Source organism: Peromyscus maniculatus, chromosome 6 (assembly GCF_049852395.1).
Source record: "Peromyscus maniculatus bairdii isolate BWxNUB_F1_BW_parent chromosome 6, HU_Pman_BW_mat_3.1, whole genome shotgun sequence".
NCBI lineage: Eukaryota > Metazoa > Chordata > Mammalia > Rodentia > Cricetidae > Peromyscus > Peromyscus maniculatus.
In genome coordinates this window covers 4,156,743-4,228,831 of record NC_134857.1, presented here as the reverse complement: position 1 = coordinate 4,228,831, position 72,089 = coordinate 4,156,743, and positions in this window count along the sequence as shown.

Below are 72,089 nucleotides of genomic sequence, written 5' to 3'. Positions count from 1 at the left end.
TGTGTTTCTTTACATGCCTTTAGGGCTGAGTTCTCTAGGTATTTCATTTCTGAAGATAACTTACCACAGTCTACTGGTGCCAATATTTACCACCTTGAGTCAAGTGTAGTTATCTTACCTCTATTTATGTCCCCTTAATCTTGTCTAAATGTATTATCTTAAATACTGCCTCTGCGTTTAGAATAATAATGGTCATTGTTTTAACTTTATCTTCAACTGTTAAAAATAATTCAGGAATGGCAGGAGGAAAATCTAGTGTGTTTACTCATGTATTATTCTCTCCTGTTCTTTCTTTTTACTGATGCTCCTTCCTGATAATTCCTTTTCTGATAATTCTTTCTGATTTTATAGGGCATCCTTTTTGAGATGCAGCCAACAAAATCTTTTTTTTCCTTTACCAGGTAATGTCCCTTTTATCACTGAAGAACATTTTCAGTGGATATAAAATTCTGAAAGATTTGTTGGTTTTTGTTGTTTGTTTTTAGTTATTTACTTTTCCAAATCTTGAAAAGTAACCACAAATTTATCTTGTCTTCCATGATCTCTAAAGTGAAATCTATCACCATTCAAATAGTTTCTTCCTAGATGCATAAGGTGCCATTTCTCTCTTACTGTTATATCAAGACTTTTTTTTGTTGTTACTTTTGATTTTTTTCACATTATAGCAAATCTTTGGCTCATCTTTTGACACTTCCCAAGCATCTTGAATTCTCAAGCTTGTCATTTACCATACCTGGGAAAATTTAAAATCTTTATTTCTTCATACATGGCTTTAATCCTGCCTCACTTCTTTCCTCTGGGATCTTTGTTGTAAGACTATGGATTTTCCTTGTTCTTGTCTGCTTGAAGGAAAGACTTAGTCTAGGAGATACTGACAGTTGAACAGAAGTTTATTTAGCAAAACAGTAGTACACTCCAGAGGGCTTAGAATAAGCTGACTCAAGGGTGGATAGGAGCAAGATAGTATGATTTTGTGTTTTTGTAAACATTTTTATTAATATTCATGAGATGGGTTGTTATTCACGGGGTAAGGGGACTTTTAGTGTCTCCCAGGTCATGGTGGAATAGATCTCCCTCTCAGAGTACTTTTTGCCATGACAGTTTTGAACAGCCCATGGAAGGCATGGTTAAAACCACACTAAAAATGATATAATTGAGTTGGTGCCTTTTGAAGATGTGGACTTCTGGTGTTTTGAATGAGAATTGCCCTCATAGGCTCATATGATTGAATGTTTAGTCACCAGGGAAAGGAACACTTTGAAAGGATTAGAAAGATTAGGAGGTGTGGCCTTGTTGGAGAAAGCATGTCACTGGGGGTGGGTTTTGAACTTTCAAAAGCCCATGCTGAACTCAGTCCCTTCCCCCTTCAGGGTCAGGATGTAAAACTCTCAGCTACTTTGCCAGGACCATGTCTGCCTGCATGCGGCCATGCATCTATAGTCATGATAATGGACTATATTTCAGAAATAACTTCTGAAACTGTAAGGAAGCCCCCAATTAAATGCTTTCTTTTGTAAGAGTTGCCTTAGTCATGGTGTCTCTTCACAGCAATAGAATAACAGGACGTTTCATTAGTGCATTCATTAGTGTGGCAACTGGGAAAGCTGCCTTAGTGCCTGGGGTTTCTGATGTACTGGAAAGAACCTAACTCCAGCTTCAAGGATGTTTAGCCACTAAGGGGCAGTCTGACCTTCAGGAGACAGACCTACCAATAAACTGGTATAGTCAGTCTCCTTGGTTCTCTTGGGTCTAACTTTCTGCCTGCTCAAATTCACCAAGACATGAGGGTTAGCTCTTTTCTTATAGTTGAGGCAGTACCTGAGTCTCTGTGTTCATTTTGGGGAGTGTGTGGGTTTATTTTCCCTGTTTTGTTTAGATTAAGTAAATCTGTACTTTAATGGTTCACTGGCTCCTGTTTTCTACTTCCTGGCATTGACTTCATTTATTGATTTGTACATTTTGGTTATTCTGTTTTTCAATTCTGAAGTTTCTGTTTGATCTCCATTGTACTGTAGCCCACTGTGGAGCTTAGACTAGAGTGGAATTCACCATATAACCCAGTTCGGCCTTGAAGTTATGGCTTCCAATCCCATCTTCCCCAGTGGCAGTGTGCCCTGCTAAAGCTTACTTTTGTTGTTTGTCTGTCCATCCTGGGAACTAACCACAGGACTCTGTATATGCTTGGCAAGTGTCCTACTGCTTTCCTAGGCCCCCAACCCCTTGGTTTTTCTTTATATCTTTTATTTTTTTTAAACTGGGATTTTCTGTTTGGCTTAATATGTTTATTATCACTTGTTAATTTTTTATGTGAAAAGACAGGTTTTTAATAAATACATCAGAAGTTAGGAGTAACAGGCAGGTAAATGAGATGGCAATGTTATACAAATGTCTTTATTCAGGCTTTCTCCTAAGCAAATGTTTATAAATACAACTAAACATAATAAACAGTCTTTTACAAAAGAATTTGACAAGAGAAATAAAAATAAATTAAAAGAAAACACCAAATGACAGTTGCTACATAACAGTTTAAACAAGTACAAGTCTGAGGTGTTTTGGGTTTAAATTAGTGTTTAAATTCTGTCCTATAAACAAACTGTTCAGTTCCAAAGGTCCATCAAGTGCGATGCTTCCTGGAAAGGAAAGGCAAAGATCCAAAGTATATATATTTGTAAAATCAAAACTATACGTTTGGACTCTTTTGATATGTGGCAGTAAACAAATGTTGAAGAAGATGAGGTGGAAAGATCATGAGTTCAAGGCTAGTGTGGGTACATCAAAACAGAAGAGTGGAACAAACCACGCAGAAGTTTGATCCTATGGCTTTCTGTATACTTCAGGACAGCAGACCTGGGCCAATATTTTGCAGCTTCTTCTCTCCCAAATGTGGCTCATTTTACTACGTTTTGGAAATTTGAAGTATTAGGCTACGAGAGTTTAGTTCTAACTAATTTGGTTCTTGCAGTTTTTCTGACCTCTGCTGCTGAAGAAAGAAGAACAACACTCATTGTTGCTGGATAGAGGGAAGCCTAGCAACGAAAGTCTTGGAGTTTACTCGTTTGCCCAATTTCAATGGAAGCTTCCTTTTGTTTTGTTTTTGTTTGTCCCATTTCAAGGTGATGTCTTCAGATACTTGGAAAGAGAAAATGAAATTTCATGTAAAATTATTCTCATCATATCCACCTCCCCACCAACATCATCACTGCCTTCAATCTTTAACATCCAAATACTAAGTGTTATCATTCACAGTGATGGATAAGAGTAAATTGTGTCCCCGATTCAATACTGAAGTGCACTTCTCACATGACTGTCTTGAAAGGGTCTCTAGGAGGTAAAGTTGAGTGAGTTTTTGTGGTGGGTCATAATGCATTAGGACTAGTCTTAGAACACCACAGGACCCTCTCTTCTCCTTCCCTTCTTATTTCCCTCCCTGCACCAACAAAGGGGTGAAGGAGACACAGGGAGAAGGCACATATCTGCAAGCCAGCAAGCAAGTCACTGGGAACTTGAACTTCTAACATCCAGAACTCAGAGAAAGTAAGTGTCTATTGCTTAATTCATCTACAACAGCATTTTGTTATGACTGTCCAAGCATATTAACATATCTGCAGTTTTATGATTTTGCCCCAATCCCTTCTTTGGTTAATAGGTATCCCACAGACCCATATATCTTATTTTTATTTTCTTTCAAGATAATATACTAGTTGGAAACAATATGTAATATTGTTTATGCATAGAATTTAAATATTCTGAAATCTATTTCTGACACCCTCATGCTGCATAGAAATGGATTTATCTATGCCTGGCCCCTACATCTACTCATGTTATTATAAAACAAATGCCTCATATGGGAATGTATCTTTTTATTATTTAAAAAACTCTGAAGGAAGCTGACACCCTAATGGCTGTCGCCCAACTTTGCTCCCATTCATGAGTGATGACTCCCATCTGTGACCTCAATTCTTGGCTTGGGATGAAGGTTTGGGTCTGAAAGAGGAGCTGTCAAATGATGGAGGAAGCACAGAGGGAGAAGGACACACCTCTCTTTCTCTGGTCCTTGTGCTGGGATCAAGGAAGAGCAGCAGTGTAACTACAACCCCAGTCCTACCCCCTCAGTGATCTGGAAAGGTGCCAGCTAAGTTCTCAGGAAAAAAACAAAACACCATCCTAGTTGTCTTAGTCAGGGTTTCTACTGCTGTGACCAAACACTGTGACCAAAAGCAAGTCTGGGAGGAAAGGGTGTATTTGGCATACACTTCCACTTCTCTACTCATCATCAAAGGAAGTCAGGACAGGAACTCAAACAGGGCAGGAACCTGGAGGCAGGAGCTGATGCAGGGACCATGGAGGGGTGCTGCTTACTAGCTTGCTCCCCGTGGCTTACTAAGATTGCTTTCTTAAAGAACTCAGGACCACCAGCCCAAGGATGGCACCACCCACAATGGGATGGGCCCTCCTCCATTGATCACTAATAAGAAAATACTTTACTGCTGGATCTTATGGAGGTATTTTCTCAACTGAGGTTCCCTCCTATCAGATGACTCTAGCTTGTGTCAAGTTGACATAAAACTAGCCAGGACACCGATGCTAAAAATTATATAAAATTATATAATACTGACTAGAAGTTTGTGATCATGGAGAGTTGCAATGTTGCTGGCCCACAGGTAAGTTATCTTGAGCTATTACTTCTGGTCCTCATTGCCCACCCACTGTCTGATTTAACATCCTGTGAATGTGAAGTAAAACCTTTAAGATGCATTCTTAAGAGAATACTAGTTTCCACCAATCCAAACTGCAAATGGGGGTGACATTGTGTCTTCTCATTAATCGTGCTTGAAACTTTTTGTTTTTATTTTACTTATTTAGTTAATGTGTGTGAGTCTTTTGCCTGCATGTTTGTATGTGTGTGCAGTTCTTGAGGAGGTCAGAAAAAGGGCATCAGATCCCCTGGAACTAAAGCTATGAATTGTTGTAAGCCACCATGTGAGTGTTGGGATCCAACTCAGGTCCTCTGCAGAAGCAGCCAGAGCTCTTAATTACTGAGCCAACTTTCCAGCTACATCAGTCATGCTTTAGTTATGACTACTCACGAAGCTCTTGTACTTTCCTGAAACCAAGGCATCATGATTAGAATGACTCACTTTTTTTTTTTTTTACCTCTCTCATTAAACTACCTTATTACTCAGTGCTGTGGGATGGTCTGTATATCAAATCTGTTTGGTCAATAAATAAAACACTGATTGGCCAGTGGTCAGGCAGGAGGAAGTATAGGCGGGACAAGGAGGAGAAGAATTCTGGGAAGCGGAAGGCTGAGGCAGAGAGAAACTGCCAGCTGCTGCCATGACAAGAAGCATGTGAAGACTCCGGTAAGCCACAAGCCATGTGGCAGGTATAGATTTATGGAAATGGATTAGTTTAAGATATAAGAACAGTTAGCAAGAAGCCTGCCACGGCCATACAGTTTGTAAGCAATATAAGTCTCTGTGTTTACTTGGTTGGGTCTGAGCGGGTGTGGGACTGGTGGGTGACAGAGATTTGTCCTGACTGTGGGCAAGGCAGGAAAACTCTAGCTACAACTCAGTATATTTTAGATACAAAATTCCAGAATTTAGACTGGCAGAGTGCTGTTTTTAATCTCCCCAAAGGAACTCCATTCAGGGAGTATCTTTATCTTACATCTAAATTCCTTGAGCCAAAAACCAATACAACTTGTACTAAAAATATGTTACTTGGGTACAACCAATTAGATTAGTGTGCTAATTGTACAGGTTGGAGAGATGGCTCAGAGGTTAAGAATATAGGCTGCTCTTCAGGTTCTGGCTATTATGAATAAAACTGCTATGAGCATAGTTGAGCAAGTGTCCTTGTGGTATGATTGAGCATTCCTTGGGTATATGCCCAAGAGTGGTATTGCTGGGTCTTGAGGTAGATCCATTCCCAGTTTTCTGAGAAACTGCCATACTGATTTCAAAAGTGGCTGTACAAGTTTGCACTTCCACCAGCAGTGGGAAAGTGTTCCCCTTAGCCTCATCCTCTCCAACATAAGCTGTCCTCAGTGTTTTTGATCTTAGCCATTCTGACAGGTATAAGATGGTCTCAGAGTCATTTCAACCAAAAAATATAAAGAAAATGTGGGACATATACACAATGGAGTACTACTCAGTGATAAACAACAATGACATCATGAGGTTTGTAGGCTAATGGATGGAACTAGAAAACTATCACCCCGAGTCAGGTAACCCAGACCCAGAAAGACAAACCCGGTACGTACTCACTCATAAGTGAATATTAGATATATTAGATGTAAAGCAAAGGATAACCAGGCTACAATCCACAGCCCTAGAGAAACTAAGTAACAAGGAGGGCCCTAAGAGGGACACACATGAATCTCCCTGGGAGGGGGAAATAGATAATATCGACTGGGTAAAATGTTTGGGATGGGGAAAAGGGGAGGGTTTAGGGGATGAAAACATGAGAAAATGGGATGGTCAAGTAGGGAAGGGATGGAGAGGGAGAGCAATGGAAGAGATATCTTGATAGAGGGAGACCTTATGGGTTAGGGAGAAACCCGGTGCTAGGGAAATTCCCAGGAATCCATAAGGATGACCCCAGCTAAGATGCCTAGCAATAGTGGAAAGGGTGCCTGAACTGGCCATCTCCTGTAATCAGATTGGTGACTGTCCTAATTGTCATCATAGAACCTTCATCCAGTAACTGATGGAAGCAGATGCAGAGATCCACAGCTAGACCCTGAGCTGAGCACCTAGAGTCTAGTCTAAGAGAGGGAGGAGGGATTGTATAAGCAGCAGGGTCAAGATCATGACGGGGAAATCCACAGGGACAGCTGACCCAAGCTAGTGGGAACTCACAGACTCTCGACTGATGGCTGGAGAACCTGCAGGGGACCAAACTAGGCCCTCTGAATGTGGGTGACAGTTGTGTGACTTGGTGTGTTTGTGGGGCACCTGGCAGTGAGACCAGGATTTATCCTTGGTGCATAAACTTGCTTTTTGGAGTCCATTCCCTATGGAGGAATACCTTGCTCAGCCTTGATACAGCAGGGAGGGGCTTGGTCCTGCCTCAACTTGATATGCCAAACTTTGTTGACTCCCCATGGGAGGTCTTTCCCTCTCTGAGGAGTGGATGGGGGTGGGGTGGGGTAGAGGTGGGGGGAGCAGGAAGAGGGGAGGGAGGAGGAACTGTGGTTGACATGTAAAATGAAAAAAATAAAGAACGTAGGCTGCTCTTGCACAGGATCTGGGTTCAATTTCTGGCATGCTCCTGGAAGCTCATGCCTGTCTGTGACTCTGGCAGATTTCACGTGCTTTTCTGGCCTTTATGAGCACTGCATATACCTAAGGCACAGACACACATGCAGGTAAACACTCACACACATTATTTCCTTTTTTAACTAAAAAAGTTAAGATGAGGCACTACTATCAGGCTGAAAGGGCTCTGGAATTCCTATGAGACGTTCAGACTTCTGCCTTTATGGGATAAACTTACTCTACAAAGGATTCTTTTTATACAACTTATAGAAAATCAATCTCCAATGACAACATACACAGTGTTTTTATCAAAGTTGCCTGAATACTAGAACAATAAGGCATTTCTGTAGGTTTAAATACTAAAATAAGAATTTTAAGCTCACTAACTTTCCAAAAGTAATAAAAAAATTAATCCCTTAAAAGGATTTATATTAAAAATAGAATATTCAGATAGCTATTTCAAAAAAAGAAGCTTGTAGCCTAAGAGACCATGTTTTAATAACTCATTTCCAAATTAAACACACTTCCAGGTGTCCTACAGAATGGGATTCATGGGACTTTTCCTGGGGGAGGAGAAAAAAACCTTTCTTCACCCACATCAGACAGGAGAGACAGACCGAAGAAGGATTCCACCCAAGTCCAGTTTGGTGAGCCAGTGAGTTTATCTGGGACCCTTACAGGAACGGGAGTGGGCATTTCTTGCACATACCCAGACAGTTTACAGACAGCTGCATCACCAAAAAGCCTCACCCCTCTGTACCCTTGAGGTTGGCAGGACAGGTCAGGATGGAGAATCTCTCCCTCAGTAGTTCTTACTGCTTCTATAACTTTGGTCACTTGTTAGTTTGTTTACTTCCTGAGTCCCATGTGCCTCTGTCCTCCCTCCAGAAGAGAATCTTTCACTTCAGAGAAATTGCCACACAACACTGGAATTTATATAATAGTCACATTTGAATCTTGGCAAGTAGAGGGGCAGGATTTCAAGTGACTCTACTGGAGCCACATTTCCCTTTCTTATTGTGAAAAAGGTTTAGTTTGGCCCGTGAAATATTGAAAATCCCAATTTATCATAAATCCGGTCCCTTGTTCCCATAGCTGCCACTGCTAACATTTGGTAAATGGAAAAAGGGTAATTTTATTAAAAAGAAATTAAAAATGATACCATATTGTCTCCTGATTTCTTCTGTATCATGACTATCCAATTGTTTCCCCTGGGCTAGCATACGATGAAATACCCAGATAACAGACCAAATGGAAGTATTAGCTATGACCAAGAATTTCTAAAATTTACATATTAAAGACCAATCTTTTCTAAAATCAAAACAAGTCACTCCTCATGACGTCATAACTACATAAACTGCCAAAAGTCCCTTAATGTTAAAAAAACAATAAAGTATTTCAAACACTCCAAGCATCAAATGTAATATTTAATAGAATGCAAATGACTGCAGATACAGAGCAAAACCCATGTCAGTCTGGTGAGGAGATGATGACATGTGGATGACACATGCTTGGCTCAGGCCCTCCTCTTTCATCTGTGACCTTTGCTCTAGGGCAAACTGTGTTCTTGGTAAGTCCGGGATAATACACCTGTGATGTAATATGTTACATACAAAATGTGATGCCAGCTACAAAAGGTAAAAATGTCAACCCTGCATCATGATGATTAGTAACAGTGGCATGATTTGGGGATGTCTTCCTCAATGACCTGAGCAACTGTTTCTGCCTACCACAGCCCTGTCCTTATCAGATCCTAGAAATGAACATTCCTAGTTCTGAGGACACAGAACAACATTTGTCATTCATATCCACATCAGAGAGACAGCAGGGAGAACTAACTGCTATATTGAACTTCTCAGAACACACTCACACACACACATTCACTCACCCATACTTGAGTTGAAGATTATACAAGGTTGAATGACTGATTAAAATTTTTAATTGTGGAGAATTAGAATGTTTCAGATCCATAGTCAAATTATCTTGAGGAATCTTTAATTCACTTAGAAGGCATTCTTTGTCTACCGATGTATCCAACCTAATAGCTTTTTGGTTGTAATGCAAAACAGAGAGAGAGAGAGAGAGAGAGAGAGAGAGAGAGAGAGAGAGAGAGAGAGAGAGAGAGAAGAGAGAGAAGAGAGAGAAGAGAGAGAAGAGAGAGAAGAGAGAGAAGAGAGAGAAGAGAGAGAAGAGAGAGAGACTCATGAGGTAGTAGCCCAGACTGACCTCAAATTCATTATACAGCTGAAGATGACCTTCGGTTCTTGCTCTTCCTGTCTCTACTAGGATTACAAGCTTTTTTTTTTCTTTTATTGAAAATAGATTCTTTCTCATACAATATATCCTGAGATCAGTTTCCCTTCCCTCTACTTCTCCCAGTTTCTCCTCCCCTCTCATTAGGAAAAAACAAAAACAAAACAGGCTTCTAAAAGATAACAACAAAACATGACAAGATAAAAAATTATAAGATAAAAACCATCATTTTGAGGCTGGACAAGGCAACCCAACAGAAGGAAAAGAGCCCCAAGAGCAGGCACAAGACTCAGAAACCCACTTGTACATACTCTCAAGAATCCCATTAAAAACACTCAACTGAAAGCTGTAACATATATGTAAGGACCTGATGCAGACCCGTGTGGGCCTGTGTTGTTGCTTCGGTCTCTGTGAGTCCATATAAGCTTCGCTCAGTTGATTCAGAGGGCACAGGATTCCTGTGGAGCTGGAGTTACAGGCCGTTGTGAACTGCCTGACATGGGTGCTTAGAATCAAGCTCAGGTCCTCTGCAAGAGCAGCTTTTGCTCTGACCCATGGAGCCGCCTCTCCAGCACACCCCACCACATTGTATTTGATAAATACCTTGATTTATAAATTTATTTTTGCAACTAATTAAGTCTCATGTAACTGCTACCAGGGTAAAAAGTCTTTGGGACAACCTGAATCTGTGTGCTGAGGCTCTCATCATTCATAGTTGCCTCCAAACAAACCATTTCTTATTCCATTTGAGGGAAGACTTGTGTTTTGCACTGACAGAAGAAATCTTTGAAAAAAATTAGGTCCTTCCTAAAGGTCAACTCAATCTGGGATGGGTCCATCCACTCCTGCTTTGTGGACACTGTGGACAGAAGCAGTGTTGAACTGAATTCACCAACCCCGACATACTCAGCCCTCTTCAAAATAGGCAAAGGGAATCAGGGAGTGAGAAGCAGAGTAGCTGCTCTGGGATCTCCTGGGGACATTCGGAACTCCATGGACACAAAGCAGAAGAACTGTTTGTTGAAACAGTGCTTTACTGAAGCAGCATTTGATCGGAACTATGTATAAGAAAAGGTAAAGATGGGCAGGAAATTAGTTCTTTGTTCTGAATTATAGACAACAAGGAAAGCTGGTGGAAAACGTGGCTGAAAGGAGCCCGAGAAAAATACTGCTGCCATCTCTAGGAGGGAACCACTGGCCACTCTGTACATCATCAGACAGGAAGTAACAAGAAACCAAGGCAATGATGGTTAGAAAAAAACACATTGTCTCTTGTCTAGTGTCTCTAAAGCAGGTACTGACAAAAGACGGTGATAAACTGTAATATTTAAATCTCCGACAGTGCTGCACTAGAAGATCAGGAGGGCATGGAGCATGTAGTGCAGCCTCAGCTGCTATGTAAGGACATAGATCCAGAAGTTCATTTAATTCTAGAAAAATCACACATACGTGAGCAGATACAGAACCATGGAAGAATAGTGACTTCAGAATGGACTAGAATCCTTTTGCGAAAACTGTTTCCATAAAGTGAGAGGATAAGTAATTATTTAAATTATTTTATATCCATGTTAATATCCATATGAGATGTTTGGAATCAATTTATGATCAAAATAATTATACCTAAAAGCTGTATGTTATAATTAATAAATGGATTCAGCAAAGTTGCAGGATATACAACTAATGCCAAAAAAATTCACATTTGGAAAATAATTCCTTTAGCAATAGCATCAAAAAGAATAGTAAACATAGTAGTGTACTTTACCAAGAAGGGAAAAATGTACAGACAACTACAAAATTTTAAGAAAATTAAAAGAAGACAAAACAAGTGAGATAACATCCTGCACTTTTGGGTTAGACAATTTAATATTGTTAAGATGTCAATAATATCCAAAGTGACCTATAGACACAAGGCGATCCTTGTTCAAATCATTGCAGCCTTTGTACAGAATCAGAAAATTCTATCTTAAAATTGACATGGAGTCTCAGGCTGAGGAGATGGCTCATTCAGTGACATGATTGTTGTGCGGGTAGGAGAATTTGAGTTTGGGTCCATAGCACCCACACAGCCAGGCATGGCAGCACTCACCTATGATCCAGAGGTAGAAATAGGAAGACTCATGGGATTTGCTGGCCAACCAGTCTAGCTAATTTGATGTGTTCCAACTTCAGTGAAAGACTCTGTCTCAAAAAAATGAAAGGTGGAAAGTTATTGATTAAAGACATCTGACATTGACTTCTGGCTTACACACACACACACACACACACACACACACTCACACACTCACACACATCTGCACCAACATAAACATGTACACACCTATGCACAAATAAAGATTAGTATGGAATTCCAAAGGCTCTTGAAGCCAAAAATAATTCTATAAAGAAGAACAAAATTGGATATCTGACATTTTCTTATTTTTAAAACTTACTACAAAACAATAATCCAAACAGAGGCAAATGGAATGGGATTAAAACCCCAGAAATAAAGCCACATATATATCATAAAGTGATTTTTGTCAGGAATGTCAAGACCATTTGACAGAGGAAGGGAAGTGTTTTTATCACATGATCTTGGGAAAGCTGGATACTCACATGTAAAATACTAAGTTGAAATCATACAGTTCATCATATAAGAAATTAAATCAAAGTGGATTGAAAAAAAATCCAAACCATCCTAAAAACATAAAGTTCTTAGAAGAAAAAAACAGGATAAAAATCTGTGTGAGATTGGATATAAAAAAATAAGGTATCATCTACCCAAAGTTAGAAAGATATTATAAAAAAAGACAGTGAGTATTAGCAAAAATGTGAAGAAAGGGAAATGCTTTTCACCCACAATGATTCGAATATAAATGGGTGCTATTATTCGGGACAATAACATTAAAAATAAAAAACAAAACTACCATTTGTTCCAGCAATTTTGCTTATACTCCAAAGAATTAACAGCATGGTCTAGAAGAGACATTTGTGTGTGCAGGTGTGTAGCCGCACTGTTCCCAACGGCTAAAACATGATGGCAGCTTAAATATCCACCTGTGGATGAATGGGTGAACAGGCTATGATCAAGTATTCATATACATAAAAGAATATTCATCCTTAGAAACTTGGATGCGTTATGCAACGTGGATGAAGCCTGGGGACGTTATGCCAGTCACAAAAAGAAAAATGCTTTCACCTTAAATGAGGTACTTGCAGGAGGCAAAATTGTGGAGACAGAAGGTAGAGTGGTGGTTGCCAGGGGCTCAGAGGATGTGGAGTGGAAAGGTGATGTTTAAGGAGCAGTCTTGAGTGCTCAAAAGCTTTTCTGCTTTTACAGAAGACAGATCTATGCAGAACAGTGGGAATGCATTAAGTGCAAAAATGGTTAAGATGGCAAATTATGAAGTGTATATTTTACCATACAATTTAAGAAGGAAAAAAATGCAAAAATAATAGCACGTGACTTGTTTTCACAATGACCATGTGAGCTTTAACCATCTTCATTTTAGAGATGAAAATTGAGGAAATGAGATTATTATGATACTTGATTAGTAACACAGATAAAACACGGTTGTTTATTCCTCAAAATTCCAGGTAGTTTAGAACCTTAAGACTTAGAACTTTGTCTTTTCTATCAACCAAGAAAGTCTAAACTGTTAGGACAAAACAAGAGGGCAAAGAGAGGGACAGGAGTCATGAAACTGGTCCCGAAGCCAAGGAGATATTGTAGGGACCTCAAAGTTGGCTCATGACACCCCAAGACCAAGTTCTCAACACAAAGGAGATTTATTTGCCCCGGAGGGACAAAGGGCAGGGAGTGAGAGACAAAGACAGAGGATGAGGGAGAAGGGGAAGGGAACAAGGGAAGGAGGAGGAATATTTGTCTTATAATGGGGTGGAGCAGAAGAAGGACTGCCTCTGGATAGAGGAGACAGACATGGCACCTAGTAAAATGGCGGTTTATAAAGGTAAAAGAGGAGACCCGGTATTAGGAAGAGGTGTTTAGTTTTGATTAGACAGGTTAATCAGGACAGACAAAAGGGGGTTTTTGATTGCCGAATTTCAATAGTTTGATAGCTGGACCTTGGCCTCAGGAGGAGGAAGTGGCCAAATAAGGGACTAGACCTTGGTGGTAGCTTTAGGAATGTCATGTAATGATTTTTAGCAAAGCAGGGGGTAAGGAGGAGAAGGGAAGGCCTGCCTGCCAGAGCCATGTTTGCCATGCTTGGACTGGCTAGAATCTCTTCTGATATTTATCTCTATATTTATTTATCTAAATTACAGAAAGCTACAGACATTGAAGAGAAAGCTGTCAGCTTCTGTTCCTGAGGGAATCAGGGACAGTGAGGGACATAATGACACAGTACCCTCCTCATTACCTAAAGGAAAGAGAAGTGTGCCAGCACATCAGGAGGGACCATGTGAACCTTTATATAGAAAACAATGAGAGGATGCTGATGGCATCTCCCGTAGCAGGGCACATGCTACAGTCAGCCAGTCCTAACAGAAAACTTGCCATGAGCTGCTGGTCTAATCAAACCGTTTTCCTGAAAAGCAGTTCTGTAGAGCGCCACAGTGACACAAGGCAGGTGCCTGCCTTCTGGTGATTTCCTAACAGGGAAGAGTTTAGCAAAGGTCTAGCCATTCACAGCTCATAAACCAACAGTCTTGAGAAGAAATCATCCTTGTCAGACTTTGGACAGGAGTTACAGAGCAAATGGCTCTAAATTGAGCAAGTGAGGAGAACTCTATGGATGACTGAAAGGAACTCGGTGGACTCTGGACATGTGTGGACATGCTGTGTCCATCAGTGAGCAGACTTTTATGAAGGCTGAGACTTAGTGATGTCATTGTATTGTTCAAGCAATAGCCTCTTCCTTATGGAGGTGATAACAGACGTGCAGCTGTGGATTGTGAGGAAATAGTAACCAGCATAGTTGAAGAGCTGCCCCTGAACATCTGGAAATCAGAAAGTCCAAGATAAACGAAGAAGGCAGGATGTTCATAAATTCCCAATCACCCAAGAAAGGAAATTAGGATTAAAAAAAAAACACCCAAAAACTGTGTGTGTGTGTGTGTGTGTATGTGTGCGCGCGCACCGTACAGGTAAGAAGCATTGACTCCTTCTAGGGCTGAAGTTATAATTGGTTGTGAGCTGTCCCATGTGGTTGGGTGCTAGGAGCCAAACTCAGGTTCTCTACAAGAGCACCATGAGCTCTTAACCACTGAGCCAACTCTTCAGTCCCAAAAATAAGGATTTTAGAACCTTGAACTTGAAGTTAGTTTCAGGAGAATTCCAAAGCAAGGAAAGGAGATCATTAGTCTGTCTTCTGGGTTAGAACAAAGTGTCTACCTTCTTTGTCTTTCTCTGCCGTGTGTTGCTTTCTCACAGCCTCCCCATGCTGTTGCCATCATTAATTGGAAATTTTATGTGAAGGCCATGAAACTATATTACTCATTCTGTTTCAAACAACTAACAAGACAAGAATAAAGGTGTTTGTATTAGAAAATGTTGAAACATGTATTTATTCTTTCTTTTAGGTGACATTCATATAAAATAACATTTATCTCAATAAAGTGAACAATTTACTAGCACTTAGAACATACAATTTTAAGTAACCACCATCCCATTTAATCTACATATTTTTATCACCCTAAAGAATACTTCGGACCTTTAAGGAGTAATTTCTGATTTCTCTCTATGTTCAGTTCCAAAGGACAAATAGTCTATATTTGTATCTATGGATTTAGTTACCCTGTGTAGTATACATAAACTGAATTACACATATGTGAACTCTGTGTCTACTTTCAATTCCTTGACATAAAATTTCTTGTTTATTCATATAGTACATATATATGTATTTTTCATTTACAGCTAATGAACATTTGGATTGTTTTTACCTTTTGGTTATTGCAAGTAGTACTGCTATGACCATTAGTATAATATTATTTGCTCAAATGCCTATATTAAAATAATTTGGATAGACATCTACAAATGGGTCACATAATTACATTTAATTTTTTGAGGGTCTATTCAACAGTTTTCAATAGTGGCTTCACAATTCTACATTTCCAATGAAATTAACAAGCATTCCAATTTCTTTACAACCATGTAAAGATTTATTATCTTTATGTAATCTCTACTAGTGGATGTGAAACTATGTCTGACTGTACTTTGGATTTTCATTTTCCTGATGACTGACACCTTTTCTTTTCTTTTCTTCTTCTTCTTCTTCTTCTTCTTCTTCTTCTTCTTCTTCTTCTTCTTCTTCTTCTTCTTCTTCTTCTTTTTTACTCAAGACAGAATGAATTTATTTCAGCTCATAGTGCAAGGGTACAACCTATCGTGGCTGGGAAGTCTAGACAGCAGGAGCTTGGAGCAGCTGGTTACACCCATCATCAGGAAGCACTGACACCTTTTCTTTCTGCATGATTATTCATTTGCTTAGCCTCTTTAAGAGATGCATTTATTGGTATGGAAAATAAATGAAAAAATTAATAAAAATGCATTTCTCTTTTACCCATTTAAAAACTGAACTGTTTGTTTTTATTTTTTAGTGCATATTCATTACATAATATGGTGGGTTCATTATGACGTTTTCTCACATGTATACATCATGAAATTTGATCATATTAACCTGTATTTGTCCTCCATCCCATCTTCCCTGGTCTCTGTCTCTTAAAGAGTCTCTCTTCTCCTTTAAAAAACTCTACTTACATGTAGAAAAGAAAACATGTGGTACTTGTCTTTTTCATTTTTTTTCTGAACATGATGACCTCTAGTTTCACCTGTTTGCCTGCAAATGACATAATTTTATTTTTCTTTGTGACCAAATATAATTCCATGGTGTGTGTATATATACAACTTTACTTATTCATCTGTTGATGGGCATCTAAGCTGGTTCTTAAATGGCCCTTGTAAATAATTCCATGAATAAATAATAAACACAGATTTGCAGGTATCTCTGTTGTACATTGTGGTGGTTTGAATAATAATGACCCCTATAGGCTCATATGTTTGAATATTTGGTCCCCAGTTGGTGACACTGTTTTGGTACCAAACTAACCAACCAAACAAACAAATAAAAACTTTATATACTATGTCGTTACTTAGACCAGGTGTGTTAGTTAGGGTTTCTATTGCTGTGAAGAGAAACCATGACCATGGCAACTCTTATAAAGGTCACCATTTAACTGTGGTGGTGGCTTACAGTTCAGAGGCTCAGTCCATTATTATCCTGGTGGGGAGCATGGTGGCATGCATGCAGGCCGACATAGTGCTGGCTACATCTTGATCAGAAGGTAACAGAAGGTGGACCCAGACACTGGGTGGGATCTTGAGCATAGGAAACCTCAAAGCCCACCCCGACAGTGACACACTTCCTCCCACAAGGCCACACCTACTCCAACAAGGCTATATCTCTTAATCCTCTCAAATAGTGCCACTCCCTGGTGACTAAGCATTCAAATTTATAGTCTAGGGGAACCATTCTCATTTAAACCATCACAACTAGGAAGCAATTGTACCTTTCCCCTTCTCTTTCCCTAGTGTAGCTAGACTAATGTTCTGACTAGCAACTAACTACATCTCTATCCATCAACTCTAGTTTTATTGTGCCAACTGCAAGTTCTAAATGCATTTCTGACCTTTATGCAATTTTTAAAAAAACTATAATCTGGGGGATATAAAACTTCCTTAACTCTTTCATTTTAGACAGTAACAAAATGACAATGTAAAAGGCTCAGCATAACATATAACAAAGAGTTGTTGACAGTAGCTATTGTTATTCTGTCAAATGCAAAAACCAGTTACAGACTTAAAAGAATTCTGTGAGTTTGGTACTGAAAAATGGAAGAAAATGTTTTAATTTTATGAAAATCTCCACAAGGAGCTAGAGAGGTGGATGATACAGTGGTTAAGAGTGCTGGCTGCTTGTCCTCAGCACCCACATGGTAGCTCACAACTGTGTGTAACTTCAGTTCTGGGGGATCAGATATCCTGTTCTGAACCTCCTCAGGCACCAGGCACACATATGGTACACAGACATACATGCAGTCAAATATTCACATACATAAAATAATTTTTGAAATTATCCCCCACATTTACTAGAAAGCAAGTTTATTATGCAACTGCTCACATTAATTATTTCAATTATGAACATGATTTAAGAATACAATCACTACAGAAACACAGAAGTGATATTGTAGCTGAATTTTAGAAGATCCTGGTGTCCTTTTGGAGACTTTTGCATTATATTTTAACTTATCTAATATTTATCTGATTTATCTACAAGCATTTTTTTTTTTTGTTTTTTTTTTTTTTGTTTTTCGAGACAGGGTTTCTCTGTGTAGCTTTGTGCCTTTCCTGGATCTCACTCTGTAGACCAGGCTGGCCTTGAACTCATAGAGATCTGCCTGCCTCTGCCTCCCAATTGCTGGGATTAAAGGCATGCCCCCCCACCGCCCGGCACAAGCAATTTTTTTAAAACTTTCTTTTTATTTATTCTTTGTGTCTTTCATATCATGCATCTCGATCTCATCCATTTCCCATCCCTGGGTGTCCACCCTCTGCCCTTTCAGTTCAATACCACCCCCCAAACCTCCCCCTCCGGCAACAAATAAAATTTAAGAGAAAAAAGAAAAGGAAAAAAAGAGGGAAAAAAAAATCTCATCATGGAAGCTGTAGTGTGTCACACTGAATCATGCAGTAAACCTTTTTGTCCATATATCTTTACTTGCAAGTGTTCACTGCAGAGTCTTTAGTCTGGTTCAAGGCCTCGGTTTCTACCACACTATTGATGCTGGGTCCTCACTGAGACTCCTCTTGGATATCCTGCTTTTGCCCTATGTTGTGGAAATACAAGTGATTTATTGATAAAATTCAGATTAAAACAATATATTGCTGAGAAAATAAAATAATAAAATTCAATTTAATAGGTGTATTACTCCATAGATACAGTAAATAAAGAGATGAAGGATTATTTCTGAACAGTTTATATATCTATGGTTTTTTTCTTTGTTTTGGTTGTATTTTATATAATTTTTTCCTATAACAAATATATATATATTTGTGTATATCTATATATAGATATACACAAATGGAAAACACTTTAAACTTTTAAAGTAGGGAGGTCAACAATGCTAATATCTGGTTAGGCCTGGTAGTACCAACACTCTGGAGTCTGGAACAGGAAGGTCATGAGTTCCAGGCCAACCTGGGTGACTTACAGAGTGAGGGGAGGGCAGGGAGAGGAGAAAAGGAGGGGCAGGAGAGAGATTGTGTACTTGCCTGTAATGTGGTCCTGTGTGGTTTACTAAAGAGGACCCGGATCCTCTAACATTAGTGTCGTCTGTGCCGGCTTCCTCACAGGTGGAAAAATGGCTAGAAGCATATGACATAGTTCAGTCAAAAGCAAGATGCCATTTGAATCATTTGAATAGTCACAGCTCTAGTGGAGAGGAGATTGTCAAACCTCAGACACTTATTATAGCTTTTGAATGGGTCAGGATAGAAGGAGAAAATCGCAGGAATATCTAGACCCCAAAGATAGAGATGGCCACTGAGATAAGTCTTAGTAGGAGTGATAAATGAAAAACACTCAGGAAGGTTGGCAAACGAAGTGAGGGCAACCCGGAAGTGGGTAGCAGAGAGATCTGACAGCAGGTGGCCAGGCCAAGCTGGGAGGTGGAAATAGAATCTTGGGTAACACAATCCAAAGAGGCTTAGGAAGGGACCACTGATTCAGATCAATGACGTGCCAGGCTTGAGTATGAAGGTAAGTACAGAGAACACAAAAATGGATACAATTCTTAAGCAGCTAGAGTGCCATCAATGAAATAAGTTAACATCCTGAGTGGACCAAAGTCTAAGTCAAGATCAAGGACTATACACTACAAATTGCACCTTTGCATTGAGTGGATTTTTATGTCCCTCATTAAGGATGGCTCCAGGGATCTCAGGCAGGTTCAACAGGCGTGAGCTCAGCTATATCAAGGAGGCTTCACCTTGCAGTTTCTCACAGGGACCCTCACTTCAGAAAATCAACCATTTCCACAAGGCAAACTGGAGCTATCAGATGGTTCTCACAGTGGTGAGAATGCAGCATGCAGGCAGGAGAATCTGTATTTTGAATTCTGAATCTTGATCTTTTTCTGTGCCCTGATAATTCAGTGTGACCCTCTCTCAGTGGTGGCCAGTGTCGTGAACCAAGGCCCCAGGCAGCCATACAATCATGAGAATAAACAACCACACTGGACAGCTTTCTGTGTTGGAACCTACAGTGTCTGGTGGGTGTGTCAAATGCATTTCCAGTTCACAGTGTTCTGACTTGTGGCGGGTCACAAGTTTATCTCTGCATGAACTGATCTACAGATGCTGAGTAGACGGGAGCAGTCAGAGGCACCATGCCCTCTCTCTGCTTCCTGCATGTCAGAAGAGAGCAAGTTCTCTTTCCCATGTTGAAGGTCCAGGGATATTTTTTTTTTCTGTGAAAATTAGATGTGAAAGAAGATGAAGGAAAGTCAATGAGGGGTGTTGAGAAGAAAATGAGCATGGAAGGAAGGGGCCGGTGGCATAGGAAAGAACTACTAGAGAGCAACTTAAAACTTTCATGACCTGAGGCTGGAAACAGTTTATTCAATAGAAGAACAATACGAAAAATAGCAATGGATCAAGCAATTGCTCACAAGAGCGGGCATTTCTCAGAAAGCTTGCTATGACCTCTGAAAACAGGCATCCTGAAAAGAAGCTAGTTACCTTAGCTTGAGCTAGCTTTAGTCACCGGAAGAGCCATTTTTACTCACCTCTGGGTTGGAACTAACCCCCATGATGATGATCTAATGATGCTAGAGTAATTATCTCTTATTCTCTTTAAGTGAGAGCTGTGTTTTTGGTGTGGACACCCCCATACATTTCTGTGTGCAGAACACTCAGAACTTTTCCTTTTTATATAAAAAAAAATGCTCACTGAGCGCCACCAAGGCTATAGCTACTCCATGATTATACAGGAACTTCTCAGAGATGGAATAAAAGGAGCTAAGAGCCAAATGGAGAGAGAAAAGTGTGAGTAACATATAACAAGTTACTTCATTTCTCTCTTCCCCTTTTAATTAACCAGTTGTACCATGGGGATCACGTAGAACATAGGGAAGATAAAATGAGTTTATTTTTATAGAATACTTATAAAAATGTAAGTGGGTAGTGGTGATGCATACCTTTAATTCCAGCACTCAGGAGGCAGAGGCAGGTGGATCTTTGAGTTCAAGGCCAGCCAGGTCTACAGAGTGAGTTCCACAAAAAGCAGGGTTACACAGAGAAACTCTGTCTCGAAAAACCAACCAAACAACCAACCAAACAACCAACCAAACAACCAACCAACCAAACAAACAAACAAACAAACAAACAAAGCAGGTAATATAGATAGGTAATATTTATAACAATAGGGATTGTTATAAATATTTATAACAATAGTTGATTCTGCCTTATCTGCTACATAGAAATAAGATAATAATCCATTTTAAAAATCTCCCTATATCCAGTAGTTCTTGAACACTGGGGTTGCCTGGGGAACTTTTAACAAGTACGCCATGCAGACCTGACCTCCTGAGGCACTGTCATGCCTGAGAGGAATGAATATGGGTATTAGATTCAGTAAAGACTCCCTGAAGACTCAAGAATAATCAAGTCTGAGAACTACTTATGTCAACACTGACTCTCTTGCTGTGAGTATTAACAAGGTGTTGATGATTAAACAGATAATTTTACATTGAAATGCTACATGAATGATCTATCCACTGATGATAGTTAAGGAAGTACAGGTTGCTACCAGTGGGAAAACATCAGCTTTTTGGTTTGAGTTTGGGAGATGACAGAGTTAACCCTGTAATATCTGTTTTATTGTTTCTCAACCCTTGGGAATGACCATAAAATTAGGGTAAACTGATAAATAACAGCCAAATCAGAGGTGAAAAGGATTGGTCAAGCAGATGTTTTGCCAAGAAAGCCACAAAGGTTTAAAGTCTGATGTCCTCACAGTGGTGTACCTTCATGCCGAGACAGTAATCACAGACCTTGTTTCTTCCTTATGATGAGGGTTATACATAACCGCTGATATTCTTACCATAATTTAGCTGAGGCATTACTGGTTTAAACAGAAAGGCTGTTTAAGCTTTTCTGAGCCACTTCTGAGGTGTTTCAAAAACAGCTACTGAAGCCGGGTGGTGGTGGCGCACACCTTTAATCCCAGCACTCAGGAGGCAGAGCCAGACAGATCTCTGTGAGTTCGAGGCTAGCCTGGGCTACCAAGTGAGTCCCAGGAAAGGCACAAAGCTATACAGAGAAACCCTTGTCTCAAAAAACCAAAAAAAAAAAAAAAAAAAAGCTACCGAAAGTGCCAAGTGTCATGGAACTGTAAATTAGTTTTTAATTCAGATTCTGGGTAGCAGGCAGTTATTTTGGCCAGAGGAAGAGAAAAATGTTTTGCTCATTAGCACAGCAGAATCTGATGGTTACAGAAACTGCAACTCTAAAATCTCACAGACACCGGATGCTCTGCTTAGAACCCAAGAGCTGCCAAAAACCTGGGGTTAGCAAGGCAGTGTTCTGGGTGGAAGCAACCTTTTCTGAAGAAATTGGTTGTGTATGACTTGACAGCCAAATCCAGAATAATAAGCAAGGCAGGAAGTTTTTCTTTAATTTGTTTTAGGAACGCCGAGGTGAGAAGTAACCTTGCATCCATTAGAGGACACCGATAGCAGGGAGGAAGCTTGACGACACTCATTAGTGATTCCACTGGCGCTCTCACAACCACTGCATCACCATCTGTCTATCAAGTATGATTACATGTGTGCGATTCCCATCACAGATTCTATTTTCAGGCGGTCTGTGTGCGGCAACACTGGAACTGAAACAGCGTGACTGATCCAGACTCCTCATTTGAACTGGACCCTGACAGAAACTGGGGAGCCTGGTCAGTGTATTCGCTGAGAGACCATTCAAGTCCTTTATCTTAAAAATCTGTCATAAGGATGAGATAAATTCACATTGTAAGTCATATAAAATAATAACATAGTTGTAGGAATGTTTCTTAGATAATGTGTGTAGAATTTCAAGTTAGGTTTTCTCACTTGGCTTTCCTGTTTGTGGGTATCTGAACCAGGGACAACTAATTTGGTATCTAAAGACTCAACTCTGGCATTCTGAGGGGGAGAAAAATAAAACAAGGAGACCTCCTTTCAGAAAACCATCTTTCCAGGTTTCTGGAATGCCGCTGATACAATTTAAAGACTGAGAATGCCACTTGCCTAACTGCCTTCTTTGTAAGTAGATAATGTCCTAGTTTGCTTTATTGCCGTGATAAACATTGTGACTAAGGACAGTCGGGGAGGGAGAACGTGTTTACTTTTTCTTACAGCTCACAAGTGAAGGCAGGGCAGGAGCTCAAGGAAGATGCAGAGACACGAACTGTGGAGGAACGCTGCTCACTGGCTTGCTCTCCATGGCTTACTCATTTGTTATTTTGTACAAGTCATGATCATCTGCACAGGAGTAACATCAGCCACAGTGGGCTGGGCCCTCCTACATCAATCATTAATCAATTAAATGCTCCACAGTTCACCCACAGGCCAGTCTGATGAAGGCATTTACTCAGTTTAGTTTCTTTCCCAGAAGACTCTAGTGTGTGTCAAGTTGACAAAAATCTAACCAGTACAGACAGCAAATTATATCTGTATTTGTATTTATTTGGGGCAATGGTTTTGCTTTTTAGGTTTTAATGTACATTTTTTAATCGTCAGAGAAAAAAAGCACAGCTTAGCCAAGAAAAATCATAGAAGCCTATACTTCTCAGAGTTTTATGGGTTTTATAATGTTCATGGCATAGACAGCTCTTTTAATTATGAATTTTGGCCAGTGTTGTGGTTTGAAAGAAAATGGCTCCCAAAGGGATTGGCCATTAGGAAGTGTGTCCTTGTTGGAGTAGGTGTGGTCTTGTTGGAGGAACTGTGTCATGTGGAGGCTAGCTCTGAGGTCTCATATATGCTCAAGCCACCTCCAATGACTCAGTTCACTTCCTGCTGCCTGCAAGGCAAGATGTAAAACTCAGCACCTTCTCTAGCACCATGTCTGCCTGTGTGCTGCCATGTCCTATCATGATGATAATGGATGAACGTCTGAACTGTAAGCTACCCAATTAAATATTTTCCTGTATAAGAGTTGTCATGGGGGTGGGAGGGGGGAGAATAGGGGAACCCATGGCTGATATGTAGAACTGAATGGTATTGTAAAATAATATATATATATATATATAATATATATATAAATATAAATAATATATATATATAAAGAGTCGTCATGGTCATGGTGTCTCTTCACAGCAATAGATACCCTAAGACAGCAAGTTTCTAACACACACACACACACACACACACACACACACACACACACACACTACATTGAGAAAGACAACATCTTCCCAAGGGAAACAAAATGTCAGTATTTTTATATACTGCTGTGTGGTGGTATTGTGTTCCCCAAAATATTATGCACGCTAATAAATTTATCTGGGGTCAGAAAAGAGAACAGCCACAATATTAAACATAGAGGATAGGCAGTGGTAGTACATGCCTTTAATCCTAGCATTCCAGAGACAGAAATCCATCTAGATCTCTGTGAGTTCAAGGCTACATTGGAAACAGCCAGGCATGGTGACACATGCCTTTAATCCCAGAAAGTGAGCCTTTAATCCCAGGGAGTGATGGCAGAAAGCGGAAAGGTATATAAGGCGTGAAAACCAGAAACTAGAAGCTTTTAGGCTGGTTAAGCTTTTAGGCTTTGAGCAGCACAGTTCAGCTGAGATTCATTCTGGATGAGGACTCAGAGGCTTCCAGTTTGAGGAAACAGGATCAGCTGAGGAACTGGTGAGGTGAGGTAGCTGTGGCTTGTTCTGCTACTCTGATCTTCCAGCATTTACCCCTGGCACCGGGTTTGTTTTTATTAATAAGACCTTTTAATATTCCTACTACACTGCTGAGGGTAAAATTTGAATTCTTCAAGATCTACAACTTGGAATTTCAGTGTTCACAGAACAATGCAGTGACATCCTGTAACCTTGGGGTTCTGCTTAACTATCATAGCCTTGGCTGTGATGGGCTAGTGACTGTCTAAGCAGACATAGTGGCAAGACATCATTGACACTATCTCTTAGGAAGCAGAAACATGGTTCTACCTGTACCTTCAACTTCATCTGTCTGAAGAAGGAGGAGGAGGAGAAGAAGGAGAAGGAGGAGGAGGAGGAGGAGGAGGAGGAGGAGTAGGAGGAGGAGGAGAAGGAGAAGGAGAAGGAGAAGGAGAAGGAGAAGGAGAAGGAGAAGGAGAAGGAGAAGGAGAAGGAGAAGGAGAAGGAGAAGGAGAAGGAGAAGGAGAAGGAGAAGGAGAAGGAGAAGGAGAAGGAGAAGGAGAAGGAGAAGGAGAAGGAGAAGGAGAAGGAGAAGGAGAAGAAGAAGAAGAAGAAGAAGAAGAAGAAGAAGAAGAAGAAGAAGAAGAAGAAGAAGAAGAAGAAGAAGAAGAAAACTATGAGAGCACCATGGATTCCACAGGAGCAAATGGCACCTTCCCATTTGTGTCCTTAGGTTTTCATCTCTTTTAATATGTACAATACGATCATAAGATTTCTTAAGATCTTTGCAGAAGATCTTTGACTTAAGGCTAGAGAGTCCCATCTTGGCCTTTCTTTCTCCTTTCTTTACACTTAAAATGCAGGGTAAATTGTGTTAAAAATAGACACTACAAAAGCTAATAGAACAAGTAAATTATTTTACCCTATTTTCCATTAAAAATATTATGGAGTGGGTTCTTGAGTTCAAACCATTAATGGATAAATACTTTGGATGTCCATGAAAGTGCTAGACAAACTACTGAGTTTATTCCTAAGTGGACGAAACTTGTGTAGCTCGGGGGAGGTTGTGGTCTTTAGACTGCCTCACTCATCTTATTGAAATTCATTTCCTAGACACAGAATTCTCCCCTTTGAGCATTATACCTTATCTGTTTCTTACCTATAGTAACATTGGGATTTAATGCCAGTAAAAGTCCAATAGGGACTGGAAACATACTACTTTTTATTTGTATTCTGCTTACTTGCCCTACTTCTAAATCTTAAACAAACTATCACCGGTATCAAATTTTCATTTCTTCTTAGAGGGTGACATATATTTGTGTGGATAGAAATAACACAGTGGAAAATATGTCCTAGAACTTTTTTTTGAGCAGGGATTTTCTGTATAGCTCTGGCTGTCCTAGAACTCGATCTGTAGACCAGGTTGACCTCAAACTCAGAGATCCATCTGCCTCTGCCTCCCAAGTGCTGGGATTAAAGTCATTTGCCACCATCAAAGAAACTGAAATGGTGTTTAGAATGAAATTCTTGGCTATACTTACATAAATGTTAAAATTTATACCCATTAGTTTGGTTTACAAAATGTGTCTTGATTCTCAAGGTTATTTTGGAATATAATGACTAAATATTACCTTCAGAATTCAGAATGTATTAATACTTCTAGTTTCTCTATGTCTACTACAGTATCTTATGTTCTACTTTATAGTGTTTAAATTGCTTTTCATGAGAATGTAACTATACTTAGTTACTTTTAATTGACATGTGGCATGCATATTTACAAGGCATAATGTGATGCTTTGGTTCATATAGACAGGAGGTAAAAACACAAGGTTATTAACATAATTTTCACCCTAAATTTTTATCATTTACTCATGGAAAATACATTCAAATTTCTGTTTTTGTTTTTATAACTGTTCTGTAGAGGCAGTCAAGCATTCTCCACTTTTTCAGACATAGTCTTATGGTACAAGTTGCCTGTGTTCAAATTTTGCTTCTCATTTACCTACTATGGAATTTGGGTAGGCTGCTTTAATTCTGTCTCACTCTTTCCACAGCACAAATTGAGATGATTATAATAGTATCTGTGACACCTTTTAGACTGTTATCTTGGATAAAGTCTCTGTACTATGCCTGACAGTTGCTGCTATTATTTAACATTAAACTAAGCCCCAGAGAGTGTCTTGCTAGTAATGACACTAATCAGTGGTCTGCCTTAATTCAAGATGTGCTTGCAATTTCATATCATCATTTTTCCCCCAGAATTCAAATGTAGTTCATATCTATCTATCTATCTATCTATCTATCTATCTATCTATCTATCTATCTATCTATCTAGTCTGTATATATTTATAAATACATGTGGATATATTTGTTTAAGTTGTATTATAATTTTATTTATTTAGTGTGTGTGCGTTCATCAAAGTGTGCATGTGGAGGTCAGAGGAGAGCTGGCAAGAGTCAGCTCTCGCCACCATGTAAGTTCTAGGGATCAAACTCAGGTCATCGGTCTTTGCCACGGTAGCCTTAACTGCTAAGCCATTTCCAGCCCTCAGTGATTATACACTCACAAAATATCTCCCCCAAGATCCAGCTATACCACTCCTGGGCATATACCCAAGAAATGCTCAATCATACCACAAGAGCACTTGCTCAGCTATGTTCATATCAGCATTGTTTGTAATAGCCAAAATCTGGAAACAACCTAGATGCCCTTCAACTGAAGAATGGATAAATAAATTGTAGCACATATACACAATGGAATACTACTCAACAGAGAAAAGCAATAACATCATGAGGTTTGCAGGCAAATGGATGGATCTAGAAAAAATCATCCTGAGTGAGGTAACCCAGACTCAGAAAGACAAATATGGTATGTACTCACTCATAGGAAGATGCTAGATGTGGAACAAGGATGACTGGACTGCTACTCACATCACCAGTGAGGCTACCTGGAAAATGGGACCCCAAGAAAGACACGGAGAAATGGATGAGATCTACATGAACAGCCTGGACATGAGTGGGAGCAATGAAGGGCGAGGGTCGAGGGAAAGAGAGCTGGAGATTCTAGCTGGATCAAGAAAAGAGAGGGAGAACAAGGAATAGGAGACCATGGTAAATGAAGACCACATGAGAAAAGGAAGAAACAAAGAGCTAAAGAGGCCCACAGAAATCCACAAAGATACTCCCACAAAAGACTGCTGGCAATGGTTGAGAGACAGCCGGGACTGACCTACTCTGGTGATGGGATGGCTAAACACCCTAATAGTTGTGCCATAAACCCCATCCAAGGACTGAGGAATCTGGATGCAGACATCCACGGCTAGGCCCCTGGTGGAGCGCTGGGAGTCTAATTAGTGAGAAAGAGGAGGGTTTATATGATCGAGAATTGTTGAAACCAAGGTTGGATAAAGCACAGGGACAAATAACCAAATGAATGGAAACACATGAACTATGAACCAAAGGCTGAGGGGCCCCCAACTGGATCAGGCCCTCTGAATAGGTGAGACAGTCAATTGGCTTGATCTGTTTGGGAGGCATCTAGGCAGTGGTACCAGGTCCTGGGCTCGTTGCATGAGTTAGCTGTTTGAAACCTGGGACTTATGCAGGGACGCTTGGCTCAATCTGGGAGGAGGGGACTGGACCTGCCTGGACTGAGTCTATCAGGTCGATCTCAGTCCTCGGGGGAGACCTTGATCTGGAGGAGGTGAGAATGGGGGGTGGGCTGGGGGGAAGGGGAGGGGGGCAGGAAGGGAGAGAACAAGGGAATCTGTGGCTATTATGTAGAACTGAATAGTATTGTAAAATAAATAATAAATAAATAAATAAATAAATTAAAAAAAAGAAAATTTTAAGCACTCTTTTGTTGTTTTATCAGTGACACAGTGGCTGCACCTGAGCTTGCTGCTGCCTCGCTGCTGGGGCTGAGGCCCTGGGGGAGCCTCCATGTCCCCTGCCCTGCCTCTGCCACTGCCTCAGCCTCTTCCACATTGGGAGCCAAATGCTGTTTTTGACTAAGTCTCCATTGTTCTATTTTTATCAATAAAGACTCAGTTGCCAGATGCTGGGGTGAAAGGCTGTCAGTTCAGAGAGGCAGAGAAAGAACCCGGTTCTTCCTCATCTGCTGGTGTCTCCCAAAGGCCAGTTTCTCCTACGGGTCTGAAACAAAGAAAAAACTCCTCCAACAGAATGTCCCTCCCTTCTACTTCCTGTGTGTTTCTCTGTCCTTCTGACTTCCTCCCATTCTCTAGGACTTTTTCCTGTCAGCTGGTGCCTTCTCTGCCTCTTGACGTATAGTTGATTTTATTTAATCCTGTTTACAATATTCAAGCAGAAAGATCTTGCGTTAAAGGTGTATGATAGGGCTGAATCATGCCACAACCAGAAACAGGTTTTCCCAGTAAGTAGTGCAGTCTCAGGGTTCATAATGTGATCAAATATTCTGCAACACTCTTTCTCAGAGTTATGTTGCCACATTTTTTACTTAAATTTTAATGTGCTACTTAAACAATAAAACACAACTTTAAATCTAATTGCCTTACTTAGAAACCTTAACAATAATTCTGACTGAGTTGTGTGAGCAACGAAGAGGGACTATAAAGCCTTCACTATGTACTTTTATGTAAAGTTTAATTTTTATAACAAATTCAAAATTGCTGCCATCATAGATATTTATGGATACAATTAAGTTTAAATTTTAAAAATGACTTGTTCTTCATGGTTTCTGAACACACACATGCAAATTCAGCTGTTGCCTACATCTGTTACCCCAAATCCTACACAGACCAATGGGCCAAACCAGACATTTCTTCTACAATTTGCCCTTGCCAACTTGTCTGTCTTTGAAGTGCTGGGTTCAGGACTGTAGATCTCAAAAAAAAAAAAAAAAAAAAAAAAAGATTGAATGTAAAATTACTAGTAGAATAACTCATATTTTTGAATGTCTGTTCTGAACAGTGAAACCATGACCATATTTTAAACATATAAAACATCATTATGTGTATGTGTATACAGAATGCATGTACACTTTTTCTACTCCCATAAAAACCACACAAAGGTATAGTAGAAGAAAACATGAGGAATTTTCTGTTATTTTGGTTATTTCACAGATTTATTGGGGATCTTAGTGTCTGGCTCTAATCCTAGGCCATGGGGACCTCTAATCCTAGGCCATGGGGACCTCTAATCAATGAAAGATGCCACTGAGGTCCTTTTGTATATGACAATACTATCACGTCCTGGGGGATCAGCCTTTAGGCACCACAGAGCTCAAAGGGAAATCCACAGTATCGGTGTGAACTAGACTTTTCTGTCTGAGGGGATTAGGGAAAAAGACATTTACATGCTTTCTTGATGGTGTCCTTCCTTATTTTTCTGTATTCTTCCTCTGTTCTTTCTACTGTATACTTTTTTTTCTACAGGTTATATACCCCAACAAAATTTTCCAGGCAATATAAAAATTACAATGTGGTTACATTCTATTTTTCAAGTGAATGATTACAATGAATACAGGTAAAAATGTGTTTGTCATCTCCCTTACATGTTAAACATTTTTGTACTGCAGGTGAAAAATAAATTATCCCAAGAACCCATGTACATTCATACCCAAGCAACTTGTTATAGATTAACCATGTAGGCAAGCAAGATATTTTTCTCAGTCAGGTCTTTTACTGGCAGGCTGCAGTTTTGCAGTTGCAAAGAAAGGGCCAATTACTTTATTACTGATTTTAAAAGGTAATGAATCTTAAAGGAATCACAAACCTAAACTTTTATATATGAAAAAGAATGTCAGCTCTACTTTAAAACTTTAGGGTGCATACCCACTCATCAATAGTTCTATATCAGGAGACTGAGGGCAGAAATCGGTATAAGGAATTAATCATCACCTTTAGTCATCAACCAATCCTAGTAAGAAAAGAGTGTCAACTAGGAATAATTGGGCTGCTTTGTTCTTGTCCCCTGACCATAGCAAGTTCTGCATTCAACTATGTGCCTTTCTAAAACTTTAGATTATCTTCTTGAGTATTTTTTTTTTTTACCTCAAAGCTATTTGATGAAAACATCTTGGTCTAACTTTAAGTTATTTTCAAAGCTTTATTTCAGCTGTGATGCACTGCAAAACCTGTGAACACACCTCCCAACATTAAGGTTAAAAGAATTTAAGCTAGCGAGGCTAACTGGGACTAAATTGTTTTTCTTAATTATTAACCTAAGCCATGGTCTATACAGCTCCTCAATAGAAACTCAAGTGTTCTAGCTATGTGACATTTCTTTGTTTTTATTTTTATTCATTGAACTCTGTATAAACTAACATTATTATTATCAATTAGACAGTTCAGCTTAGGAATTAATCTTCATAATATTCCACAGGTAAAAATGCCCAGTAGAACGGGATGTTTCCATGAGATAAACACACTACATTACAGGCAGTGGGGATCCCCCCACCCATTCACACCATGCCAGATACCAGAAAAAGATAGCAACAGCAAACATGTAAAAGCACAGCAGAAGCAAAAGACATTTCAGGGTCTGTGGTCTCTGGGGTCTTGCCTATCTGAGATTGACCCATCAGAGAGTTTCCTCTTGGTAGGCTGACACCTTGAACTTCTATTGCCCCTTTTGCTTCTCTGACATGGCCACCAGCACAATACTAAGAAATCTGTGCAATTATTCTATTTTTTCCTTCCTTCTTCCACCTCCAGTTGCCCAACTAAGACTCTGCTCTTTCATAATGAACCAACTGTGGGTTGTCCTGAGCTTTAGACCTACGTTAGTTTGCTAACTGGCAATGGATTCTCATAGAAGTAAAGGAAGGATAGAGTCTTGTAACCTAAGCAGATGCTGTCCTCTGATCACCTTGTTCCTAAAGATCTCCCTGTGGACAGAAGATGCCAAGTGGACTGAATTTTCATACCTAAGTACAGTTTAAGCTGTTTTTCACATGAAACTAATTCTGATCACACAGAAAGAAGCTTCTAACTTGAGAAGACTATTTTGACTAATTTTATGAACTTGAACTAAAAACTGCGTAGACTCTGAAGTTTCCCAACATTTTCAGTATATTCTAAATATCCTCAAAAAAAAATTGTGCTCTATTGTCCTTGCAGAGTACATGACGAACTCAAGAAGACTTTGCAAATAATAGAGTGAGGTTTTGAAAAGTATTGGAACCTTGGGACCTCTGGGGTAGAGTGCTGGAATTCTTGTCCAGAAGTTTAGGAGAACTCAGCCCTCTCTGTTTTCATCTCTTGAACCCACACCCTCCTTTGCAGCTCCAGCTGACGCCAGGTGCATCAGCCGTAATTGGATTTTACTGACTACTGTGGCCAGCTTCTAGGCACAACCACTTCCCACTTCTTCCTGTTGTTACCGGAACCCAGAAGTCTTGCTACCAGCTGACTCTATAGAAACAAAGTGGAGACTGGCTTTTAGAAATATTTTTTTTCTAAGTTCAGGCTTTGGAAAATGGAGTAGACCTGCCCAACTCAATGAAAAATAATTCCCATTTTTAAAGGGGAAAAAATTGCAGGGCTTTTATGGGACAATGAGTGGAAATGTCCCAAACTTGGGGACATTCTTTATCCTCTGACAAGTTCTTTTAAAGACTTAAAGGGCAGAGTTGCTCCACATTTTTCTCTGAAAATCAGCCTCAAGTTCAAACCCCTGCCTTGTTCTTAACATTCTAATTTTGCAAGTGAAAACCAGCAGTATGTGGGTAGGATATTCGATCACGCCATGAACCCTGAGTCTGTGTTTGTGTTAATGAAATAAAATCAACCTTGGGTCAGGAGGCCGAGTTAGTTACTAGTTGACAGAAAGTAATCATAGGGAGTCAGAGGATGTCTGGAAGATGATAGAGAGACGCCAGCAAGACCCAGGGGAGGTCAGATGTACAGAATGGAGGAGAGGTGAAGAGCCACATGGCAGGATGTTGATTAATAGAAAAGGTTAATTTAAGTTATAAGAGCTAGCTGGGAACAAGCCTAAGCTAAAGACCAAACTTTCATAATTAATAAGCCTCTGTGTCATTATTTGAGGGCTGGCAGTCTGAAGAAATTCTGACAGAAAAGACTTGGTTACAGTAGTAGGCAAAGGAAAGAGGAGGAATTGAATCTCCCTGGAATTTGTGCATCATGAGAAAATGTTGGTTATTACAGATTAGGCAAAAAGGAGAGAGGTTACCTGTGTCCACCCTGATCTAGATCGCTTGAAGAAATGGACTTTCCAGACTCATTTTGGTTTGAGTGGCTTCTCCTGATGCTATTGCATTCTAGTAAAGGAGAACAGTTGCCGGTAGACATCTCAGTCCACAGTTACTATTTGACTCCTTCACAGTGATTTCAGGGTCACTTTCACAACAACAGTCCTAACTCTAATTATAAACATCGGGCTGACTATGTGGTGACATCATATGAAATCACACTGGACGTTTCAATAGGGAGAAGCTTTTAAAGTAATTTTTTTTTCCTGGGCAATAATGATAGAACATTCAGTTCTGGAATATAACTGCACAGGAGCCTTACCTACAGCAAAGAAGCAAGAAATATTTTAAAGATCACCTAATATTCTAAATTATTACACTAATGCTTCACATCACAACTAGATGTTTTATTAGCTCAGCTAGGAGCAATGCCCCTTCGCTACCTATTAAATATACATAGATCATTTCCCTTTTTGATGTGTTTTAGAATATGTTTCTCAATGAGAGGTATGTGTGTAATTTAAAAAATGCTGTAATGTATGATAAATATAAATTTATTAAAAGGATAATAGCTCTTTTGGCAACCATTTTTTCTTTGGGAGACTGCATACATTTACATTGGATTATTTAGTGTTGTCCAGGAACAAAATACAATTATTATTTCTGTCATGGCTAGCTTTATTGTTAATATGATTGGGTTATGAAGCTCAATCCCACACATATACACAGCCATATATAATGATAGATTTTTTTTTCCAATTTTTAATTTTTTATTATTATTATTATTATTATTATTATTATTATTTTACAACACCATTCAGTTCAACATAATAGCCACAGAATCCCCTGTTTTCCCCCTCTCGCCCACCCCTTCCCCCAGCCCACCCCCCATTCCCACCTCCTCCAGATCAAGGTCTCCCCCGAGGACCGGGGTTGACCTGGTAGACTCAGTCCAGGCAGGTCCATTCCCCCCTCCCAGACCGAGCCAAGTGTCCCTGCATAAGTCCCAGGATTCAAACAGCCAACTCATGCAACGAGCCCAGGACCTGGCACCAATGCACAGCTGCCTCCCAAACAGATCAAGCCAAATGACTGTCTCACCCGTTCAGGTGGTCTGATCCAGTTGGGGGCCCCTCAGCCTTTGGTTCTGATTTTGTTAGGCTATCGATCGGATTGCTTTTTTAAAAAATAGCATTAGCAATCCTTAATCCAAAAATCTGTACTTTTAAAGGCATGCATTTTAATGTAATAAGTCTTTTATTTTTAAAGACATAGAACCTAAACTGATTGTTGATAAAGTTTTAAACAGGACCCAACAGGCTGGTTTAAAAATGATTGTTTCTTTTCTTCTTAGTTTAAACTGTACAAGATAAGAAACCTCAGTTTTTGAAAGAGAATGCAGAGAGATAAGAAAGACACTATTATCCCTTCATCCCTCTCTGCTTTCTGATTTACATCTAATTCTTTTTGTCATATCCTTATTCATGTCTCATTCTTTTTACCACCTAGCACTCAGGACTACCTCCCATTCCAGGAAGCCTACTACTGTCATTTTGCTTATGGACTCACAATTCACCCCAGAATTTAATGGTCCAGGAAAGCACTCCATTTGCTTAAGATTCTGTGGATTAGACACAATAGCTTTTCTCTGCCTTTCGTGGTGTCCATTGGGCCCATTCACACAATGCAATTTATGCTGGAAAATCTAACATTGTGTTGCTTGCCAAGAGTGGAAAACTGGAACTCTGGGCTTCTTTCTCCTTGTTTGACTTTATCAGCTAGGAATCCTCTTTAATAACCTTCTAATCATAGGTCCCCATCATCTCATCATCCTCATGTAGACTAAAATTGCAGTTTGACTTTCCCACATGGTGAGCATGGTGAGTTAGCTAATGATGAACCAGCCTGCCTCCATCTTAGGCTTGAAAGCCATTTTATACTAAAGACAAAGTAGATTCATTCTTGCTTATGATTAAATTTATTTCTCAAGGGTTAGGCTATGACCCATCTGTAACCTTAACTACAAATAGTTCTGTACTTCCTGTTCTAGGAAATGGCAACCATGTCTTTGTTTCAAGAGGTTATTATGACAACCTATTGTTACAACTATCTTGTTATAACCACCTTGTTATGACCTCCTTTCAACCATGTCTTTATTTCAGGAGATTGTAATGACCAACTTGTTATGCTTATGCTCTGCTTCTGTAACCCCACCTGCTTGCCTACCAAATTCCTTATTTGGAAACCCTCTACCCCTGAGCTATAAAACCCTCATCTCACCCATGTCCAGCGCTGACCTCTTGAGCCCTGCCTTTAGGGAGAGACAGCCCATGTACACAAATTTTTTAAAAAGCTTGTTTTAATTAATTACTTACTTTAATTAATTTGGCCATGATGATTTGGCTCAGTGGTCCTTCTCCTGGTATCTGTGGGATTAACATTTGGAGATCAAGACCTCAACCCAATTTCAGAAGCTGGACCCTTCCCTCTGTCCCTTTGGTACTAAAGAGCTGCATTTGGGAGAGTGTGTACCTTGGAGACCTTCCAAGCCCCAGGGCATGCCTTCAGTACTGCCTGAGCAAACGGCTGCCTCAAAAGAAATCAGCAAGCACCCATTTCTGGAGGCCTCTGCTGGTAAGTCAGATGTTCTCTGTGACATCTGGTTCTGTGGGAACCGGATCTGGGGATGTGGGGGATTCTGACAAGATCCAACAATCCCCAATCCAAGGCAGACATGAGATGTCTCATGGCTCATCCCATTACTAGGAGTTCATCCAGAGCCTCCAGTTCTTTTTCTGACCTGCCTTGGGACTCTGGGAATGCCCCCATGAGACTTGGAGCCAAGTAATCAGAGAAACCCCGCATCTGGTGCCCACTGGAAAGTTTCTGATGCCTAGGCTGCATAACAGAGCCTCGCAATCCTGAGGGTGTTCCATGATACTGGGAGCCAAGAGGTTTTACAGGCCCAGTGCAGGACATCTGGCATGACTAGGAGGCAAGACAGACATCAGAGAGGCCTGGCCTAACTGAATTGGGGAAATCCAACATGTAGGAAGCCTCCTGGCACCTGGAGTATGTAGGGAGGCAGCTGAGATAAAGCTTCCTATTAGTTAAAAAACTTATTTGGTCGAACTGGTGAATCTCTGAATGACCCAATTGTTGTCATTGTCCTGTTGTTATTTTTGCTCTGTGTCTTGTCTTGTGTTTTACCTGTCTTCATGTGTTCAGACTTGGGGTGACTGACAGATGAATAACATGTGTAATAAGACTGGTAAGCTGGACAGAGCCTATGTTCTATGTATTGATTTTTGCTTTTGCTGTCTCCAGCTCTTTTATGTTCTGTGTTCTATGTTCGTTGGTTTTATTTTTGCTTTGTCTCCCTCTTGTACGTGTTTCTGTGCCAAGCTCTAGCTGCCACCACTCCCACGAGCCAGGCTGGGGCAATGTGGGCACCCTCCCCCAACATGCCATCCTGGGCAATTTAGAGTACTCACCTGCCCAGGCCCAAATATGCTGCCACTTGCTGTGGCTACTTTGATAGCCAGGGCTCAGCACTCCTTATCTCTGAGCTTTCTGACCAGTGAACTCAGTCTAGCAGGGATTCAAATGTCTTTTGGGTATGGATAATGTAGAAATATTGTTTTATGCTGTTCTGCCACACTGAAAAGCTGGCCCTGGAGTTGGAAAGTATCTGTCCTATGTCAGGTAAACCATCCGACTTGTGGCAGAAAAAGGGCAAAGCAGAGCAGCTAAAAAATTAGGTTATTGGTTTCATTTAACTGCCTAAAACTTTTGCTAAGATATAAACCTCATCTCAATATTTCTGAGACTATTATATGAACTTTCTGTACCTTGAGATTTATAAATTTATTAGATATGGTCAAAAGTCAATAACATTTGTAACAAAAGTTGACTTAAAACTTACAATACAGAATTAATAATTAGAAATTATACATAGGTGATCATACTATTCAGGCTGTAAAACTCAGCATATAGACAGCACCACCAGTCAAAATGAAAGCATAGACCCAACCCATCAAAGTCCATAGTCCTGGGAAATCTCATAATGTACTAACCTTGCTTTTTAGCTTCTGTCTTTCCACTTCTTGTTAACTGAAATATGTCAGCCCAAAACATGGTTTTCATGCTTAAAAGCTCATCCTGAGAAAGGCTCAGCAGAGACTGACTTAATATATGTTTAGCCTCCTTGTCTTTGCTAACTTTGTTATGCCTTAGCTATTTTAATAAACCGAGTCATTCTGCAATGATGCAGTATGAAATGGTGACATTATGCAATGGTGCATTATGAAACATTGATGATATTCTGCAATGGTGAACTATGGAATGGTGATATTCTGCAATGCTGCACTCTGAAATGATGATATTCTGCAATGGTGTACTATGAAATGATGATATTCTGCAATGGTGTACTATGAAACAGTGATGATATTCTACAGTGGTGCAGTATGAAACAGTGATGATATCTGCAGTGGTGTATTATGAAACAGGGATGATATCTGCAGTGGTGCATTGTGAAACTGATGATATTCTGCAGTGGTGTGGTATGAAATAGTGATGATATCTGCAGTGGTACATTATGAAACAGTGATGATATCTGCAGTGGTGCAGTATGAAATGGTGATGATATCTGCAGTGATGCATTATGAAAGGATTCGGAAAATAAAGTTTCTAGCCTCCCTTAGACTATATTCATGATTTAAAGTTTTGATACTTAAAGAGCTTCAATTAAAAAATTGTGATGTTTTGAGGCTAAATTTAACAGGAATAAAACTTAAAGATAACTAAGACATACAAATTAATAGTCATCTTATAAATGATCAACAAATATCATTTATTTACAGAAATAAGTTTTATTAGCCTCCTGTATGTTTTCAAGGTTAATCCTAAAATAGGTAACTGAAAACAAAGTTCATTTAAAATCAGGTTTATTCAATAGATGCCCTCAAAACTTTTCAGAGGCCTGCTGAACATGGTGTTTAAAATGTTTTTTAAAAGGCTTCTCGTGATAGAAATGTCAGTCCTTAGAGGCAACCCTAAAGTCTCCAAAGAAGATGACAGGGCCTCCACAAAATCACCTGGACTGTGGTAACACCAGTCACTGGAAAAACTGCCCCATGCTTCCTCTGCCACCAGGGCCTGCCCAAACTGTGGACACTGGCGGGTTGACTGGTGTGTTCTGTCCTGTCAAAGTGAGGTCAGTTTTCCCAAGTGCCTTCTCCACAGGAAAATATCACAGACCATCTGGGTCTGTCAGCCTAGGCCGAACCTGTCCTGTGCAGCAGCTGAATATTTGATACTGTCCTGTGTGACAGCTGAAGACCCTACAACTACTGCCCTCAATGGGGCAATTGAGACCACCGCAGCCTAGGGTAACCATACAGGCAGAAGTAAGTCTCTGTCGTTTTAATTGATACATAGGCGATTTGGATTATACTTCCTGCTTTAATTTATCCTTCCCAGATGGCTGGTGGCATGGATGGCTAGACTAACTGTAGCTTTATCAGTGTGACAGCAGCAGGCAACCCGCTCCTTCCCCAAGGCTGCAGCTGCCCTGTTAGTTCATTCATGTCAGGACTCAGGCCTCTCTTGTCTAGGGCTGCTGGGTCTCCTGCTGAGAAAGAAGGACACAGACAGTTTACCTTGCTGGCAGACTTCACACTGATAAAGACAAAATCGCAAAACAGATTTCAGTGTAACCTTCTATTCCTTTATTTAAAGAAACTTGCTTTACAATGATAGCTCCCAATAATCAACCACTTATATATGTGTAGTGGTAAATAAGTGGATAAAAAGTTTAAGGTTTAAATAAATTATTAAAGTTTAAAAATAATTTAAATTATAAACATCTGAGGATACAAAAGTCTAAATAAGTGATGAGGGTCTAAAAATAATTTAAGGTATATAAATACAAGTTACTTTATACTTTTGTTATATTAAAATTTCAAAAATTCAAAGTTTTAACATTAACCAACGACATTCAGATAAGCTGGTAAAGCACTGACTACTATTATTACTCACAACCTCTCATGCTTTAACCCAAAGCATGGCATGAGTTGACTCCAGCTGTTTTACAGATACCTGTTAGCTGCTGTATCTACAACATAGATTTCAATGCAGATTACAAACAACGGTAATATAAGCTTCAAGGAACTGGAAAAACTGGAAGACTTGGATCCACATCTCATAGGTCAAACACTCCAGATAAGTGCTCCTGTCAATCAAGAGCCTAGCTTCCCTATTGCCCATTCCTGAGGGTAAAAGTTTCCTTTTAGTTCTCTAGCTTCTGTCCCTGGTCAATATCTGTCTTGGCAGAGTTCCATTTGCCTGGTAGACACCATCCAGAGATCATCTGTGGACTACCAACTGCTCCAAAGGTGATCTACACTGTGCCAGCCCCAGGTAGTCCTACAAAACCAGAAAGCCCTGGATTAGCTGAAAACTAATATAAACCAGTCCAGTCATGTGATTATTCCATCTCTTTAGCTGGGTCAACAAACGAGATGCTTCGGATGAAGATTTTGTTGTCCTAATCCCCTTCTGGCCTTTGACTAACATTCCAGCCTTCCTGGGGTTTAAAATGGCATCCTAACTTTAGCAGGAAGTAGCTAAAGAAGAGAACATGTCACCCTTTGTCCTTAACAAAGGGCTGGAATGTTAGCTCAAAAGGAAACTCCCTGGCTACAGGACAAAATGGCTACCCATGGAACCTATTGGCATACCAATTGCCACCTGCTGCTCCTCTGGCAGGGCCACTGGCACCTGAATCTGGGTTTGTGCAGTGATTTGCTTTGAGTAATGCTATATATTGGAAGTGAGTCTCTGAACTTCTATGGTTCAGCCTGAAAAACCTTTGAAGCATACACCTGTGCACATTAGTGTTAATTTCACAGATATCAGGAGAAAGACCTCTGACCCAAATCATCATGGCCAAATTAATTAAAGCAAGGTTTTTAAAAATGTGTGTACATGGGCTGTCTCTCCCTAAAGGCAGGCTTCAAGAGATCAGCATTGGACATGGGGAAAGACAAAGTTTTTATAGCTCAGGGCTAAGGGGTTTCCAAATAGGGAGTTTGGCAGACAATAGGTGGAATTATAAAAGCAGAATGTAAGCCGGGCGGTGGTGGCGCATGCCTTTAATCCCAGCACTCAGGAGGCAGAGGCAGGCGGATCTCTGTGAGTTTGAGGCCAGCCTGGGCTACCAAGTGAGTTCCAGGAAAGGCACAAAGCTACACAGAGAAACCCTGTCTCGAAAAACCAAAAAAAAAAAAAAAAAAGCGGACATAACAAGTTAGGTGTAACAACCCCTGAAACAAAGACATGGTTGCAAGGTGGGCACAACAGGAAGTCATACCATGGTCATAACAAGGTTGTCATAATAGCCTTTTGAAACAAAGGCATGGTTGAAAGAATAAGTGGCGCTGGTTACCGGCACTGGTTACCACTCAAAAAGGTCACAAGGCATGGCCACGACTACTTAGTAGCAGAGCTTTATTAGGATAAAGAAGGGTCGGGGAAGAAGAACCAGGCCTGGGGGAGACAGAACAGAACAGAGAGAGAGGGTGGGGTCTGAGTCAAGGCTCTTTAAGGTGCAGGTAAACCTATAGAAGTACACCATGCATGCACTGATTGTGTGACCATGCCGCTAGCACACAGTCACCAGTGCACACTGATCATGTAAGACACAAGACCCTTTGCTTAACTCCTGAACTGTGCATGTGCTGTCATGCAGCTGGAGTGAGGGCAGAATTCTAACAATGGTTGCCATTTCCTGGGAACAGAAATCCAGCCCACCAGGAGGCTAATCCTTGATGGGTGAATCTTGGATAGGCAAGGCCCCCAGACCACAGACTCACCAGAGTGTCTTTTGCTTCTGCCATGCCTTCACATGTTTGCTGCTGCCATCTTTCTCTGGTATCTGGCATGGTGTGAATGTATGTGGGGAGATCCCCTACTGCCTGTAATGTAGTATGTTAATCTCATGGGAACATCCCATTCTACTGGGTATTTTTACCTGTGGATTATTATGAAGATGATTTCTTCTTAAGCTGTACTATCTAATTGATAATAATAATGTTAGTTTAAATAGAGTTTTGATGATTAAAAATAAATACAAGGAATTGTAATACATCTAGGGCCTGTGAGTTCCACCTAAGGAGCTGCATAGATGGCAGTTCAGGTTAATGATTAAGAAAAACAATTGAGTCCCCAGGAGCCAGGCTGGCTTAATTCTTTTAACTTTACTGTTGAAAGATGCACTCTCAGATTTTGGTGTGCATCATAGCTGAAACAAAGCCTTAGAATGACCTCAGGTTAGATTAAGATATTTTGATGATAGCTTTGAGATTAGGGATTGAAAAACGAAGCAGCCCAATTATTACTAGCTGATGTGCTTTCCTTACGAGGGTTGGTTGGTGATCAAAGATGATGATTAATTCCTTCTACCCATTTCTGCCTTCAGTCTTCTGATACAAAAAAACTACTGATGTAAAATGTTTAATCATGTGAGGAATAAGGAAAACATGCTGTTTTTCACTCGTGTTCATTGTAATCATTCACTTGAAAAGTAGAATATAACCACATTGTAATTTTTATATTGCCTGGAAGATTCTGCTGGGGTTTATAAGCTTTCAGGGAATATACAAAGAGCAGCATGAGGAAAACATCAAGAGAGACAGAAGGGACATTTGTGGATAGAGTTAAGAAAAGAGAACATGGAACACAGAATCAGAATACAGAAGAATAATAAAGAAGGAAACCATCAAGAGTGTGTGAGTGTCTTTTTCCTAATCTCCTCAAATAAAAAAGTAACAGTCTGCCAGAAACTCCATGGATTTCCCTTGGAGCCCTGCACTGCTGGAAGCTGTTCCCTCAGGCAGCGAAATTCAAGATTCTACCTTTTAATGGAAAAATCACCAAAGTCACATGATGAACAAAGAACATTTTAAAGTTCTTATATTTGAGAACTATGCAAACAGATATGCACACTTCTAAAATACCGTTGGCTTAGATGTTCCTCTAAGTTTAAGTTTTTACAATTATAGAACCTAGGAAAAAGGGTAGAAATTAAGAGCTGAAGAGATGAACACTGAACGTTTTATTAGGTATGTTGATGTATCATCCCAAATCATGGATTTTACAAGTCTCAGTTTGCAATCAGTATGGCAAAGCCAGGGACAATATATTTCCCAGGGATATTCATAATTGCCCTGGAGTTACAGACATCCCAAATGGAATTAGGATAAAAATGAATTGATATATCTATAAGAAATGTGTTATAACAATTACCTAATCAAAAATAATGGGAGGTTCCAAAACCTTTAGATACAAGATAATAGTGTATTAGAGGTTCTAGCCCAGTTCTAATTTAACAGGTAAAGCAGGATCACACAAATGTATTTTGATAAGTCTGAAGAAAACTCATGCCATCCCATCAACGTTACTTTATGATGAAATCAAATATCACACAGAAGAGTCACAGGAACCATCTAAGTCAAAGCCCTGGATTCTGTTCTTCTATTTTTAGTTTTTTTCACTGCATTTGATATTTTCACATCTGTATTATTTACATATCTAATTTGTGTTGGATAAATTTATGATGTGTTATAGCCTTCCAACACGGAAAAAAAGAAAACATACATGTACATTACCTCAAAGAATGGGGATACCTCCTCTGAAGAATTTACAAGTAAAAATGATTGTAAATAAAAAATAAGGCAAGTATAACCATCCAAGGTATAAGAAGAAAAGAACATAGGTCTTGGGAGAGGGTGCAGTGGGGAAAGTACTTCCAGTGGTGAGCATGAGGCCCTGAAGTCAGATCTTTTGTACCTATGTAAAAAGTTGGGGATGGCAGAGTGTATCTGTAACCTAGGGGCTGGGAAGCAGAGACAAGCTGTGCCTGGACCTCACTGGCTGCCCAGCTAGCCTATCCAAAATAGTAATCTACAGGTTATATTAAAAGAACATCAACAACAAAAACAACAGAAAATGCAATAGAGCAGTGTTTCTTAGTGTTCTATTGCTGTGAAAAGACATCATAACCATGACAACTCTTATAAAGGAAAATATTTTAATTGAGGCTGGCTTACAATTCAGAGATTTAGTCCATTATTGTCATGATGGGCAGCTTGGTGGCATGCAGGGAGACATGGTGCTGGAGCAGGAGCTGAGAGTTATACATCTGAATTGGCAGGCAGCAGGAAATAAGAGTGACATCCTGGCAAGGCTTGAGCTTCTGAGGCCTCAGAGCCCACCCCGTAGTGATGCACCTTTTTCAAAAAAGCCATACATACTCCATCAAGGGCATACCTCCTAATAGTGCCACTCTCAATGGGCTTACCAGGGGCCCTTTTTGTTCAAACCACCACATTCCACTCCCTGGCCCAAATAGACTTGTAGTCATAACATAACGCAACATGCATTTAGTTTACCTTCAAAAGTCCCCATTGTCTATAACAGTCTCAAACTTCTTTAAAAGCCCAAAGTCTAAAGTCTCTTCTGAGACTCATGTGATCTCTTAACTATAATATCCTGTAAAATCAAAATGGAAAAGTAGATCACATGCTTCCAACAAAGAATGGCACAGGTATACATTACTGTTCCCAAAGGGAGGAGAGGGAGCAAAGTGAGGAAACACTGGACCAAAACAAGACCAAAAATTAGCTGGGCAAACTCCAAACTCTGCATCTCCATATCTGATGTCAAAGCACTCTTCAGATCTCCAACTCCTTTCAGCTTTGTTGACTGCAACACACTTCTTTCTCTTGGGCTGGTTCCACTCTCTGTTAGCAGCTTTCCTTGGCAGGCATCCCATGGCTCTGGAATCTCCAACATCTTGCAGTCTCCAATACAATCCAGGCTTCACTTTCGCAGCTTCGCTCAGTGGTCTCTCTAGGTCTCCAGGCAGGGACACCGTGACACATGCCTGGCCTCAGCAGCTTTACTTAATCCTGGAGAGAGCTTTCAAAACTCCTTTTTCTACCCTTGACTCTAAACTCAGATCCCTGTGGCTAAAGCTGCCAAGTTCTGCTGCTGGCTGGGGCTGGAACATGGCCCCCTTGTTCAATTACATCTTTACCAGATCTCTTTTTTTAATGGTTTCTTCCACTGCCTAGGATTGACTGTCCTGAAACTCAACCTGTAGACCAGGCTAGTCTCAAATTCAGAGATCCTTCTGCCTCTTCCTCCTTCCACAGGTCCGACTAGAGTGTGTCACCACACCCAGCTCTAAGCTTTTCTTTAATTTTTCACAACTTTATTTTCACAAGTTGGAAGCTTAGCTGGATGTGAGCTTGCCCTGAGGTCATCACTCCCTTTATTCCATTTAACACAGGATTTTCTTTCACCTGTTTATCACAGAATTTATCTTCATTCTACTTCCTGGTACCCCTTTTCTCCTTCATGTCCATTTTGTATTTTTTTCTTGCTCAGTTTTTTCCTTTTCATTATAGGTCTTCATAAGACTGAACACTAATAACCATACAACAGAGTCTATACTAGGCTGTTTTGAATTTTCCTCTGCCAAGTCAATTAATCCAAAACTCTTCAATTTAGCCTCAGGCATACTTTTTGGCCAAGGGCAAAAACCAACTACATTCTTTACAAAATATCACAAGAATAGTCTCTAGGCTACATACTAATATTCTCCTCCTCTGAAACCTCTTGACCCAGGCCCCCACAGTTCAATTCACCCTTAGGACCTCTGTCTTCCATGCTTCTACTAGTATGACCTATTAACCAATGCTTAAAGCAATCCAACACTTTCCTAACCCAAACTTCTAAAATCCAAATTCCTCCAATCAAAAACATGGTCATATCTATCACAGCAATACCCCAGTCCCTGGTACCAACTACTGTCTTAGTTAGGGTTTCTATTGCTGCTAAAAGTCACCATGACCATGACAACTCTTATAAAAGAAAGCATTTAATTGGGGCTAATTTACAGTTCAGAGGTTTACTCCATTATTGTCATGGTGGGAAGCATGGTGTCATGCAGGCAGACATGGTGCTGGAGAAGGAGCTGAGAGTTCTACATCTGGATCCACAGGCAGCAGGAAGAGAGAGCGATACCCTGGCCAGGCTGGAGCTCCTGAGACCCTCAAAGTCCACCCCTTAGTGACAAACCTCCTCCAACAAAGCCACACCTCCCAATAGTGCCACTCCCTATGGGTCTATAGGGTCATTTTTATTCAAACTGACACAATGATTCTCAACCTGTGGGTCACAACCCCATTGGGGGTCCCATATCAGATATCCTGAATATCAGATATTTATATTATGATTCATAACAGTAGCAAAATTACAGTTATTAAGTAGCAATGAAATAATTTTATGGTTGGGGGTCCCCACAACACGAGGAACTGTATTAAGAGGATGCAGCATTGGGAAGGTTGAGAACCACTGCAATAGAGAAAAACATGCTGTGGCTCTCTGGCTTACACACACACACACACACACACTCGAACAGGAGAAAGAAATAACACCAAATGCCTGGACTCAGTGGGTCCATGCAGGTTCCTGGCTCCCATTCAAGTGATTCCTCCAGTAAAAGGAGATCATTTTCAGAGTCCCCTTGTGGTCACTGTATTGCAGTTCTAATTAGCCAATCAACTTCTTTCTAGGAATTTTCCAGTTCAAGTTATTGAAGAGTTAATGATCTGACAGCCTGAGAAAGTCTCAACAAAGTTAGCGTTCTGATAATATCTGCAGGCTTTGGGAGCCTTAGAGCAGACTTCCTAATGAGGGCAACACATCCATCTCCTTTGGTATTCATGACTTTGAGACCACAGGGGAACATATCTACAAGTAGAATCTTCCACTGCAAAGACTCCCCTTTCTACCCTATGAATCCCCACACTTCTTCACATCACTGTTCTAATTAAAGGCAATTTAATTAGAAATTGCTGCTGTGGAGGTCGGTTTCCCTTTTCTTTTATTTTCACAGCACCTTGGTCAGCCCTGATCTAATAATTATAACAATTGTGTAACTTTGTCTCTTTTTCTCTGCTTCTGAACAGGCCAAAATTAAGAGATATACTCTCTCTCTCTCTTTGTGTGTGTGTGTTGTGTTAATAGTTGTATTAAGTAGACATTAGCAGTTGTCTTTTAAAATTATTTCAACTTAAAAAAATCCACACTGGTAAAGCTTTAAAAAATAAATTTTAATTTCAGAATTCTATACTAGAGAGTTAAAAGATTTAAATGAAAGCAATAAAATTATGATTCTCATGTAGATATAAAATGAAGGCATGTCAAATATATTAGTTTCACTCACTAATTCATAAAAGAATCAGACATTCAAGGAAAGATCAGAGGATGATCATTTGCACAGAATGACGGAACAATGGGATGAACTCAGTGTGGCTTTTTCTATCAGACAGAGTCTGTTTGAATCCTCTAGACAAACGTATTTGCATTGTCACCAGCTGTTTGCAGTTCAGTCAGTCACAAAGCAGTTGAAGAGGATGACAGGTACAGATACTCCTGGAGGATCCAGTGACTCACAGAAAGGACAATCTAAGCAATCTTTGTAGTTACATCCCAAGTCTCCTATTTCTTTTCACAAAAGATATCTGGTAATTGCTACAAAAAAACTATTTTCTAAAACAGCATTTTAAAAGTAATTTTGTAAATTGATTTAAAAAAATAGCAATTGTAATAGTTTCAGTGATGAATCACTTGTACTCCTCCAACTGTTATGGAAAAACCCTAACAGTTTTAGTTTCAAAGGACAATCAAAGCATCATTATTATGTATCTTGTATTAGAAAAAGCTGTTGCTCTAGTACTATAGATACTGACATGTTCAATGCACAGAATAATTAAAATATATACAATGGCAATTACAAATCAGAAAATTTAAGTAAAGTGGTTCAAAGTCCTTATAATTCAGTTCAAAAATCAGAATTGTATGTTATTCTGTTGGTATTAATTGATTTTTCAGAACCTCTCAACATAGTAACTCTTAGTATGCTGAAAGAGTGGTATTACATATTGAGACTGCAGAATTTATCCCTGATGCTTCAGAATTAACTTCACTATTTATTCAATTACAAGATACAATCAGGAAAAGGAGTCATCCTTTATATATAACTCACATCTGATCCCATACTGGTCTGCCAGGCCCTCTAGCACAAGGCAATGATGAGATTGATAAATTATTGATAGGAAATGTGGTGGAGGCCTCAGAATTTCGTAAAAAACATCATGCCAATAGTAAAGGTTTAAAAAAGGATTTTTCCATAACCTGGCAGCAAGCCAAAGAAATAGTAAAGAAATGTCCTACTTGTTCCTTCTACAATCAAACGCCATTACCAGCAGGATGTAACACAAAGGGTACTCAGAGGAATGAAATCTGGCAGATGGATGTGTTTCACTTTGCAGAATTTGGAAAATTGAAATATGTACACCACACCATTGATACTTATTCAGGATTTCAAAGGGCAACTGCTTTGAGTTCTGAAAAAGCTGATTCTGTAATCACTCATTTGCTAGAAGTTATGGCCATCATGGGTATACCTGCACAAATCAAAACTGACAATGCTCCATCATATGTCTCTGTTAAAATGAAAGAGTTTTATGCTTATTATAACATAAAGCATATTACAGATATACCACACAATCCTACAGGTCAAGCAGTTATAGAAAGATCAAACAGAACTCTAAAGGATATGCTAAATAAACAGAAAGGGGTAACAAAACCTCCCAGAAATAGACTGTATAATGCTCTGTTAACTTTGAATTTTCTCAATGCCAATGAGAAAGGAACAACAGCTGCAGAGAGACAATGGATAATAGAAAAAACTACAGAATTAAATCAGCCTATATACTTTAAGGATGTGCTGACCTCAGAATGGAAACCAGGGTATGTATTACGTTGGGGACGAGGTTTTGCATTTGTTTCTACAGGAGAAGATAAGCTGTGGGTACCATCAAAATTGATAAAGGTTCGATTTGAACAAGAGAGACCTCTTAATTAGAGGAGGTGATAGTTCATCAACCAGCATGAACATCCAATTTAAACTAACTTACACCAGTAACACATGCCTTTTCATTTAATCAGATAATAACTTGCCAAAAAGGAACATCCCCAAAATTAGTCTTGGGGAAAGGTTTTTGTTTTTGTCTTTTAGGAGAATGAAGGTTAAGGAATCTGAAGAACACAAGACAAATGAGACAACTGAAGAAAAGGGACAAATCATCTATCCCAGGAAACAGAGTGAAATGGTATATGGGTATATCATCCAAAAAAATTCTATAAGTCTTCCTAAATGTTTGTTTCTGCTTTTCTCTAAAGATTTAACACTATTGGTCTTCTAATAGTCCCAGTTCAATTAAAATTTAAAGCTGACTTTGGAGTTGGGGAATGGCTCTCTCCTTCTTTAAACTCAAGCATGTTTTTAAAAGGAAAATGCAAACTCCCTGTATCATGCCAGAATAAAAGAGCCATCTTCTGCTATGGGACAGGACAAAAGCCAAATTAATTAAGGAACTATTCTATTACTAATCTCAACTCTTTGATTCTATTATGATTCTTAAAACTTTTCTTCAAGTATGAATTTTATATCAAAATTTACAAGATTAATATATATATATATATATACACACACACACACACATTTTAACCTTTGTTAAGATATGAATGGTCATATAGAGTACTAACTAATCTAGAAAAAAGGCTTCAATTAGTTGCATATATATGTCTTTGTGTTCGAGTCTCTTATCAGTTTTCTGCAGGAAATCACGGCCAGGCCTAACATCAACTGATGTCTCCAGGAAGAAGATGGGGTCCCCCAACAACAACAATTCCATGTGGACAATAATATCATTAAGCTGACAAACATCATCTACAGATCAACTTTGAACTACAAGGTGCTCAGAGCAATTTTGAGATGACTAGCTGAGATGATCCAGTCTCAAAGACTACTTGAATAAGGACTTGAGATAAACCCTGAACTTTGGCATTATACACAGACTAGATAATGAAGGATATAGTTACCTTTCCTAGAATTTGACAATTAACCTAAAATTTTTCTTTCAGGATAAAGAAAACTTCACCCATACCCAGCAGGAAGCAATTTTAAGAATACGACACCCACATTCCCAAAGAGGTGGTGTGGGGTGGGTGGGGTTTTGGTCTTTTTGATGGGTTTTGGGTCTGGGATAATTTTCATTGTTTAAGGGGGTTGGTTATAAGTTGTTGTCAAGGGTTAGGAAAAAGGCTAAGCAAAGGAGATTAGACTTAAGGTTCTTGTTTAAAAAAAAGAAAAGAAAAGAAAGAAAAGAAAAAGACAATTTCTAGTTTTAAATACTTTACATTTGGATTGGATTGTTTTATATTGTATACAAATTTGAAATTGATATTGTTAGAAAATGCTATATTTATATTTCTAATTGTATTTATACCATTCATTTAACAATGTAATGAAATTTTCTAATCTTTGAACGTTATTATTACCAACTATTAGGATATAAAGAAATGAAAGTTAGTAGTTAGACATTACAATAGAACTTGTAGTCATATTAGATATGTTTTAAAAATTGAGCAGATATATTTTAGACAGGTCATCTTCAAACCCTTCAGAGGTCTACAGAATATGGCATTTAAAATGTTTTAATAACTTAGAAATTTTTCTTTTTTGAGACATGTTGGCTCCTGGCAGTATCAATCTACTTCAGAGAAAATATGGGCAGCTGACTGTTTCTGTCAACTCACAAATTTTTTGGAAGTTGCTTGCATGCACTTCCTGTTTTTATTTTTGTTAGCTAATATTATTTCCTTCTTGGGTCTCTGAGGGAGTTGAAGATTAGTTAGTTATAGTTGAAGATTAGTTAGTTATAGTTGATGACTAGTTAGGATAGAAAGTGAATTACATACATTTTGGACTTACCAAAATAGGATAGATAATGGAATTATTTTCTCTGATTTGTCAAATACAAATGGACTAGACATTGTTTAGGTATTTATTACTTGTATATATTGTATATAGTTATTGTACTTTTGTATATAGTTTTTCTTTGGTTAGTTAAAACCTTTTTCTTTTTTTCTTTTTATTAAAATAGAAAAGGGGAAATATGGTGGTATTTTATTTGTACTGAGATGTGATTTTAATTGTATGTTAATAAATAAAGTTGCCCAGGGGTCAGAGCTATTAGAACCATAGCAAGAGTGTGGCAGTGGTTGCGTATGCCTTTAATCCCAGCGCTTGGTAGACAGAGCTAGGTAGATCTCTGTGTGTTCAGGGATACAGCCAGCATTGGAGATACATGCCTTTAAGACCTGGAGGGCTGTACTTACAGGCAGTGACAAGGCAGTCATATGTTTGGGTTTCCAACCAATGAGAAGGCAGAACAGAAAGACTATATTAAAGACTATATATACAGGAAGTAGCTCTCTTTCAGAGAGGTAGGAGCACTGCAGGAGGAAGGGTAAGATTTTAGCTCTGAGCTCTGACCTCTTGGTTTTCTCTTTTACATTGGTTCTGTGATTTTTTTTTAATAAGATGGTTGGTTACATCTACATCATGGCAATTATCCTGCAAGAAAATGTCAAGAAGTGGCATAACTATACATTAAATGAATTATTTACTTATGCACAAAATATACATTTATTAAAGCTAGGCCTAATTTTACTGAAAATAGTAGGTTGTCTATGATTCTCTCTGTTATTGTGTTGCTTGGTTTCTTCTAACAGTTGAAAAACATGCTAAATAACTAGAGAGCATTTGTGAAGAGTTCTTGTGTAGATCCTGTTTATACACAGCTGTGCCAACATCTGTATTCTCAGAGCTGTTTCACTGTTGCATAGAGATCTGAGCAGAGTCCAGCAGGGCAGGCAAGGAGCTAGAAGGGTGAGTTAGGTTTACAGTGCAAGCCACTGCCCAATCTGAAGGCCAGAAAAAAGAAGACAAGAATCAAAGTTTACACTTGTGGCTTCCATTCACTACAAAAATAGTTTAAGCTATGTGATTAAACAGAATTCTGTGGTATTTTCCAGAGTATTTTTGAATGGATAAGATAGATTTAGGGTTCATAGATATGCACAGCCTAAAACAACTGTCTTTCACCATGATTCAGTTCTTTTGTTCTTTGTTTTTTCAACTCCCTTCAACTACTCATGCAGCACAGCTCTCAGGTTCATGCTACCATAGATGTAACATCTCTCTGACTTTCGTTAGGTTTCTTTTTTTAAGCAATGGCAATTGTAGGCATAGTAAGAAACCACTGAACATTGCCACTCTCCGTGGAGGGAAAGAACATTTGATTTAATACAAACACACAATGAGCACAGGACCTGGCCCCACTGCCTGGATGCCTCCCAAACAGATCAAGCCAATCAACTCTCTTACCCATTCAGAGGGCCTGATCCAGTTGGGAATCCAGCCATTGGTTCATAGTTCATGTGTTTCCATTCATTTGGTCATCTGTCCCTGTGCTTTATCCAACCTTGGTCTCAACAATTCTCACTCATATAAACCCTCCTCTTTCTCGATAATTAGACTCCCAGAGCTCCACCCAGGGCCTAGCTGTGGATCTCTGCATCCAGATCCCTCACTCCTTGGATGGGGTTTCTGGCACGACTATTAGGGTGTTTGGCCATCCCATCACCAGAGTAGGTCAGTCCTGGCTGTCTCTCGACCATTGCTAGAGCAGTCTATTGTGGGGGTATCTTTGCAGATTTCTGTGGGCCTCTCTAGCATTTTGCTTCTTCCTATTCTCATGTGGTCTTCATTTACCATGGTCTCCTGTTCCTTGTTCTCCCTCTCTGTTTTTGATCCAGCTGGGATCTCCCACTCTCCCAAGCTCTCTTTCCCTCACCCTTCGCCCTTCATTACCCCCACTCATGTCCAGGCTGTTCATGCAGCTCTCATCCATTTCTCAGTCACTGGGTGATCCTTGTGTCTTTCTTGGGGTCCTGTTTTCCAGGTAGCCTCCCTAGTGATGTGAGTAGCAGTCCAGTCATCCTTGTTCCACATCTAGTATCCTCCTATGAGTGAGTACATACCATGTTTGTCTTTCTGAGTCTGGGTTACCTCACTCAGGATGATTTGGCTGTTTGAAACCTGGGGCTTATGCAGGGTCGCTAGGCTCGGCCTGGGAGGAGGGGACTGGACCTGCCTGGACAGAGTCTACCAGGTTGATCTCAGTCCTCAGAGGAGGCTTTGCCCTGGAGGAGGTGGGAATGGGGGTGGGCTGGAGGGAATGGGAAGGGGGCGGGATGGGGGAGAACAAGGGAATCTGTGGCTGATATATAGAACTGAATGGTATTGTAAAATAAAATAAAAAAATTAAGGATGAAATGTTCAAATTGAAAAATTAAAATTAAATTTTGGTGTAACATGGAAAAAAAAATAAATAAAACAAACAGACAAACAAACAAACAAAACCAAAAAAAAACTAAGTCTGCCAGACTGCCTTGTCTAGGAGCCAGAGTTGCAGAAAGTTAAGTTTTAGATGGGTAGACAGCGGGGTGGGGGGGTGGGGGGTGGGAGGTGTGGGGGGTGTGGTGCTCAAAAGCTGGAACAACCAGGTTCTTAGTGTAGGGACCCTTTCAGACAGATGAGGTCAGGAGCATTTAGCCGGCCATTAAGAGCTTCTGGGAAATGCTCTCGGACTGTTTCTGAGAAGAACCCGGCTCAGGTGGGAGTCAAGTCGCTGCCATCAGCACCGCCATTTTGGTAATAAAAGTACTTAGCATAAGCAAGGACACAGTGGAACCATGAAGGCAGGCCACTCCTTGGGTAGAAAGAAGGGTTTATTTTGGGATCAAACTGCTGAGGCTGTCTTCTAGGGAGCAGAGAGAAGCAAAATGGCAGGAATTAAGCAGATTTTATGAGAGTGGGGTGAGGTCTTTCAGATGATGCAGGATATTCAGATGCCCTTGCCCGAGGCAGTTGACCTTTGGGGGCAGATTAAGGGAAGTTTCTGGTAAAGAGGAACCCATCTTATGAGATCTGCTTTTCTGGTAAATGGAAACAGACCTTTAGGTTTCTGTTTGCCAAACCAGAGTCCTTCTGCTTAGGACATTGTCACCAGAACTGCCACTTTGGAGAGTTGCTGGACCTAACACCCAGGACTCCAAAGTTTTGTCTGGTAACACTAAGGAAATGTTTTTAGCTAGACTTTCATAATATCACTTTATCATAAATATAAATTTCAATATATTTATAGTCAGTTAAGTCGAATTTGGCAAGATGTGCCAGTTTTATGTTTATGAAAATGTAAATTCCCCTATTAAATATATTAATCTGGATAAAAGAATTGAGTTCATTCAACTATTCAAATACATGAATGAATAAATGATGGCCCCCAGCAGTGGGATGGCATAGGTCCACTTGGTGTGTGGAGGACTGACAGGCAGAGGATTTATGACTATTCCTGGGTTTCAGGACTGGGGATTCATCCTGCACAATTGCAGCTGCCTGTCAACCTGTTTTCCTGTCTGGATCTATGCCTGCTATTCCCTGCTCCAGACCTGTTCTCCTCTTTTGTCTCCGAAGCTGACTGCATCTTCTCTCTCAAACCTGACTCTCTTGCAGCTTAATCTCTACAGCAACAGTGTTTTTTTTAAATCAATGCAAACTCAATTAACATTTCTATCAGCCCACTTCTGAAATTTTAACTCTTCTTTAATAACCACTTTAATTTGTATTTATTATGTGAACTATGCATATGCATGCACAGAGAGACACATTAATACGTGCTGTGTGATATAAGAGACAGTATTAGTAACTAGGATTGGAATCAAAGAAGCTACATTTGCCGTGGCCAGATTACTGTGAACAAGATTTTAAAAAAGCAGTGTCTGCAAAGGTCACTTAAAACCTTAATGACTGGGAAAAGTTTAAAATGTAGTAAAATCAAAAGCTTCTCAGGCTATTTTTACTACTCCCATGGAGTTATTTCTTACCCACTTCTGTGTTAGACTTAGCATCCTCATAATCATATAAAAATCTTTGGGATGAATTAACCTAGTAAACCCCCATCCTACACCAATTGATGACTAAAAATGCCATCAGATAATATCTAAGGCCTATAGTGCACAGCTTCCATCTTGCAGCGGTAAAGACCTATTGAAGGTTTCCACCAAATTTATCTTATGTATTATTTATTGGATTTTTGAGACAGAGTTTCTCTACACAGTCCCTACTCTCCTAGAACTCACTCTGTAGACCAGGCTGGGAACTCACAGAGATCTGCCTGCCTCTGCCTTCTGAGTGCTGAGATTAGAGTGCTGCTCTATAACACCCAGTGCCAAAAGAAAGTAGCTTTAATGGGCCTCACCCAAGCCCAGATGCCTCTACCTTCTCATATGGCTATTTAAATCCTAAAGGAGGACTTCCCCCTTCAGTGTTACCAGGAAAATAGAGATGAGAACCATGCTTAATGGTCTCCAAAGCTGCGAATCCCTATAAGGCTGTTGCTTTACTAATATCCAAAAGAAATTCCTCTGGGGAGTTGCTTTATTTTTCCCTAAGCCAAAAGCACACATAACAGAACCTGCCTGCCAGGGAACGTAAGGTAAGAGACAGGCCAAAGTACTGGGTACTGTATTTGGAGCTTATTTTTGTAAAATCTTCAAAAAGCAGAACATACAAACATTCCAAAATGGCACAATGGTTTTATTCTGAAGCTTTTCTGTTCAGTAATCTTTCTTTTTAATACTTTATATCTTTAAGTAATCTTTTGCATCCAATCTGTGTAAATTGGCTTAATTTTTATTTTCTTCCTGAGAATGATCTACAGCCTTGGCAATGAGTATATTTATGATGCCTGCCATATTATCCTCTTTTGTTGAGTCACTTCTGGTCACCTTGCTTGGCAGTTTTGTCTTAGTTTAATTTATATAAAGTAATAAGTGGTTAGCAATGGAATTTTTCTGCATTGCCTGTTTGAATGTGCTATTCAGTTGGTCTTCGAGCCTACATCATCCTTCTTTATCTGAGGTGAAACATGTCTCTCTTCCTACTTTTCTTCCTTCAAAATAAGGGTTCTCTATGGCTGGCTTCCTCCAATTTCCAGTGATAATGCTCTGTGGCTGTATCTTGACACCCTGGGTTTAAATTTGCAACAGTGAATTTCTCTTAATGCTCATGATTTGCACCCAATCTTTTGTTTTCTTTCTGCATCTTCTCACATGGTTTCATTTGGTTCTCTGTTCTTGTCTTGTATTGCAAATTCTCAAGCTGCAGTTTTTCCTTGGTACTTTGGTCAGCCAGCATTTGGTAGAGAAAACTGCATTTCTCCAGCTAGCAGAGCAGAAAGGGATTTACTAAGAGGCATCACATCGCACCTGTGGAGCTACTAAGTCAACCATAGAGTTCTTGGGAAGAAGCTGTGACTGCAAAGATGGTTAACAGAATGTCAGTGATGGGGAGAGGTTGGGATGTTGTAGGTCCAGAGGCTTATTATCTCATCTCTGGCTAACTTTAGCCTCCTGAAAAACCAATCCTTGCTCACCTCCCTGTTAAAGGTAACATCATGTGACTAAAAGATAAATAGCCTTTTGGAATCTAATAATTTAGCAGACCCTTGGCTTCCATCAACCCAAAAGCTAAGAATGTCATCAGATGGCATCTGAGGCCTATAGGAGAGCTTCCCCATCTTGCTGTAACTTTCTTTCTAATATTTCCACCAATGTATTTGAAAAATGTCTTTATTCATGGCTTCCTTCATTCTGTAAAGCTCAAAACTTCATGAAAATGCTTCTACATTGGAATGTGGAATTTTGAGTAACCTAAATCTGGGTTCCCAGGCTGTGGTGACTCAAACTTGGCTCCCAAATAAAATATCTCCTATTCCCTTTAAGGGTAGAGCTGTTGTTGTTGTTACTGTTGTTGTTTTATATTGACAACCACAACAGCTGCAACTGCAACATCACGAGGATGAACTTTGAGGAATACTTGAAAAGACGCAGGGAGACACTGTACCTCATAATCAGAAAGCCATTTGTCAAACTGTAAAGCATTACTGCCGACTCCAGAACAGTCAGGTAGCAAAGAGGGACAGTGGCATAGTTCAGGAAGCTGGCCTCATCATGCTTAAGACAGAATAAGTCAGCAGCGGCAGCAGCAGCAGCAGCAGCAGCAGCAGAATTGCCTCCCCCTCACTTCCAATTTCCAGTTCTTACAGGAGAACATCTTATTAGCAAATCCCAAATCAAATCTAAACTCCCCGTCTCATGTGGTTTTATTATTTTAGTAGCTGAAGCAAAGGTGGCAGATTACACTGAGTTGAATTTGTACTGCATTAGCTACTTCATACACAGACACACTTTACCAACATGTAAATATTGGCACAACCACTGTTTTCTATCCTCATGTGGCAGAGCTGTGCCTTATCTGTATAGCAGCAAGCTCCTCCCTCACCACAGAGGCAGACCTTTCACTTCTGTGATCACCATTACTGTGTCCATCCTGGGTGGCACTCAGTTCTTCTCTAGGTCAGACATAAAACTATGCTATCTCATAACTATAGACAAAAACCACAAATGAGGCAGTCACTAGCATATTCTGTATCTAAGGGGAAGGGACAGCTGGGCATGTTGTCCACGTTTGTGAGCCCAGCACTTAGGAAACTGAAGTAGGAAAGTCATGAGTTCCAGGCCAGGTGGGCTACCTAGTGAGCTCCTGTCTTAACATCACAGCCTCCACACACACACCAAAAAAGAAAGAAAAAACCCTCAAACACAGGAGGAGAGATGGAAGCGGGTGACTAGAGAACAGTACGTTCAGTCATGCTTTGTTTATGGTGGGATATGTTCTGAGAGCTGTATCACCAGGCGGCTTCAACCACCATGCTTTAGACATCCTTGGAGAAGGCCTTTTGATGTAGTCAGGAGGTTTGGTAAGTAGATGCATGGGGCAGCTTTAGGGTGACAGGGTATACTGGTTCACAGCAAACATTTTATGGTATAAGTACACTGTAAAATACTCACAGAAAGTATAGTAAATGCATAAACCAGAGATATATATTATCAACATTATTAGAAATACATATTATCATATTATGGGTTATGAATACCTGTGTAACTTTTTTCTACATTGCCAGCTAGGTAGCTTTGTTGATATTACTATAGCTGTAACTATGTGAGTGACAAGCTGTGCTACTGCTTTGTGGTGGCTGCAATGTCAATCGATTACTGGAATATTTTGGCTCCATTGTATGGGGTCACCATGATATGAGGAGTGTCACTCTGTGGCATGTGGCTTAATGAAATACGTGCTTCCTACAAACACACTGGGGATGTTAACATAATGCACTGTAAAGAATGAGGAACTACTACAGATCTGGTTTCTGCAACTGCTCACAAGGGTGGAGCTTGTAGTATTTACAGCATCTTCAGTGCCGTGTGGGATGCCCCCATGACAGAGGATCAGCACAATTCAGGTAAAGTCTTGTCCCACACTCCAAGAGTGTGCTTTCTGCAGCCAACAGCCAGCACAGTTTCAACTGGGCTTTCCCCTTCCCATTCCTGCAGAAACTCACTTGCTCTGGGAAATTACAGATTAAAGTGGAGCTTTCCAGGATAAAATATAGTCTATAACTTTCTAGTGTTTTCCAGAGAGGGTGGGTGTGGGGAGAGTGATTCAGAGGCAGATCACCACAAGCATCACAACAATTTTCATGCTGTCTGTGGTGGTTTGAAAGAAAATGGTCCCCAAAGGGAGTGGCACTATTAGGAGGTGTGGCCTCGTTGGAGTAGATGTGACCTTGTTGGAGGAAGTGTGTCACTGTGGAGGCAGGCTTTGAGGTCTCACATATGCTTAAGATAACACCCAGTGTCTTAGATCACTTCCTGTTGCCTTCTGATCAAGATGTAGCCATCTCCATGCTTACCTGCACGTTGCCTGCTCCTGGTCATGATGATAATGGACTAAACCTCTGAAACTGTAAGCCACCACCTCAGTTAAATGTTTTCCTTTATAAGAGTTGCCATGGTCATGGTGTCTCTTCACAGCAAGGGAAAAACCTAAGATACTGAGCCTCAAGAACTTACCTGTTCCCAAGACTTCACATAGGTTCACAAACCTTGAAAGACATGGGTTTGAATTTAGGTTTTCATTTTTAAACTTAGAAATCTAAAACACCAGGACTCACTGTATGCCACTAAAGAAGTAAGATTTGCTCTTTTCTGAACATGTCAGTATTCCTACTGAAAAAATCAATAATCACACTACTAAGACAAAGATTTTAAATGGCTTAAATCAGTCTGTAACAGTTTTTACTTCAAACACATTTGCATGATGAACACATTTGGAACTGTAGGTGAAGAACTGTACACCAATACCTGCTGATGTTGGAAATCTTCCATCTGCAGATCCCTCCCACTGCAGGGCCTTCTTTCCCTGAGTTGAGCCCTCTCTCTCATTGGGTAGACCTCCCCAAGTCCCAGGCCCTGACTGTGTATCTTATTAACTGTGAAAACAACCCACATATCCATTCCAACTCTAGTAAATAAGTTGTATGCACTCCAGTAAATAAGTTGTATTCACACCATGTTTCCTCATCACCCAAACTCAGCTGCCATAGATGGTACCTTCTGGGACAGTAGAGAGGTTTTTTTTTTTTTTTTGCTATAGGGGTCTGCTGCCCACATATATTTGAACATCAGTTAAAAGAACAAAGGAATTGCTTCCTTTCCATTCTTCTTTGCTTGTCCAACCCAAAACATTTCTGACCTTCCAGAAAAAAAAACAAAAACAAAAATGAAGTAATGTGTTCAAGACATTTGAATTTAATTTCAAAGAGCCAGGGAGCATAACAAAAAGTGTCAGGAGTAAATCAGTCACTAAAGTGAGCACAGGCACAAAGGGCAGCAGAAAAGCCATGGCAAGAGGAACGCAGAGGAAGACCTCCAGGGAAGCAGCTGTACACAGTGTGTCCTGAATCTTAAAGCAGCCCGCAACACGGGAGGACGACACGATGCTTAAATCATGAGCAGCTTTGCTACACAAAGATGATCCAGGGGTGCAGGGAAGTCATTCAGACTAAGAACAGGTACCTGCCAGAGACAAATGCAAGCAGCATCTTCAGAATCCTTGTTAGGAGGCAGTGATGGGCAGTGTTTATACAGGGATAGTGACAACGGAACAGACATGTCGACAGACAGCAAGATGATTCATGCAGCATTTGGAAGAGAAAGAAAAGCATGAAGAAACTGAGAATTCTATTCACTTAAACCCACTAAATTGATGCTGGAAAGTCAAAAACAAAATCTATATAAGCAGGACACAGTAGCTCACACTTGTAACCTGAGCATTTAGGAAGCAGAGGAAGGGGGACTACCACAAATTTGAAGCCAGTCTGGGTTACACAGTAAGTCCTATGACAGTCAAGACTACAGAGTGAGTCTCTCTCTCTCTTCAAATATATATTTGAATTCTATCTCCTAAGGCATGATTTGAATACATATAACATATATACACACATACATACATATTCATAAATCATGCCTTAGGAGATAGAATTTGATAGAGAAGGAAAAGTTTTATTGATATAAAAATCATATATTAATGAAAATAATACTCAGACTATATCTTGATCCCAGAAATGCCTTCTATTCACATCTCTTCACATGTTTGATTACACATTACAGAAGCATTAAGAAAGGAACTAGGCAATAATCCAGGAAAATAAAACATTTTAACTGGAGATGATTGGGTAATTTTTGTCTTGGATTCCCATTATTTTAAAAATATTTTTAGTAATTATTATTTTTTCTCTAAAAATACTAAGCAACTATACTATTTCCTTCCTAGTTTTCTTAGAGGATTTTTATCTATTTCTGGCAGTCACTGGTAAAAGTAAAATTGGTTAACTAAGCTGAAGCATAATAAAAACAATGTAATAAAAACAAAGATCTCTTGGAAATCATTCATGATGGCTGGAGGCTCATGCATTTAGTAGTTGCTTGCACTGGTGTAGCAGGGCAGGTCCAGCTGAGTCTGACAGACCTCTTACCATCCACCCATCCTCCCTCACTAACTACACTGGCCAGAAAGACCCATGTAAGCTCCTGGGATGACAGTCTGAGAAATAGAGAAAATCCATTATCTGTTTCTTGGACCCATGTAGAGAGCAAGAAAGAGAAGCAGCTTGGGGTGGGATGAGGTATTTATTACATATGGGAAACCTGTTAGACTTCTGAGCTCATAGTAAAGAGACAGGCAGAAAGAGACTAGAGCTGACCTATCCGTTAGCACACACAGGGGGAGGGGCAGTCCCATGGGAAAAGTTGGCTGGGACCCTTGATAGGGACAGGTGAGGGGCTTGAGAATGAGGAAGTTAATACAACTGTGTGGGCTATATGCAGATCTGTGGTCTCTCCTTGGAATTGTTTGCACCAGGCAAGATAGACAATCTTGAGAGAAAGATGTCAGCAGGCCTTCCTCTCTAGGCTAAGCGAGGTTAAGTGAGGTCAGCTGTAGCCTCACAGGATTCTTGTTTTTACAGCCGAGACACTCTATCAATACCAAGCATTGTGTACGAGACTGAGTAATTCAATAGGACAGAACTGAAATCGGAGAGACTGGAGGCTAGAAGGGTCCCCCATTCTGCCTTGAGGAGAATAAGGCCAAAGGTTCTTGGAGGAGACTTGGCTCCCAGCACAACTGAGAGTCCCTTGAAGTGCAGTGGCCTTGGGGATGGGCTGCAACCCTTGGCAGATAGAACTAACACCTAAGGCATCCAGGCCTGTGATGTCAGTTTCATATCATTTGCAACTCATGTTGGTGAAAGCATGGAGGCACTCTGTTTACCATTGACCACTGGAGGAATTTAAACGTGTCACTCAGAAAGCTGACATTTTTGTTAATATTTTTCTCAGAGGGGCATATTTAGAATTATGAATGCCTTGGTAAATAATTATATACTGGTTGGTTTTCCTTACATGGAAGAGAAGCATAATCCTTATTTTAATTTTTCTTAATGCATGAAACTTTATCGAAAGAAAAAGAACAGCAACCAAAAATTTTTGTTCCCACTAAAAGCATGTCTACCAAAATTAAACAAACACTATGTACTTTTCTTGTGCCACAGACAGAAATCAGAAGGATAAAGGTCTAATTACTGAATTTCCCCAAAGCTCAATCTTAGGGAATAGAAGAAAGTACATCTTTGTTACATAAAAATGTCCAGGTTAGAAAAAAATGCAGGGAAGTGTTAGGTGGTCCGGAGGATGAGAATCCTCCAGGCAGCTGTATCTCTGTGCGTGCTCTGATGAGAAATACCTTGCTAAACCAAGGTTAAGGAAGAATTAAAGAATTCTACTGGAAACCAACAAGGACTGTAAGTAAAACAAGCCATTTACTAAAACTTTTCTTACAGAACAGACATTTTTCTCTTTATAGGCCCATAAAAATAGAATTAACAGAGAAAAGATAAGTGTCCATTATTGGTCTCTAAACAGTGTTTGTAACGAATCAGTTCTGAAATACCTTGGACAACCCAGTGGAAGCAGCACTTACAATAATTACATAATGATGTAAGGAAGGTTTTATGACTGTGCCTGTCCAGATAACAAGAATCCTCTGTGGGAATCCACTATCAAGGAAGTATACTGCTGGGAGCCTGGGAAGAAGCTGTCTGTAACTGAGTAATGTGCATAAAATAGGTTTGGTGAAGAGAATTTAAAAGAAGAGTCATTCTGTTCCTTTAGAAACAGCAATCTCATAATAGAACTTTGAGTATACCATAATTATTAATATATCCTATAAGAAGATACTGCGTGTATCTGTAGAATATCTTCTGGGCGTTATTTTAGAAGCCTTCTGCATCCTGCGAACTATCATACATCCATGCTCTCTTTAAGGTCATGCTTGCTGTTCTCTTCTCAGACACAGGCACGCTGAATGCTGGTGTTAAAATTCAAAGGGAACACAGTTATTGCTGCAGCCTAATTATAAAGGCTTTGCCCATAATTATACAATGGCTGGTCTTGAAAAGGTAATAATCTAAAAGACTATTATTTGCTGCTATTTTTTAAAATAATTTTTCATTTTGCTATTACTTGTCTTCTGCCTCACGTTCTTTTAACCAGGTTTTATTGCAGAATCTCATATCATCTAAAAAAATCCTTGAGGTGCATCACTTTACCCTCAGTTTCCTTATCGGTAAAATGGCAATTATAATGAGGACACCCTATAGCGTTGAGTTAGGGTTAAGCTGAATGATCACTGTTCTTGTTTGCTTTTTATTCTTTTGGGGGGGGGGCCCACCATCCAGCTCCCAAATAAGTCATACATGGAGGTTTATTTTTAACTATAAATTTCTGGCCTTAGCTTGGCTTGTTTCTTGCCAGCTTTTCTTAACCTTAAATTATCCCATCTGCCTTTTGCTTCTGGGCTTTTATCTTTTATTATTTTTGTATATCTTTTTTTCTCCCTACCTATCCTTTCTCCTACCTTGCTATTGGCCATTCAGTTCTTTATTATACCATCAAGTGTTTTAGACAGGCACAGTAACACAGCTTCACAGTTAAACAAATGCAACATAAACAAAAATAACACACTTTAAAATAACATTCTACAACAAATCATATCATATTGTTCAGCCTGACTTGATTTCCTATTTCATTTAGTCCTCACATATAAGATAAAATTAGCCATCTTTTCTCTCTTGTAATTTCTTTAGGCTATTCTTCAGCAGGTACCTGATGAAACCTGGTTTGTCAGCAATAGTACTCTGGAAACTGATGGAGAGAGAGAGGCAGCAAACACTGTGCCTGTTGTATGCAAGCTAAGGACCCTTCTCCTGCACCACTGTCACAGAGCCAAGTGGTACTCACCACCAACAGCTCATTGAGAAGTTGTAGGAAGGGAGAAATTATTGACTGTTAGAATCCAGACCAGACCCTGCTCAGGTTACTCTGTCTCTCTCCTACCTCATAGCTGATTCTATGTGCATGTCCCAGGCTACCAGACTCTTAAGTTGTCAGGGGTTACTGGTAACACACCCTGGATAATGGTGGATACCCATTAATTAAATAGGGTCCCTTTTCCCAGTTTTCTACATCCTCAAGGTCAAACATTCCTGTTTTGGAATGCAAACCCCCTTCTTTTTCTCTGCTACTCAGGAACCGAGAAAACTAACACACACACCCCCTGCATTTTAGACAACTAATCAACATGTGGCCTGGAACCTCTCCACTCCTCTATAATCTATATCATGGGACCCTACTTTGCCATCTGGACCTGAACCCCTTCCCAAGTCCCCTCACAAGATGTCTAACTTCTTATGGCCTTCAATTAATCTAATAAACTACTTACCAAAGAGACATTCCACCTCAAAGTCCTCCCTGAGCCTCAGAGCAGAGACCTTTCAGTGAGCAGGTGCTGAAGGCTTAGAGGAGCAAGGGTAACCCTGATGGGGAGACTGTACCCTGTCCTCACTCAAGTGCATCTCAGAAGCAACTCTTCTTTCTCCAAACAGGTAGGAAAAAGTGGCTCTGGCAATGCTAACTGGAAAGAGGTGCTAACAGGGCTGAGGCTAGAGAGAGGTTAAATACACCACACAGAGGATGACTGACATGCTTCATTGTAAAAGGTTCGTGGTGTATGATATTCCTCATTTTTCTTATGGGAAAGTTCATTTTCTCACTTAGAGTTCATCCATGGAGTGTCTGAATTCCTACCTAAGCTTATGAGCTTATTTCCATCAAGGTTCTTGGAGAAAATAATTATCCATTTTCTTTCTCGTATAGCACTGAGTAGCATAGTGTCTAAGGATATAGGATCTCATTAGATTTCCTTTTGTTACTCCTAATTAATAATTTAATTGCTCTGAAGTATTGGACAAGTTACTTAGTCTGTCTAAACTCAGTTACTCATCTGTGTGCAGGAATCACAATGATCTCCTCTAACATGTTGCATTATATAGGAGAATTAATGTCATCTGTAGAGTTGTTGGTCCTGAGAAAGTGCTCAGGACATACCTCTGAGTGAAATGATTGCTTTTAAAGTGCCAGGAATCTTGAACTTTTCCCATGGATGTCAGAAGGGACCAATATTCAAATATGAACTTCACTCTCTGTCCTTTTGCTTTGGCTCACTGTTTCTAAATTGCATATTATAATATCTAAAGATTGGTACTGGGTTACTTCCAGACCAGTGAAATCCAAATATCCAAGGGAGGCATCCAAACACCAGCATTGTTAATCTCCTCAGCCTATTGTATATGTAGCCAAGACCCACTGACATGCTGAGGACCAAGACCCACTGACATGCTTGCTGAGGACCAGCATGCTTGCTATCATCTGAAGTTTCTTGGAAATATTCGGTCTTGCTCTACCCTGGCCCCAGATGAATTCATCTCTGAACTTTACTAATATTCTCTAGATTAGACCTGCATATTAAAGTTTGAGAATCTTGCTTCAGCTAGGCATTTCCAGTATACTTTTAAGTAATTGGTTTTAGCAACAACCAGCACAAACTCTATTAGTGATAATTTCTTTCACCATTTAGCTTCCTCATAGCATTGGAAGTTAAGATTTAAAAAATTTGACCAATATAAATAATTGACATCACTAGATACAACAAAAGAAAAGCCACTGCATAAAGAAAAATGTTTGTGATGAGAAAAAACTATAATTAACTCTTTATTTTGTAGTGTTTCATTCTGTTTTATCTTATTTTGCTAAGAGAGAAAGGTTTCTTTGTCCTAGGTTAGGAAGACAGATTGTTTCACACTAAGAAAGCAGAAAAGCAAAGATCAGCAAACCAAATATATAAAATGTAGGTTTGCAGAAGATGAATATTGTGGGAGAAATTTTATGTACTATCAAACTGGCTTTGATTATAAGGGAATTATTTATACACTTAAAACTGAGCATAAATATCAAAAGTGCACTGTGATACAAAACAAGTTTGTGTCCCTACCAACAAAAATGTTTTCTTGAGCCATGTGTCCATTCTCAGTGGGAAACTGTAAAAGCTTTCCCTTTATTTCAGGTTGTTTCTTTAGGCCTAGCAAACAGAGGTCCTGTGTTTTACCAAAATAATTTTCTATGCTTCAGGCTGTCATTTTTTTAGGTTTCTGATGACTTAAGAGAACCGATTTTTTTTCTATAAGAACGAACATTGTTCCACAGCTGTGTAACTTTCTGTATTTTTGAGATGCATTTTTGAATCCCTGGTTATGTGTTTCTCCACTGATGTAATAAGCCAAATCAAGCCAAATTAAAAGTCCAGGTCTAATAAGCAAAGCATTCCCAGGTGATCTCAGGGGAAGGAGAAATCACGCAGCTGCTTCCAAGGAGAGGCCTTAAATACCCTGTAGGCACAGCCTTTGAGCAACTCCATGGAAGGAGCCCTGTTTTGTGGACTTTCTGAGGGCAGGGTCTGGAGAGGGAGGGGGAGTAGGGACAAAGCGAAGTTCCCAGCTAAACATCCCAACCTTCTTGGATACATGGGCACTGGTCCAAGTCTGTCTACTTCCTGCTGGCACAGGATGACGTGGGGAGAAGTTGGGAGTCAGTGCACTCACACTCAGTGGGAAGTGGGGGTGAAGAGGTATTTGCTTAACTGCCATCCTGGAGACCTCAGGCATCTGTTTCTAGAGGAAGCAGAGAAGGTAAGTGGCTAAGAGACGAAATAGGTTGTTATCACTGACCCTATGAATGAGACTAGCCATGGGAAGATTGCCAGAAAGAATGGAATGGAGATGTGCCAATTTATCCTGGATAGGTGCCCTGCTTGAGTCTGGAGAGGTGGTACCAGCATTGATATCCCAGGAACTTGGGGGCATGGCATGCCAAATTGAGGAGTGATATATTCCAGGAGTACCTGAACCATCACATCTGCTGTTTTCCTGAATGTGGGGAGTGCCTGCACCCATCCTGTAAATGTGTCAATAAGAGCTAAGAGATAACAGAGCTTTTTATGAGTGGGCATGTGGATGAAGTCAACCTGTCAGTACTCCCCTGACTGGTGTCCTCAGAACTGATGGCAGGGCTGGCATATCTGGAGGGTCCCCTATGGGTTGGCCTTCACATAAGTCTAGCAGGTGGAGTGGACCTGCTTAGAGGCTGATCCACCAGGCCAGATTCCTTGATACAGTAGCAGAACTGTTTCCCAGGTGTCTGTAAGTCTACTAGAACAGATTTACATCTTGGTGTCATAGCAAAAGCCTGGGTTAAAAGGAATGAACATTTTTCCTGGGGCCTGGTTTTAGTCTGATGAAACACACCTCTAAGTCTATACTTAGAAGACAACCAGAGGAAATTCAGTGAACAAAGAGGTTGAATGAGTGAAGGAGGAGGAGAGAGGGAGGCTGAGGAGCAAGAGGAGGAACAGAGTTGAACACGTCTGCAGACTTCCATACCCTCTCTAATGTTAACCTGTTTCAGAGGGGGAGGAGTTGGCATTTCAGCAGAGTTTTACCATGTGACTGGAGACAATATGGTAATGCCAAAAAAACCCCTCTATGCTGTCCAAAAAGCTGGGACCAGTAAAATCCACAGAAATGTAAGAACTTTTAAAAACTGTTTGTAGTCAGTGCTCTATCAGTTTATCAAAACTGTATTTATCAATACTAGATCTCTGAACCTCCAAAGTTACATCTGAAGCCTGCACTATGAAGCCTCTGAATGAGGCAAATCTGTCTATATTTTAAACAGGAAACTTAACTAATGTACTAATGAGCTACCAAGGTGGTTTTAGCCTGGGTGTCAGCTAGAGAGATGCTAAACTGGTAAATCTACCAGTACCCTCGTCACCAAACACCATCAGATCTGAGAAGGATAAATTTCATCTGAGTAAGCAGGAGTGAGACAGCTTTCCAGCTACCTAGGCAGCTGTCCCAGGTTTCTCCATGGTTGTTGGGGACAGAAGTCCCAAAGGCAGTATCAGTCTTCGGCTGCCAAGATCAGAGGATCTGACTGACTTTCCCATGGATCAGGAATAGATCGGCCTACCTTGTCTTGGCAAAGCGGGGCAGTCAATTCCCCAGGGTCCTGCTTGTCCACAGTCTGGACAGGGTCTTGGCTGCAGTTAAGCTGCAAAGCAGTTTTCTGCCCTGTTTCTGGCCTTGCTACATTTAAAGCAAGCTCCAGTTGGATGTTCTTCTGTGGCCATCCATGTTCCTTGGAGGAGATATAGGGGTGCTGCTAGGAGCTGGCATGTCTCTGTCATGAGAAGCATTTTTAGTAAATGCCATGTTCTCAGATCTCTGAAGCATTTGAGGATCAATCAGGGGATTATTATCTGTCAGGTATATCTAAACTGGACAAATGCTGTTTAAGCTTAACTTTGAGAATACACACACACACACACACACACACACACACACACACACACACACACATATGATAAATCAAAGAAGTTGAACCTTTATGAGGTAGCTGATAGTAAACTTGCATGTCTTAGTGCAATGTTATAGGACATAACAGTTTTCTGTATGACTTAGTTTACCAAATTAACTACAGATTACCAACATTAGTAAAAGCAAGGTTAGACATATATTTTTATATTGGCCTTTGTTAGCCTGAATAGACCTTGTATAAGGACAGATCCTTTGTCAGACTGTTTAAGTCATTGTAGGAATATCTCAGTCTCTGGTGTTCAGCTGTGGTCCTAAAACATAGAGTATAATCATAATCTATGGCAGGCAAAACCAAGTTTCAACATTGTGAACAATTTATTGTTTTTAAAATCAATAATAAGGGGATTACTCTTTCATTACAAAATCTGGACACCAGCAAGATACATCCCTATTCATGGATGTATGGAAGTGCAGCTTTAATACATCAGTAAACCAGCATTATTTTAAATCCTATTTTTTATAAACCTTGTTTTTAGAACAGGACAGGAATTAACATACTGAAATCTATCGTAATCAAAAATATATTGGAGACCTAATGTCTCCTTGGTGGGGCCACTCCATGTGGTCACCTTTATTTAAGATGTCAGTGAAGTCATATGACCTCCCTCTTTTTCAACCTTAGTCAAAATGGTGGCCGGCCACATGTTGTATTTAATTAAGGTGCTGGCTGACCACGTGGTGTTTTCCAGAGCAGTTTCAATCTGGAGTTACCAGTTTTACAGATTTTAAACCATACCCAATTTCTTAGCTGTTTTTTGTTTAATAAGGTAGAACAGTATAAAATAACTTTCTCTGTCATCTCATAAAATTCAGGGCCAGAAAATCCCAGAGGCAAAATCTGAGCCCAGGCAGCTAGCCTTAATAGCAATGGCTGACACACGTAACATGTACAGTCAGGCGTCAAAGACCAGTCAGAAACAAGCACGTAGTGGCTGCACATTTACACATCTAACTGAGTCTGAAGCAAACCCACAGGCACAGATCCATCCATATACACATGATGGACGGGACTTTTTTTTTTTTTTTAACCGAAAGACAGACAAAACTTTCTATGAGAAATCATGTCAGATGACCAACTTAAAAATCCTGAAATAAGAGTTTACAGTATAAGAAATCAAAGGAATAAAAGCCTTTTGGAGCGAGGAAGTTGAGAATGAAAAAGGACTCTTGTGGCCTGAGCCATGTGGAGAATACAGCCTGCTGCACCTTAAGCTGGGGGTCTCCTAGGCTGTTGGGGAAGGGGAGCGAACAGCCATGTGCTGGGCATGAAGCAGCCGGTGTCTCCAGCTTTCATTTACACATTGTAACAAATGGAAGAACAAGACATTTACACAGTTTGGGGTGGAAGAGCAGGCAGGAAAAGAAAGAACGGATCTATTTCGGGAAGAATCCCAGCATGGCCAGGCCAAACGCCAGGGAAGTCTGGTGAGCAAAGTCAAAGTGGGCACCCTTCAGCGGGCCCTGCAAGGTGTACCAGCAAGAGCAAACAGCAGGAACAGCAGAGTCAGTGCATCGGGGAAAGTGACTGAGCGAAAGTCACCTTGGAGCAAAAACATGAGAAACTGGCAGGTAGATGAGCAGGAAGGGGGCTGTGCATGCATGCGTGCGTGCGTGCGTGCGTGCGTAGATGCAGAGAAACAGAACAGGAAAGGGGTGGGAATGCAAAGCTTGTAGCCCTGGAAGGGGGAGCTCCTTCTCTTCTCATGTACAACTCAAAGAACTTTAGATAATTTATTTAATGTATTAGAGACTTTGTCCATTGTTGTGATGAAATACATGGCTGGAAGGATTTACGAGGGAACGATTTCTTTAGCTTACACTTTAAAGAGATACAGTCATCGTGGTGAGGACGGTATGGTGGCAGGAGCAGCTGACTGTGGACACCGAGAGCCTGGCTTGCATCTGGGTGTATGTCTTAGTTTCTTTTCCTGTTGCTGTAATATTCTCACAATGCAACATAAGGGGAAAAGCTCACAATTCCAAGTTACAGTCCATCATAGATGGGAAGTGGTAGAAATGATGTCAAGATGCAGAGAGCAATACATTAATGCTTGCATGCTAGCTTTTACACAATCTAAAATCCCCTAAGCAGGGAATGGAACCCAAGGTGGGAGGGTCTTCTGAATTCAATTAACATAATCAAAATCACACACACACACACACACACACACACACACACACACACACACACACACAGAGGCCAACATGATGTAGGGAATCCCTCTTTGAGACTCTCTTCTCATGTTTGCCTGGGTTGTGTCAAGTTGCCAACCCATACTAACCATCATGTGTGTCACCATCAATGAAGACATAGCTCTATACCATATAAACAATGCCTGAGTTCTTTTCAGTGACCCACTCAGGTAAAACTGAACATTCGTGGCTTTAGTGGTGGCCTTAATAAAGAAATGAATCTCAGGGTGAACAAAATATGAAGGAAAGTTGGATTTATTAAAAGCAGAAAGAAAAGTGCTCCAAGAGACAGTAAAGCATGCTGCAAGGACAACTGCGAGCTTTTCAAGGGAGAGCTGAGGGCAGGCTTCTTTACAATGGGTCTGTGATAGGATTTTGCTGGCGCCTGGTCCATCTCTAAGCATTGTGAAGATGCTCTCCTTGCCGGTTCTTAACATTGACCAAAGAGTGGAATCTATAACAAGGTTAAAAATTAAAGAAATTTTCTCCTTAAACAGAATTATATAGGTCTGAGGAAGGAGCCTGGTTGGCAACTAAGCTTCTACATCACTTTATCCCTAAGTAAGCACAGCCTATTACCGTCCTTGATATCCATGGCTGAGGTGTCTTTGGGAATGCATCAGCCAGTCCTCAGTGAGCACAGTTTAGTCGCTATTTTAGACAAGATACCTCATGAGAAACATACATTGTCTGTGTGGACTATTTGGTCCTTATCAGTGGTTCTAAAGTCCCTTTGTCAGCGGGTCAGATTTAGGAGGAGACCCTTCTTCATCTCCTGTGACCATGTCGTCATAATTACCTGTCTTTCTACCATCTCATGTGGATCACGAAACAGAGACAGGACAGGAATTTGGACCTGGTTATAAACCTCAAAGATTGTTCCCAGTAACCCACTTCTTCCATTAATCTCCATCTTCTAAAAGTTCCACAGCTTCCCCCAAATATCACCACCTGTGGGAGACCACATGCTCAATGTGTTTCCAGGGAGGGAGGCATTTCATGTTCAAACCATAACACTTCTGTGAATACAATTTTTTTCATTAAAATGGAATCAAATGCTTACCATATAAAATTGTAATGTTGAGTGAAAGAAGATATTTAAACAGTACTTTTCCTAGTGTTCCGTTGTCCCCTCTAGAGAAACAAAACAATGTTTGCAGAAATTCAAATTAGAAATTGGAAAGTTTTAAAGGTGACTTTAAAACCCCCAGCCACATGTTTCCTATGCAAGATCCTAGATTAGTAGCAATGAGTAGATGGGCTGTGCCTAAGGAGATGAAATTGTATCTAGAGACTTATTTGAAAGACTTACTAACAATTTAAATTTCATTCTGAATTTTGCAGATATAGATTTTTCACTCCCAATTACTACTACTTGTTAATTCTTTGTTATGTCCATTCCAAAACCAGAACGTGTTTCTGTACAATGGGATAGATCATTCAGTAGAAAATTACAACATAGGGTAACAGAAAAGCCTAAAAATTGCACATGGTAAGATGAGAAATACAGACTTGCTACAGAAACCATGACGATAGCTCACTGCTCCCCGGGGAAGCTTCATGTTGACGCCTGAGCATTTATAACTGTCTTACACAGCCACAGTACAAATGCATGCCGTTGATTTGGAGTGGCACTGAGTGCATTCACAGAAGTTGTGGCTAAGACCCTTCTTTCTCCTGTACATTTCTCACTTCACACTGGTATTGACAAGGATATTTAGGTTCATAAACCTTAAACATTTAAAAATAAATTCTGAAATAAGTTGATAAAGGAAAATTGATCTATTTACAATTTGACCAAGAAAGAAGGAAATATTGCAAATTAAAAAAGAGATGGTCTAATAGGAGAGGGGCCCAAGCATTAAGTCCATGCTTCTCAGTGAAAGAGCTCCTGATGCTCCACTTCACATATTTCTGGACTTTATAACCACAGCTAAAGAAAAACAAGCTTTCTTATCACATCTCTCTTCATGTCCCCTTGCTACAGTATTGCTTGGGATTTTTATTAATTTTATGTTGCTAATCCTAATTCCTTTCTAGGCCATTCTGTTTTCCTTGGGGGTGGGGGAGGCACTGTGTGCAGCCTTTGCTCCATCCATGTTATCACACTGGAGCCCCAAATAGATTAATTTCAGTAAAATAATAACTTCATGCATCAGTACATTTTCTCTCCATTTTATACTATCAAAGTCAATTCCCAGGAATCAGGACAGTCATATTATATGAAAAGAGCTATTCCATGAATATCACTAGTCCCTCCCTAATGACTCTCTTTTTATTAAAAGCTTGTGACTGGACATAAAAACAGAATAAAAAACAAATTTTGAAAATCTGGAAGCCAGCTTGTTCTGCTACTTAAAGCTTGAAATAAAAGTATAAAAGAAATCTAAGATGGTGTGCATCAGATACAATTTATAATATTAAACTAGTTTAATTTTATTAGATTTTCATAGTTCTTAGTTTTATTTATTATTAGTTGTATTAATTAGTCATCAGCACTCAACTCAGCTCCCTGACCCTTGAGAGATTCATTAAACGAATTCAGGTAAAACACAGAGCATACTGTGAAACAGGTGAATTTATTACAGAGCGAAATAGAGCATGCTTAAGTCATTGTCCTTATTATGTTCGATATAGACCATATGTGCTATACTCTCTCTAAATCCCAAAAACTGAGAGCTTTTCTGAGTAACACTTTCTGTCTATAATTCCCTGTATTCTATCTGACTATCATGCAATAAAACTTAAAATTGACATCAAATAAAACTCTAAGTATATAAACTCACAGAGATTAAACAACTCATTGCTGAGTGATAAATGGGTCAAAAAAGAAATCAGGAATAAAATAAAAATTTCAAAATGAAGACACAACATAATATCTCTGGAGCACATAAAAGTAGTGCTACAAGAGAAATTTATAGCTCTAAGTGCCTACATTAAAAAAAAAACAGAAAGAAATACAACCAAACGA